Raw genomic sequence first — 72,089 nt, 5'->3', positions numbered from 1 at the left:
GGTGGAATTTTATGATTTTTTTGTCTAAGTATCAGGTGGGCGTGGAACTGGGCAAGTTCAAATCCATTGCTTGGGCACATTCTCAGCCCCCCCCCAAAGGAACTCTGGCTTCAAAATTTTGAGCAAGTCTGTTGCTCGCTGCAGAAGCCTGTGGGTGGGGCTTAACGTGCCCAAAAGCCAGTAGAGGTAGGTAGTGCGCAGATGCAGACCTCTGATGCTGCACATGCAATTAACAGTAGTAGGAGTCTGACAGACAGAGAGCTGATAAGCCCCTGCTACTGCAGGAAGCCTGAAGCAGCTACTCTCCCTGCAATCGCGGGGGCCTACAGCCCGAAATGCAGTCCCCTCGACCCCCTCCGCCACCCACATCCCCCCCTCCCCCACCGATCATGGATCTGCCACCCACTCCCACCGATCGCGGACCCATCGCCCTCCCCCCACTGATCATGTGCAGAGTGGCGGCGGGCCCCCTCCCCCACGGGCCCTGCCCCCAGGCACTTCCCCCACCCCCCCCCCCAACAGGCCCATCCCCCATTGGCCCTACCTCCTGGCACTGCCCAGTGGGCATTGCCCAGGTGCCAGGCTGGCATTGCCAAGGTGCCAGGCTGGCACTACCAGTCTGGCCTTGCCCTTTGGTCTCCCCAAGGGGGCCTCAATGGACTCCGGTTCCACCAACACAAGTGCTCCCCATTCATAGGGAACAGGTGTATTCCTCGCCAGTGAGAACCTCTCCCGCGAGGCCATAAAGGCAAGAGAACCAGGACGATTGAGCGCCAGAATCGCTGATCGCAATGAAATTGACATTTTGATAAATTTAAATAAATTAACTAACTCTGGCCCATCTCTGGCAAAAACTGGCACGATGCAGTCGTAAAATTCCACCAGTTGACTATGTACCTTATATCTATGCCACTCATTATTTTATAGACCTCTATAAGATCACCATTAAGCCTCTTATGCTCCAGGGAAAAAAGTCCCAGTCTATCCAGCCTCTCCTTATAACTCAAACCATCAAGTCCCAGTTGCATCCTAGTAAATCTTTTTTGCACTCTTTCTCGTTTAATAATATCTTTTCTATAATAGGGTGACCAGAACTGTACACAGTATTCCAAGTGTGGCCTTACTAATGTATTGTACAACTTCAACAAGACGTCCTAACTCCTTCATTCAATGTTCTGTCCAATGAAACCAAGCATGACGAATGCCTTCTTCACCACCCAGTTCACCTGTGATTCCACTTTCAAGGAGTGATGAACATGTACTCCTAGATCTTTTGTTCTATAACTCTCCCCTGCATCCTACCTAAAAGGTTTAGCCCTTATCCTCAAACTATGACCAATAGTTCTAGATCCCCCACCATTGGGGGAATCTACCCTGTCTAATTCTGTTAGAATTTTATAAGTTTCTATGAGATCCCCTCTCACTCTTCAAAACTCCGGAGATTATAATCCTAACCGACTTAGTCTCTCCTCTTATGTCAGACCTGCCATTCCAGGATAAAGAATCTCTATGACTGCAGGAAGGAGAGTTGGTGTGGTGATGGGACTGCGCAGAGGTCTGAATGGAAAGCTTGCAATGTTGCAAACATATTTCTAAAGTTCCTGGCTGGAGGCACTACAATCTTCTCTGGTAACCAGGTATATGACTGCAAGCACCAACAGCATGGGATAATGCCACACCCCTCCCCCTTCATCCTCTTTTCCCAAGGATACCAGGTGCTCTCTACTTTCCTCTTGCACCAGATTCAGTCCTTTCTGCATGTTGTAAAGGGCACAACAGATCAGAATAATCCTGGAGATCCTTGTAGCATATACAAGGGAGCATCCAGATCTGCAAACACTGAGTTAATTCATTGAGAGCATGCCAGTGGCTTATTCTATTGTCAGTTTGACCTCTGTTGACCTGGCCTCTGTTGTACTTGTTCTGTGCCTTTCCTTTATTCATTCTTGGGATGTGGGCATTGCTGGCGAGGCCAACATTTATTGTCCAACCCTAATTGCCTTTGCGAAGGTGGTAGAAATCATAGAAACCCTACAGTGCAGAAGGAGGCCATTCGGCCCATCGAGTCTGCACCGACCACAATCCCACCCAGGCCCTACCCCCACATATTTACCCACTAATGCCTCTAACTTACACATTTTAGGATTCTAAGGGGCAATTTTTAACCTGGCCAATCAACCTAACCCGCACATCTTTGGTAGTGAGCTGTTTTCTTAAACTACTGCAGTCCATGTGGGGTAGTCCTTGTTGTACCTGTTAATTCTCAGATACTTTCAACCAGTTTACTTACTCCAAGGTTTTACCCCGGTGCCCTTATTTGCAAGGTGGACAAAGGACAAACACAAGTAAAGATTCAACAAGTTTATTAAATAATACTATTAACCCTTAAATTACCCACATAAAACAAGAGGATACCCCAGCAGATTCAAGTTTACTACCCGTAAAGATGGCTTGGTTAAACTGCAGGCCCGATTCTCTGAGTCCCTCTGGTCTGTTGTCACGAAGGTGAGTCTCGATGGCCGCTTCTTCCTTCCTTCCTTGTCTGGTCAGTCTTCTGAATGGTCACGGCTGTCTCCCCTGTCGAGTCTTCGCTCCTGTGTGCCTCTGAGTGTGTCCCTTTATCCCCAGCCTGCTTGCCTTTCCAGAAACTTCTCTGGCTTCTGGCCAATGAGGTCCCAGGAGGGGGTTCCAATACCCAGTGGGTTTCTTGATGTCTGCCTGACAGGACACCAGGGTCCGCCCCCAGGTGTCCATCTCCATGTTGTTAAACTTGTTATCCGGTAAGGTTTCTACAGGATCTCTTGGTGACAGAAAGTCTGGCCCGATCTGGGCTTCTAACAATAGACCGATGCATTTCAATGAGGTGCCATGATCTCCTGCTAAGTCTCAAGTAGAGTGTAACGACCTTTGATGGGTGGTTGATGGGTCAGGCCCAGACACATTTGTGTATTGTACAATTGGCCTGCCTGAGGTGTGACTGTGTTTGATTTCAAAATGCTCAATTCTTTAATTTAGGATATCCAATTTTATCAGCCTTAAAACTAGGCCCTGTTTATATCACCACATTCCCTCCTCTTGATCCAATGAGCGTCAGCGAACCGGATCACACAATTCTCACCAAACCATCTGAACAAGCAAGTACCCCGAATTTGGAGTTGACAGTATCATCCCTAACCCATAATAGTACTAACAAATTTAAATGAAGTAAAATAATTTAAAAAAACAATAAGCAATTGGGTAAATACAAAACAAAGCAATAAACAGTACAAAATGAAGTAAAATAATTTTAAAAAACAACAAGAAACAATACGTCAATTGGGTATATACAAAACAAAGCAATAATAACACTGAGCGTAGTAGGTCAACTGGGCATCAACATAGTCATGCAGGCAACAAAGGTGATGAGCATGTGTACTGCTAATTCTTTCAAACAAAAGTCTTGTGATCTCTGCCTGGCGATCAAATTCACTTTGTGTAATTCGCATTTCCTGTTCTGCTGCTGAACGGGCCTCTGAGACCTTTGCCTTCTTCAGTCTTGCTTTTGCTGCATCTAAATCAAGTCTTTTATTCTGCAAGAGTTTACGTTCTTTAGATATTGTTCTGTAGTCCCCTTCCAGAAAGTTTCTAAGGGGTGCCAAAAGGTTGACCTCTGACGAGTGTACTTCCATCGGGCGTGGGGTGAACCACATGTATCCGGGGTATCGTAGGCTGATCTTCTGGTCTTTGGTTGGTGTGGTGTCTGTGGTTCGGTCTGCGACAAGGAGTCCCAGATAACAGGGAAGTATGTCGTTCATTCTGGGGAAGATCAAGGTAGCACCTGTTAATTCTTATTAATATCTGATTCTCTTTTCCTTTTCTTTACTAGAATGTCGTATGACTCCTCTTTTTTATAAAATAAAACCAAAGAAATAAGTAAAGGAATAATAAAGGCGCAATAGTGTCATACGAAGGGTAGTGGGGTAAGGAGTTTGCAGAACGTGAAAATAAAATGTTGGGTATATGGCACGTGTCCTTGTTGTTGGAGGACTATGGCACGGTATAACAATAGATTCTTCATCTCACAACCAAACTGTGGTGTGTCGGAAGATTATAACGCAGTATAATGTGGGCAGATAAGAAACCCTTTTCAATTGGGTGATGCGTGGAGTGGACGGATAAAGCTATTTACAATTTGGACTGTGATGTCCTGATTCTTTCTTAGTGGAGGGAACCTATATGGGCGGGCTTTGGCTGCCAGGTACCCACTGCATTACCACCTCTGGTGGTGAGCGCCGGGTCAAACGGTTCTGGGAGTCCCGGTAACAGGGGCGCCATAGGGGGTAAGGTTTGTGGGTTCCCCATCCTTTCCGTCGGGGTCCCCTGGGCCGGGGTTTGGCTGATTCCCCTGGCTCCTCCCCCATTTTGTTTTGGCAAAAATGGCCCCTTGGGGTCTTTTATTGCCGGAACCTGGCATTCATGGGGCTCCCTGCCCTAGGTTATCTTGTCTGCCAGGAATGTGGGGGTTATAGATGCTTGTCGGGCCGGTCCTTCAAGGGGCATGGGTCGGGGTCCATCGTCGGGGAACCGCTGAGATGGCCATGCGGGGTAGTTGGGTGGTGCCCTACAGTTCCGGGCGAAATGGTTGGGTTGCCCGCAGGTATAACACTGTGCTTGTGGGCGTGGGCCTCTGGGCTCAGCTCTATATCGTTCTCGGTGTCGGGGGTTGGGCCTATGTCCTGCACGGCCTTGTGGTTCCCTGTGTCGGCAATCAGCAGGAGTGTATGGGTATTCGGGGTTTGCTGGTCCCCTGAAATTTGGTGGTGCCCTGCAGTCCCGGGCAAAATGGCCGATCTGGCCACAGTTGTAACACTGCACTTGTGGGGGTGGATATCTGGACGTGGCTTTGTCTTGTTCCCTGTACCTGGGGTTGGGAATATATCGGGGTTCTGTGCGGGGCTGCGGTTTTCTGTATCGATGATTGGCACGGGGATATGGGGGTACGTTTCCCTGTCCCCTGTTTCCACCACCCCCTTCGTTATGCCAAACCGGGGCCAGGTCTGTGTGGATCGGGTTCATCTTTCCGTGTTTTGTGGGCTTGGGGGTGTCTGTTTGTCTGACTTCCCGTTCCCACACACGAGTCATTTTGCGGATGGCCCAGGCTTCTGTATGTGTATTATCATCAGGGTCAAAATTCTCACAGGGTTTCCGACTCCCCTCGGTGGCATGTGCTATCAGGGTCCGGATCCATGTGGGCCGGTGGTGTGCATTTAATTGGACTCGATTTAATTGGCCAAAAACCCCAACAAATTGGTTCCATAGTCGGCCAGCATAGGCTGTCGGGTGCTCCCCTCTCTTTTGTTGGCAGTTGTTTAAGCCTTGTACCGGGTCATCCCTATTGTAGCCTATGGCGGCCAGAACGGCTGCCTTCATTTCTGGTAGGGTTCCCCCGGCCACGTTCTGGGGTTCGGGTAGGGCGGAACGGATGGCAGGACTTAAACATAACAGAATAAGTTTAACCTCTTCTGCCTCGTCTAGGCCGTTTAAAACACGATATTGGGTGACCTGGTCAAAGAGAGCATGTGGATCCCCGGAGGGTTCAAATACTCCAATCACTTTAGCTATGTCAGTAAGCTGTGTCATGGTGTATGGAGTTACATAAATCACATTGTGGTTCTGTCTGTCCTGTCGTTGGGTGGTGACCGGATTCATCCATACAGGAACCGGATTAGTGACTGGGCTTATTGGGATGGTAAAAGGACTAGGAGCTGAGACTGAGTTTCCCCAGATGGGGGCCGGATTAGGTGGTGCTGTTGTTTCCACTACTGGGAAGGGAGGTGAGGGTCCCCAGTCGGCAGTGACGCTAGCTGTTGCATAATGGCAGGCATCCTCTTCTAAATCCCCCCACTCTACCCCTGGGTCACTATCCCCTGTTTCAGTCATGTATGCACACATTACCCCCCTTTTTATGGCTAGTTGTGCTTTTAAATCTTTAATCTCGCGCAGGCATTTGGAGTTGGTCTGTTATGCAGGCTGTATTTACTTTTCCTGCTTGGTGCAAAACTTTTACTGCAGCCTGTAGGTCGCTGCATTTACGTTTAACTTCCTCTACCTGTTGCAGCGCAGCCTCTCTCTCACGGACAGTGCGCTTGTGCCTTTAGGTGGGCTTTATCACATTGAGCCTGGAATTGGCTCATGTGTATCATATTGATTTGGTTCCTTTCCTCTCGTGTGTTTACCTCCACTTCCAATTGTTGTATGCGCGCGGTCTTCCATCGGGCGCACTTAAATGTGAGGATGGTTAGGTACACTATCATAAGTAGGATTCCTATTACGGCCAGTTGTGACAGAATGTGGACCCATGAGTGAATTTGGACATTTGAACCCCAATCCCAGAGGTCCTCCCATGCAGCATGACTGGCCATGATTATTTCCTTTCAGGATTTGTCACTTGAGTATAGGTAAGGGATCGGGGTAGGGATCCGGTTTTCACTAAATTCTCTCCTGTAGATTTTACCCAAATTCCCCAGACTGTTCTAGTTCTGACTACACAGTTTGTCCACCTTGTGTTACAGACACCGGGTTTATGGCCCAATTTATTGGTTGAATCTGTATTAGTCCTTCACTCACTTAAGACTGGCCGTCACGTGGGGCATCTGCCCTCTTAATTCAGGCTCAGACGGAGTGTTGGAGAACACCGGGTTGAAGGTTCGACTTTGGAGCAACGCATTACTTCTTATCGACGTCCCATCTGGGGTGCCACTGTTGTACCTGTTAATTCTCAGATACTTTCAACCAGTTTACTTACTCCAAGGTTTTACCCCGGTGCCCTTATTTGCAAGGTGGACAAAGGACAAACACAAGTAAAGATTCAACAAGTTTATTAAATAACACTATTAACCCTTAAATTACCCACATAAAACAAGAGGATACCCCAGCAGATTCAAGTATACTACCCGTAAAGATGGCTTGGTTAAACTGCAGGCCCGATTCTCTGAGTCTCTCTGGTCTGTTGTCACGAAGGTGAGTCTCGATGGCCGCTTCTTCCTTCCTTCCTTGTCTGGTCAGTCTTCTGAATGGTCACGGCTGTCTCCCCTGTCGAGTCTTCGCTCCTGTGTGCCTCTGAGTGTGTCCCTTTATCCCCAGCCTGCTTGCCTTTCCAGAAACTTCTCTGGCTTCTGGCCAATGAGGTCCCAGGAGGGGGTTCCAATACCCAGTGGGTTTCTTGATGTCTGCCTGACAGGACACCAGGGTCCGCCCCCAGGTGTCCATCTCCATGTTGTTAAACTTGTTATCCGGTAAGGTTTCTACAGGATCTCTTGGTGACAGAAAGTCTGGCCCGATCTGGGCTTCTAACAATAGACCGATGCATTTCAATGAGGTGCCATGATCTCCTGCTAAGTCTCAAGTAGAGTGTAACGACCTTTGATGGGTGGTTGATGGGTCAGGCCCAGACACATTTGTGTATTGTACAATTGGCCTGCCTGAGGTGTGACTGTGTTTGATTTCAAAATGCTCAATTCTTTAATTTAGGATATCCAATTTTATCAGCCTTAAAACTAGGCCCTGTTTATATCACCACATCCTGTACAACATTCTATATTCATCTCCTGATGAATGTGTGACGAAAAACTTCAACAAAATGCTTCTTTTTTAGCATCACTTGGTATTGGTTGCACAAAGATGCTGTTTCCAACAAAATCAGTGAACTCAGGCTGTAATACTGGCTCCTGTCAACATTAATCTTTCACTGAGGCTGACCACAGATTTGCTGGTTACAGAATTTAATTATACTGTTGCTATCAGGTCAGTATCATTCAACAACCTGGCGAATTGTGGACAGGGTGCGCTGGGTGGGAAACAAAGAATCCAGGTTCTTAGTTGTCTATTTGATAGGTTCAGTTGGTTTCCTGCCAGGCCAAGGGCCTACTGGCTCAGAACCCACACCGGGGAAAGCCAGAAAAGGGCAGGAACCTGACTCATTGGGCTGGATTTTATACTCCCCTGCCGGCCGGGTTTGATAGTTGGAAGCACATAAAATCCAGTGGCAGGCCTTCCCCAATCTACCACCAATAGTGGCCGTTTAAGGGCCTCACCCCACCCCTACCAGTATTTTACCAATAGTGGAGAGGCCCACACCACAGGGGAAACCCAGAGACTTTAGCTGCATGGACTGGTGGCAGGTAAAGTGGGGGAGACCTCTTTTGCTGTGCACAAACCTCCATGATCACAGTTGAATCCTTCCATCCAGCTGCAATCTATGACTTTTGGATGTGAGAAAAATGATAAGTTTTCTCCAAATCAGATTCTCTCTTGGATTTTTCTTTGCAGGTCACACAAAAAGGTTAGGGCCAGTTACTGCTGATCGCTTCTGCAAGTTATGTTACACACACATTACAGTTTGGCTAATTTTAATGATGTGGAGATGCCAGCGTTGGACTGGGGTAAGCACAGTAAGTAGTCTCACAACACCAGATTAAAGTCCAACAGGTTTATTTGGTAGCACAAGCTTTCGGAGTATCGCTCCTTCTTCAGGTGAGTGAAGAGTTGTGTTCACAAACAGGGCATATATAGACACAAACTCAATTTACAAGATAATGGTTGGAATGCGAGTCTTTACAGGTAATCAAGTCTTAAAGGTACAGACAATGTGAGTGGAGAGAGGGTTAAGCGCAGGTTAAAGAGGTGTGTATTGTCTCCAGCCAGGACAGTTAGTGATATTTTGCAAGCCCAGGCAAGTCGTGGGGGTTACAGATAGTGTGACATGAACCCAGGATGCCGGTTGAGGCCATCCCCATGTGTGCGGAACGTGGCCATCAGTTTCTGCTCAGCGACTCTGCGCTGTCGTGTGTCGTGAAGGCAGCCTTGGAGAACTTATCATTTTAATATCAGGAATGCATGAGGGCTGCATGTTTTGATTATTGTCACTTGTAAATTGTATGTCAATCCTTCCCCTAGGTTACTCAAAATATTTTATACAGAAATATACGGCATGGTGGCACAATTGTTAGCACTGTTACCTCACAGCACCAGGGACCCGGGTTCAATTCTGGCCTCAGGTGACTGTCTCTGTGGAGTTTGCACATTTTCACCATGTCTGCGTGGGTTTCCTCCAGGTGCTCCGGTTCCCTCCCACACTCCAAAGGTGTGCAGCTTAGGTGGATTGAGCATGCTAAATTGCCTCTTGGTGTCCCAAGGTGTGTAGGTTAGGGGGATTAACAGGGTAAATACTTGGGGTTGCGGGGAACAGGTCTGGGTGGGTTTGTCTCTAAGTGTCAAGGGGACTACATGGGGTTACAAGGATAGGGCCTGGGTGGGATTGTTGTCAGTGCAGACTTGATGGGTCAAATGGCCTCCTTCTGCACTGTAGGGATTCTATGATTCTATGAAAAATTAATCAAATCATTCCAGTAAATTCAATGTAATTGATGATGTATCCATCTAATCCTGTTTTAATGTTCTTTCACCCAGTATATTTTCACAATATTCAGGAGATGAATTTCAACTTTAACTGAAGTATTAAACTGCCATTGCAGGTCAGCCGTCTGTTTTGGAAAACACTCCATTTTGATTGAATTATAATTACCTCTGAATGGTATATATATATATATATATATATGACTATTGCTTCCAGTTGCAGTTAATCAGAGGCCAGCAAGGATATCTAGCTATTCAAAGGCTCTATATTGTTGCCTTATAATATAAATCGTGATCATTGTTTAACATTGAATCTTTTTCTTAACAACTAATATAGATGGAGAATACGTGACCTGCTAAGTGCCTCCAGCATTTTCTGCTTTTACCATCACACCATTTTTCCATCTGTCTCAGGACTGCTCATTGTTACTGCTTAGTCTGAGGTAACCAATGACCAGGAGCTTACCTGCTACCTGGGAACTCTAGATATAAACTTCCCAGCTATTAGCCCAACATTCTTATGTTACCTAACAGTAACTTACAAGGATAGTAGTGAAAAAAATTAAGAAATGCTGGAGAGGGACCATTGTCTTGGGATCAGCGATTGACCAATTGGGGCTAATAACTCGCTCAATGAGTTATTAATCTTTGAATTGTCTATTCTATAGGGATGTGGATGTTCAGTCATTGAATATATTCAAGTCTGAGACAAATTAGGTTTTGGACACTAAGAGGATCAAGGGATGTGGGGCTAGGGTAGGGAAGTGCAGGAGAGAAATGTCAACATGGCAGCCTGAACAAAGACTGTTTAGACAACTTTAGAGGTAAACATGTTCAGAAATCCTTTTACCAGAGAGAAAATTAATGCTGTTAAGCAAATCCTATAAAGGTAGTATACTATGCGGAAAATACCTGCTTATCCAAGACCCCAATTTCTTATAGGGATTTTTTTGAATGCTGAGTTTGCACAAGGCACCACTTGATATAATTCTCTAATTTCTCATGTTTTAAAGGGTGTAATTATTATACATATATTGTACATATGTTCATTTACCTGCTTAATGTTAAATCCAATTATCAGTTTGTTTATAGCCAAAGGCTGGGCTTAATATATTCTGTCAACTTTCAAAGGCAAAGAGATTTCCTTGATCATAGATGGTACATTTTGAATCAATGGAAAGATTTGTTTGTTCAAACACTCAAGCTCATTACTTTGACCTAGATATTGGGCAAATATATGTACCTTGTGTTTCAGAAGACTGTAATGCTGAAACACAGGACAATATCTAGTATTAAAACCTAAAAATGTAATAACAAGCTTTGTAATTGTGTATTTGAAGGATTTGGGGATTTCACTTGCCAAGTCACTATTCTGTCTGTGTACTCTGCTTGCTGTTGAAGGTGATCTTTTTCCATAAAGGAAAGTAAATTTGCACTGAATGAGCAAATATTGGAACTGCATATTTTAGGCTTTTGCCATTTTATGGACTAATGCGCAGTTTACTTGAACATAAAATATCCTACCTACAGAAATACAGTGAGATAGTTTGAGAGCTAAGTGCACCATTGTTGTCAGCTGCATATGAATAATAATAGTCCCCATTTAATCTTTCTCATTATATTATATAGATTTTTTTGCTACACATTGCTGTGTTTTAACCAAGTCCATTACTTGCTTTGTGCTATATTTGCAGCTAGTTGCTGGATCAAGTCAGATTAAGAATACTAAGGTCCCTTAACCAAACAATATGAAGCTCTAACTTCATTTGATTGCCATCCATGACTGCACACATACATGACAGCCTCGACATTATTTTTTATCCCGACTACTTTCTTCAAGATTAATACATTTTATCAGATATTCTCCAGATTTCCTTGATTCAAGGCCCAGTGTGATGGTCTGACATGCCTGTCAATAGTGATCCTCCTCTACTTTGCTGAGAGCACTTTGTTGTACCTTAGTACCGTAATTATGATCTGCAGTTCTTAAAATGTAAATCTTGGTTTATACCTTCTGTGCCTTTTCTTCATTTCCCACAGAAATTGTGCACTCTACAGTTGGAATGGTCTGCACAGCACTATTTATACTGGTAAAATGCCTGATTAGCACGTTGAATAATAACTCGGTTGTCATTGTAGTGGGCGTGGCTTCAGTTGAGCTTGGTTAGGATCGATAGGGACCGCTGGAGACAAGACTGTTGATAAATTTTCATTCTTATTAAACTTTCTTCTAACTATAATACAGGACAAAGTTTAGCACAATGTTTCACATTGAACTATCCCTCAGCATGCATGTTGTCATGTGATCTTATCTCCCTCAAGATGTAGACCAGGCTTATCCAAACTTTTCACTTGGGACGCCACATTTGCATATTTTTCCAACTCTAAGGGCTGAAAAGCAAATTTCTAAAAGATTAGGTTTGGCATGACAAACTGAATTTCAAAAAAACCTGGGGTTTAAGGAAAGAAACAATATCATTGCAATAAATAATTCAGTTAAAAAAGAGTAAGTAATAAAAAATAACTAGAGTGTGAGGGGGTCAGTGGGTGAATGTGCGTGTTGGTGTGTGTGTGCGTGTGTGTGTGAGAAACCTCTGAGACTGGACATAAGGCAGACTCACACTCAACCAACACACTTACTCAGTCACTTGCACTCAACCTTGCTCACTCACTCAGTCTCTTGCACTCATCCCCACCCATTCAATCAGTCTCTCGTACTCACCCTTGCTCACTCACTCAGTCATAGAGGTTTACAGCATGGAAACAGGCCCTTTGGCCCAACTTGTCCATGCTGCCTCTTTTTTTAAAACCCTAAGCTAATCCCAATTGCCCGCATTTGGCCCATATCCCTCTATACCCATCGTACCCATGTAACTATCTAAATGCTTTTTAAAAGACAAAATTGTACCCGCCTCTACTACTACCCTTGGCAGCTTGTTCCAGATGCTCACCACCCTCTGTGTGAATAAATTGCCCCTCTGGACACTATTGTATCTCTCTCCTCTCACCTTAAACCTACGGCCTCTAGTTCTAGACTCCCCTACCTTTGGGAAAAGATATTAACTATCTAGCTCATTATTTTATAGACCTCTATAAGATCACCCCTCAGCCTCCTATGCTCCAGAGGAAAAAGTCCCAGTCTATCCAGCCTCTCCTTATAACTCAATCCATCAAGTCCCGGTAGCATCCGAGTAAATCTTTTCTGCACTCTTTCTAGTTTAATAATATCCTTTCTAGAATAGGGTGACCAGAATTGCACACAATATTCCAAGTGTGGCCTTACCAATGTCTTGTACAACTTCAACAAGACATTCCAATTCCTGTATTCAATGTTCTGACCAATGAAACCAAGCATGCTGAATACCTTCTTCACCACTCTGTCCACCTGTGACACCACTTTCAAGGAACTATGAACATGTACCCCTAGATCGCTTTGTTCTGTAACTCTCCCCAACACCCTCCCATTAACTGAGTAAGTCCTGCCCTGGTTCAATCTACCAAAATGCATCACCTCGCATTTGTCTAAATTAAACTCCATCTGCCATTCGTCAGCCCACTGGCCCAATTGATCAAGATCCCGTTGCAATTGGAGATAACTTTCTTCACTGTCCACTATGCCACCAATCTTAGTGTCATCTGCAAACTTACTAACCATGCCTCCTATATTCTCATCCAAATCGTTAATATAAATGACAAATAACAGTGGGCCCAGCACTGATCCCTGAGGCACACCGCTGGTCACAGGCCTTCAGTTTGAAAAACAGCTCTCTACAACCATCCTCTGGCTTTTGTCAAGAAGCCAATTTTGTATCCATTTAGATACCTCACCCTGGATCCCATGAAATTTAACCTTATGCAACAACCTATCATGCGGTACCTTGTCAAAGGTCTTCCTAAAGTCCATGTAGACAACATCAACTGCACTGCCCTCATCTACCTTCTTCGTTACCCCTTCAAAAAACTCAATCAAATTTGTGAGACATGATTTTCCACTCTCAAAGCCATGCTGACTGTCCCTAATCAGTCCTTGCATCTCTAAATGCCTGTAGATCCTGTCTCTCAAAATACCTTCCAACAACGTACCCACCACAGATATGAGGGTCACTGACCTGTAGTTCCCAGGCTTTTCCCTGCAGCCCTTTTTAAACAAGGGCACAACATTTGCCACTCTCCAATCTTCAGGCACCACACCCGTGATTATCGATGATTCAAATATCTCGGCTAGGGGACCTGCAATTTCCTCCCTAGCCTATCACAATGTCCTTCATCAGGTCCCGGGGATTTATCTACCTTGATGCGCTTTTGCAAGTCCAATTCTCTTTTGAAAGCTGCAATTGAATCTGCACACTGTCAGCTAATTCTAGATCCTAACCACTCGCTGCGAAAATAAGGTTTTCCTCATCTCGAGAATGGTTCTTGCTGTTCACCTTGAATCAAAACTTCTGATCCCCTAGAACTTCTGTGTCCAATGCAGATGAAACAGAAAACTATCTGCTTAGCTTGAAAAGGCCCTGACATGCAATCCATGATGCAGAATTCCCTTAAGCACGGGTATGTTCGTAGAGAATAGTGAAGAGGGTCATCACAGAAGTGTGCTCCTTTTTATGGTACAAACTGTGGTGAGGGAAATTCAGTGTCTGGAAAGAATATTAGTGAATGGTTGATGAATAAGTTGGGTGAATGAAGTAAGGGGTTTGTGTGGCAGGCAGGTTGTGTGGCGGGGGGGAGATGGTCAAGCAGCAGGTGAGCAGTATGGTAGGTGTGTGAGGTGATCAGGTGGTAGGTAGGTAGGGTGGCAGGTGGGTGAGATGGTTAGCTGGGTGAGTGGATAGGTGAGTGTGTTTATAGGTAGGTTGAGGTAGTTGGGTCAGGAGGGGTTGTCAAATTGGAAGCTAGTCAAGTTGAGTTGGGGCAGTCTAGGAAGGAGTCAGCAGGTCCACAAATGGATTTCAGCAAAGCGTTTGATAAGGTTCCCCACGGTAAGCTTTTGCAGAAAATACGGACACATGGGATTGAGGGTGATTTAGTGGTTTGGATCAGGAATTGGCTAGCTGGAAGAAAACAAAGGGTGGTGGTTGATGGGAAATATTCATCCTGGAGTTCAGTTACTAGTGCTGTACCGCAAGGATCTGTTTTGGGGCCACTGCTGTTTGTCATTTTTATTAATGACTTGGATGAGGGCGTGAAAGGATGGATTAGTAAATTTGCGGATGACACTAAAGTCGGTGGAGTTGTAGACAGTGCGGAGGGAAGTGGCAGGTTACAGAGGGACATAGATAAGCTGCAGAGCTGGGCTGAGAGGTGGCAAATGGAGTTTAATGCGGAAAAGTGTGAGGTAATTCACTTTGGAAGGAGTAACAGGAATACAGAGTACTGGGCTAATGGTAAGATACTTGGTAGTGTGGATGAACAGAGGGATCTGGGTGTCCATGTGCATAGATCCCTGAAAGTTGGCACCCAGGTTGATAGGGTTGTTAAGAAGGCGTACGGTGTGTTAGCTTTTATTGGTAGAGGGATTGAGTTTCGGAGCCAGGAGGTCTTGCTGCAACTGTACAAAACTCTGGTGCGGCCGCATTTGGAGTATTGCATACAGTTCTGGTCGCCGTATTATAGGAAAGATGTGGAAGTGTTGGAAAGGGTGCAGAGGAGATTTACCAGGATGTTGCCTGGTATGGTGGGAAAATCGTATGAGGAAAGGCTGAGGGGCTTGAGGTTGTTTTCGTTAGAGAGAAGAAGGTTAAGAGGTGACTTAATAGAGGCATACAAGATGATCAGAGGATTAGATAGGGTGGATAGTGCGAGCCTTTTTCCTCGGATGGTGTTGGCTAACATGAGGGGACATAGCTTTAAATTAAGGGGCGAGAGATATAGGACAGATGTTAGAGGTAGGTTCTTTACTTAGAGAGTAGTAAGGGCGTGGAATGCCCTGCCTGCAGCAGTGGTGGACTCGTCAACGTTGAGAGCGTTCAAGTGGTTATTGGATAAACACATGGATGATATTGGAATAGTGTAGATTAGAGGGGCTTTAGATTGGTACCACTGGTCGGCGCAACATCGAGGGCCGAAGGGCCTGTACTGCGTTGTAATGTTCTATGTTCTATGTTCTAGGTCAGGTTGAATTGGTGGTGAGTTGGAATAGACGGGAACGGGGGGATCAGAGACATTAGTTGGGAGGTCAGGAGGGTAGTCAGGAGTTCAGGAGGGAATTCTGTGTGGAGTTTGCACATTATCCCTGTGTCTGTGAGGGTTTCCTCCTACATTCTGAAAGACATGCTGGTTAGGTGCATTGACCCGAACAGGTGCCGGACTATGGCGATTAGGCAAATTTCACAGTAACTTAATTGCAGTGTTAAAGTAAGCCTTACTTGTGACTAATAAATAAACTTTAACTTTAACTGGGTGAGGTTTGGGGCTTGGGGGGTCAGTGTGGGTAATTGCAGGAGTCAGTTGTATAGTTACCCAGGAGTTAGACTAGGATTTTTCGAACATTTCCTGGATTATAAACCAGATAAGTAAGATGGAACTTCCCAAAGTCTCTAACTCTAATTGTGTTCAAAACTTTCTTAGAGGGTCCTGGAGAGTAGGGGAATTGCCTGATGGAAGTTCAAATTTCTTGGACAATTGCCATGGAGTCAGGGTGTCAGGACTCCCTTGGGGTCCTGGCACATGTCTTTGGTCATATGTCCAATCTCTAATGATCTGGAGGTAAAAGACCTAGGCCCTTATATCATGTCCTCTGGTTCTCCAACCTTCCACCAATGGGAACAGTTTTACTCTTATGGCATTGACCACATCTTCTTTGGGCTTCTGTTCTCTGGGGGAAAAAACAAACCCAGCTCCTCAACCTCTTCATGTAACTGAAGTTTGCAAATGGTTGTTTATGAGAGAATTTTAGATTGTATTGGGATGGTTAGAATTCATTTTGCCTTATTTTTAATCCAAAACTAACACATTAGCAAAATAAGTTAATTTGATTTTACATCAATCACACTTTTCTCTTTTAATTAATCCCAAATCTTTTATTGAGTCTTGCATGTTTTGCTTATGTAGCTTTAATGATGTAACAGTTTAGATAATTCATTGTAATAACTTAAGTTGCAGATTTCATGTAGCATTTTTCATAATAATGTGTGGAACCAAAGAATTTGATAAAACTAACTCAAACCGGTTAAACAAATAAGGTTCATGACACTTCTACGTGAGTATCTTATCACCTCAAGAGCCTAATTAGAATAGACCAGACACTGACCACACAGTGTCTAAACCAACCAGCAGGCTGAGTGCCTCTGAGTACAAGGTGGTCTGACTGTCGGTAAGGGTTAAAAAGTCAGAGTTTGCAAGGAGTGTAACGGGTGAGACAGATAAACTTAGAGCCTTGATTCATGCGGTGGTTGCGGTAACGGAGACTTGGTTAAAAAAGAGACAGGCCTGGGAGCAAAATGTTCCAGGATATAAGTGTTTTAGGCAAGAGAGGTGGGGGAGTTGCAATACTGGTTAGGGAACATATTACAGCTGTACAGAAGGAGGACACCTTGGAAAAATCATGTAACAAGGCACTGTGGGTAGAGCTCAGAAACAGGAAAGGGGCGGTCACTATGATGGGGTGTACTATAGGCCTCCCAACAGCCCACAGGAAGTTGAAGAACAGTTATGTAAGCAGATTTTGGGCAGATGTAGAAATAATAGGGTTGTTGTAGTGGGAGACTTTAATTTTCCTCATATTGACTGAAAATCCCTGAGGGCTCGAGGACTGGATGGTGAAGAATTTGTTAAGTTTGTCAGGAAGGTTTTTTGGAACAATATGTAGATAGTCCGACTACTGTACCTGGTACTATGGAATGAGCCTGGCCAGGTCATCAAATTTGCAGAGGCGAACAGTGACCACAATTCTGTAAGATTTTGGATACCGCTGGAAAAGGACAAGTGTTATCCTAGGGGTTAGGGTGCTAAACGGGGAAAGGCTAACCAAAGCCAGATTGGGCAGGATTTGGAGGCTGTTGTTTGGAAGAGGCTGTTTGAGGATAAATCCACATCTGACATGCGGGAGTCTTTTAGGGAGCAGTTGATCGGAGTGCAAGACAGGCATGTATCTGAAAAGGAAGGACAGGAAAGGCAGGATTTGGGAACCATGGATGACCAGGGAAATTGTAAGTCTAGTCAAAAAGAAAAAGGATGCATGCATCAGGTCTAGGCAACTAAAAATGGATGAAACACTTGAAGATGAGAGAGATTGAATACGTTGGGACTTTATTCCCTGGAGCGCAGAAGATTGAGGGGAGATTTGATAGAGGTGTATAAGATTTTGATGGGTATAGATAGAGTGAATGCAAGCAGGCTTTTTCCGCTGAGGCTAGGGGAGAAAAAAACCAGAGGGCATGGGTTAAGGGTGAAAGGAGAAAAGTTTAAAGGGAATATTAGGGGGGGCTTCTTCACGCAGAGAGTGGTGGGAGTGTGGAATGAGCTGCCGGATAAAGTGGTAAATGCTTTTAACATTTAAGAAAAACTTGGACGGGTTCATGGATGAGAGGGGTGTGGAGGGATATGGTCCAAGTGCAGGTCAGTGGGACTCGGCAAAAAATGGTTCGGCACAGACAAGAAGGGCCAAAAGGCCTGTTTCTGAGCTGTAATTTTCTATGGTTCTATGGTTCTATGACATGGAAAATAGAAAAGAACTCCAGCAGGGAGGTTGGAGGGCAAAAAGGATCATGAAATGTCCATGGCAAGGAGGATTAAGGAGAATCCCAAAGCATTTTATACATATGTTAGGAACAAGAGGGTAGTTAGAGAAAGAGTTGGTCCACCCAAAGACAAAGGAGGGAAATTATGCTAGAACCAAAGGAAGTGGGTACTTTGCATCGGTATTCACAAAGGAGAGGGACATATCAATTGATGGTGTCTTGGAGGGGTGTGTAAACCCTTAAGAACAAGTCATCATTACGAGGGAGGAAGTGTTAGGTGAATTAAAAAGCATTAAGGTAGACAAATCCCCAGGGCCAGATGGCATCTATCCCAGATTACTGAGGGAGACAAGCGAGGAAATTGCTGGGCCTCTAACAGAAATTTTTGTTTCCTCGTTGGCCACAGGTGAGGTCACAGATGATTGAAGGATAGCCAATGTTGACCCGTCATTTAAGAAGGGTAGCAAGGATAACCCAGGTAATTATAGGCGAGTGAGCTTGATGTCAATGATAGTGCAATTGTTGGAGAAGATTCTTAGGGATAGGATCTATACACATTTGGAATTGACTGGTCTTATTTGCAACAGACAGCATGATTTTGTACGAGGGAGGTCATGTCTCACTAATTTAATTGGGTATTTTGAGGAAGTGACAAAAATGATTGAGGGAAGGGCTATGGATGTTGTCTCCATGGACTTTAGTAAAGCATTTGACAAGGTCCCTCATGGTAGGTTGCTGCAAAAGGTTAAATCACACAGGATCAAGGGTGAACCAGCTAGATGGATTCAGAATTGGCTTGGCCATAGAAGACAGAGGGTAGCGGTGGAAGGCTGTTTTTCTGAATGGAGGTATGTAACTAATGGTGTTCCGCAGGGATCAGTGCTGGGACCTCTGGTGTTTGTAATGTACATAAATGAATTGGAAGAAAACGTAACTGGTCTGATTAGCAAGTTTGTGGATGATAATAAGATTGCTGGAGTTGCGGAAAATGATGAAGATTGTCAGAGAACACAGCAGGCTGAAAAATTGGACGGAGAAACGGCAGATGGAATTTAATCTGGACAAATGTGAGGTGATGCATTTTGGTAGATCCAATTTAGGTGAGAGCTATAAAATAAATGACGGAACCATCAGGAGCATAGACAGACAGAGAGGTCTGGGAGTACAGGTCCACAGCTCCTTAAAAGTGGCAGCACAGGTGGAAAAGGTGGTGAAGAAGGCATATGGGATGCCTGCCTTCATCGGCCGGGGCATCAAGTAGAAAAGTTGGCAAAATATGTTAGAGTTATATAAAATGTTGGTTCAGCCACATTTGGAATACTGTGTCCAATTCTGGTCATCACACTACAGAAAGACATAGTGGCTTTGGAGGAAGTACAGAAAAGGTTTACCAGATTGTTGCCTGGTATGGAGGGTAAATCCACACCTGGCATGTGGGAGTCTTTTAAGGAACAGTTGTTAGGGCTACAGGACAGGCATGTGCCTGTAAAAAAGAAGGATAGGAAGGGTAGGATTCGAGAACCATGGATAACCAGGGAAATTGAGGGACTGGTCAAAAAGAAAAGAGAGGCGTATGTTAGGTCCAGGCAGCTAAAAACGGAGGGAGCTCTGGAGGAGTACAAAGAAAGTAGGAAAGAGCTCAAATGGGGAATTAGAAGGGCAAAAAGGGGTCACGAAATGTCCTTGGCAGACAGGATTAAGGAGAATCCCAAGGCATTTTATTCATACGTTAGGAACAAAAGGGTTGTCAGGGAAAAAACCGGACCTCTCAGGGACAAAAGTGGGGAATTATGCTTGGAGCCCAAAGAAGTAGGGGAGATCCTAAATGAATACTTTGCGTCGGTATTCACAAAGGAGAGGGATGTGTTGACTGGGAGTGTCTCGGAGGGGAGTGTTGAACCGTTGGAGACAATCTCCATTACAAAGGAGGAAGTGTTAGGTTTGTTAGAGAATATAAAGACTGACAAATCCCCAGGGCCTGATGGAATCTATCCAAGGCTGCTCAGGGAGACGAGAGATGAAATCGTTGGGCCTCTGACGCAAATTTTTGTCTCGTTACTGGACGCAGGTGAGGTCCCAGAGGATTGGAGGATAGCTAATGTGGTCCCGTTATTTAAGAAGGGTAGGAAGGATAACCCGGGTAATTATAGGCCAGTGAGCTTGACGTCCGTGGTGGGGAAGTTGTTGGAGAAGATTCTTAGAGATAGGATGTATGCGCATTTAGAAAGGAATAAACTCATTAACGATAGTCAGCATGGTTTTGTGAGAGGGAGGTCATGCCTCACTAACCTGGTGGAGTTTTTTGAAGAAGTGACCAGAATGCTTGACGAGGGAAGGGCCGTGGATGTCGTCTATATGGATTTTAGTAAAGCGTTTGACAAAGTCCCTCATAGTAGGCTGGTGAAAAAGGTTGGATCTCATGGGATAAAGGGGGAGGTGGCTAGATGGGTGGAGAACTGGCTTGGTCACAGAAGACAGAGGGTGGTAGTGGAAGGGTCTTTTTCTGGCTGGAGGCCTGTGACTAGTGGTGTTCCGCAGAGCTCTGTATTAGGACCTCTGCTGTTTGTGATTTATATAAATGATCTGGAAGAAGGTGTAACTGGGGTGATCAGTAAGTTTGCGGACGACACAAAATTGGCAGGACTTGCAGATAGTGAGGAGCATTGTCAGAAGCTACAGAAGGATATAGATAGGCTGGAAATTTGGGCAAAGAAATGGCAGATGGATTTCAATCCTGATAAATGCGAAGTAATGCATTTTGGTAGAAATAATGTAGGGAGGAGCTATACGATAAATGGCAGAACCATAAAGGGTGTAGATACGCAGAGGGACCTGGGTGTGCAAGTCCACAGATCCTTGAAGGTGACGTCACAGGTGGAGAAGGTGGTGAAGAAGGCATATGGCATGCTTGCCTTTATAGGACGGGGCATAGAGTATAAAAGTTGGGGTCTGATGTTGCAGTTGTATCGAACGTTGGTTCGGCCGCATTTGGAATACTGCGTCCAGTTCTGGTCGCCACACTACCAGAAGGACGTGGAGGCTTTGGAGAGAGTACAGAGGAGGTTTACTAGGATGTTGCCTGGTATGGAGGGGCTTAGTTATGAGGAGAGATTGGGTAAACTGGGGTTGTTCTCCCTGGAAAGACGGCGGCTGAGGGGGACCTGATAGAAGTTTATAAAATTATGAGGGGCATAGATAAAGTGAACAGTTGGAAGCTTTTTCCCAGGGCAGAAATGACAATCACAAGGGGACACAAGTTCAAGGTAAAGGAGGAAGGTTCAGTAGAGATGTGCGGGGGAAGTTTTTTACACAGAGGGTGGTGGGGGCCTGGAATGCACTGCCAAGTGAGGTGGTTGAGGCAGATACATTGGCGACATTTAAGACTTTTCTGGATAGGCACTCGGACAGGTGGGGTATAGAGGGATACAGGCGGATAGAGGAGTGATCGGCGCAGGCTTGTTGGGCCGAAGGGCCTGTTCCTATGCTCTTTGTTCTTTGAATCCCTGTGGGGAAGCCATAGACCAAAAAAATAAATTTACCAAATATCCACCAAATGAAGAAATTATAAATAATATTTTATGTTACGTAATTTGCTCTTTCACAAATCAAAACCAATGTAAGTTGCAGAGGAATTGACAGGCAAGTAATACTTCAAATAAAAAGGCAAATTTCACTTTAACTAGTCAATACACCAAAGATACGCTTTATACGACCCCAAGCACCTGTGTCACTCCTCACAGAAATGTGGCATTATGTAGCTCCACAATATGTTGTTCTTTATTCACACAGGGTAGGTCAGGAGTCCAATCGACAATAGCTTGTCATAAGCAAGACATACTTCGGCAATCCCTCTCTCCCTCAGGCCATGGCAGTTCTGATGGTGCAGCTTCCCAGAGTTTCTGTTCAATCAATACTAATGGTCATCCAATCGTGATGAGACCAAGTAAATAACTCTGGTGTTTACCAAATAAATATGAACTCTGTACAGTTTTACAATGTTAGATTGTTGGTAACCAACTGGTCAAATACACTGGTGCTGTTGTTCAGGAAAATCATATATTAACATTGTAAAAGCTTCAACAGACTGTTTAGACTGCAGTGTACATTATTATCATTGTATGGAAACTGTGCATTTAACCGGAGGCTTATTGCATTGTGGTGATTAATTAAAACTGAATTAGCAAATGTTGTAATTACATTGCTGAGGAGTAGCATGACTTGCTGTTAAAATGTAATATAGCAACACATTTGAAGGAAGATAAAAACTTGAGTTGTAGAACTTTTCATTTCAGTGATTCCAAAATAGGGAGACAGGCTTCCAAACACAAAGACTCTGATTAATATGTGATCAAACTGAAAATATGTTTCCATTATCCAATGTTTTCCATTTCACCTTATCATGCGATTTCATGAATATTACTTTATGTAGTTTATGATTAGGAATACCATTTAAGGATACTTACTTTTTTGCATAATATTAATCCTTCATTGTCCTATAATTTTAAACCTTGAGATATTGGGCAACTTTTAAATACTACCCAACTCTCTTTACCTTTATGAATGTCCTCACTGGTCTCCTGTACACCTGGAAAAATGAAAAAAGTCCCAATTTTTTTGTGAAACCTTTGAAACTATTCTTATGGACGCATGGGATTTACCACTAGGACCAAAACATCAGCACATAATCTGGGTTGACACTTTAGGATAGTTCTGACGGAGCGTCATACTCTAAACTGGCAAATTGTCTCAAATTGGAGATAACATACCTCTTTTTGGAAAGGATGCAGAAGAAATTTACTAGGATGTTGCCTGGTTTGGAGGATATGGATTATGAAGAAAGGCTGAAAAAGCTTGGATTGTTTTCATTGGAGCGTCAAACGATGAGGGGTTTACAAGATTATGACAGGCTTGGATTGAGTGGATAGTCAGTCTTTTTCCCAGGTAGAAGGGTCAATTACAAGAGGGCAAAGGTTGAAAGTGAGAGGGGGAAAGTTTAAAAGAGATGTAAGGGGCAAGTCTTTTCACACAAAGGGTGGTGAATGCCTGGAACGCGCTGTTGGAGGAGGTGGTGGAAGCAGATTCTATAACAAAGTTCAAGAAGCATCTGGATAGATACATAAATAGGCAGGGAATAGAGGGATATGGACCATGTAGAGGCAAGAAAATATTAGATTAGAGAGACATCTGTGTTGGCACAAACTTCGTGGGCCGAAGGGCCTATTCCTGTGCCGTACTGGTCTTTGTTCTTTATTTGAAGAAAAGTGGGAGAGACATCCTGACGGATATTTATCCCCGAACAAGCATCAGTAGAACAGATTACTAAATCGTTTGATGTCATAAGTGGGTAATGACTGTTTCCTTACTCTGCAACATTAACTACATTTCAAAAAAGTATTTAAATGGCTCTTGAAGTGACATTCTTCGTGGATATAAAAGGTACCGTATAAAAGTTCTTCCTTCGTTGTTTAACCAGTGAGAACATTCCTTAAATAATGAATGAACAAGCCAATGCACAACAATGTTACAAAATACCAATCTCCTATGACCTGGGAGTATGTTACTTAACTAACCTCACATCATGGAGGAAGGTCAGCTTGGCACTTAGTGGAATTGGACAATTCATCCAATATGGCCAAATATCAGAATGAGACTGACCGTAGGTAAGCAATAAATAAACACTCTTTTGTCTGGAAGTAAGCAGCCCACTCGTTAGAAAATAAAATGTTGCTCTTCCTGTCAGCTCAAGTCTCGGTTTCGTGGAAGCAATTTTCCTTGCATCTGCATTTTATTTGGCTCTGTGTACAGCGCACCCCGGGGAGTGTACTGCTTGCCTTTGCTGTGGACCATTAGATTTAGTGGCAGCACGTTTCCATTCTGCAGACAGAGCATCCCGCCCTCCCGTTGCTAAAAGTATTGACGCACAATGTGAATCAAGAAAAGTAGGTATTGAAGTCTTGTCAAATGGACAACTGCCATAAAGCTACTCTGTATCTCAATCTTAAACGTGACACAACACGCGTGTGGGTGTCTGCCCATTATAGAACATAGCAAGTCAAAATAGTCAATTTCAAGCAAACACTTTCAACGTTTCTGTATAATGGTTTTATTTGGAGAGATTGTTATATTTACCTCTGCATGTCGCATAGGAAGGAAGATGGTTTAACACAATTAAAAATGATATTCGATTTTCCTCCGTTTCCAGTTATGGGTGGCTCGTGCCAATGATGTACCCCAATTTGACATGTAATTTTAACGACAAAATGCAATAAAACTATTCTAGATTAATGTGATGGGGGAATTTCAATCGCTGTCAATGTGGAAAAAGGCTAAAATAGTTTATTTTTCACTGTTTCATTGTTTTTCATTGTTGCTTCTACAAATACATAAAGGGCAAAAGAGTAACTAGGGAGAGAGTCCATTATTAAAGAGGAAATAACAGAGCACCTGAATAAGAATGGTTCGATCAAGCAGACGCAGCATGGATTCATGAAGGGAAAGTCGTGTTTGACGAATCTACTGGACTTTTATGAAGATGTCACTAGTGCGGTTGACAGAGGGGAACCGGTGGATGTGGTGTTTTTAGATTTCCAGAAGGCGTTTGATAAGGTGCCTCACAAAAGGTTGCTGCAGAAGATTGGGGTACACGGAGTTAGGGGTAAGGTGTTGGCGTGGATTGGGGATTGGCTATCTAACAGGAAGCAGAGAGTTGGGATAAATGGGTGCTTTTCTGGTTGGCAGTTGGTGACCAGTGGCGTGCCGCAGGGATCGGTGCTGGGGCCTCAATTGTTTACCATTTACATAGATGATCTGGAGGAGGGGACTGAATGTAGGGTATTCAAGTTTGCTGATGACACGAAGGTGAGTGGGAAAGCGAATTGCGTGGAGGACGCGGAAAGTCTGCAGAGAGATTTGGATAGGCTGAGCGAGGATCTGGCAGATGGAATATAACGTTAGCAAATGTGAGGTTATCCACTTTGGAAGAAATAATAGTAAATTGGAATATTATTTAAATGGAGAAAAATTACATCGTGCGACTGTGCAGAGGGACCTGGGGGTCCTTGTGCACGAATTGCAAAAACACAGTCTGCAGGTGCAGCAGGTGATCAAGAAGGCGAATGGAATGTTGGCCTTTATCGCGAGGGGGATAGAATATAAAAGCAGGGAGGTCTTGCTGCAACTGTACAAGGCACTGGTGAGGCCGCAAATGGAGTACTGTGTGCAGTTTTGGTCCCCTTATTTGCGAAAGGATATATTGGCCTTGGAGTGAGTGCAGAGATGGTTCACCAGGTTGATACCAGAGATGAGGGGTGTAGCTTATGAGGAGAGACTAAACAGATTGGGTCTGTACTCGTTGAAGTTTAGAAGGATGAGGGGTGATCTTATAGAGACATATAAGATAATGAAGGGGCTGGATAGGGTAGAGGTGGAGAGATTCTTTCCACTTAGAAGGGAAACCAGAACTAGAGGGCACAGCCTCAAAATAAGGGGGGGCCGGTTCAGAACAGAGTTGAGGGGGAACTTCTTCTCTCAGAGGGTAGTGAATCTCTGGAATTCTCTGCCCATTGAAGTGGTGGAGGCTTCCTTGTTGAATATGTTTAAATCACAGGTAGATAGTTTTCTGATCGATAAGGGAATTAGGGGATATGGGGAGCAGGCGGGTAAGTGGAACTGATTCTCTTCAGATCAGCCATGATCTTGTTGAATGGCGGGGCAGGCTCGAAGGGCCAGATGGCCTACTCTTATGTTCTTATGCCTCTTAAGGATCAACAAGGTCATTTATGTGCGGGTCCTCAAGAGACGGGTGAGATCCTAAATGAATATTTCTCATCGGCATTTACTGTTGAGAAAGGCATGGGTGTTAGGGAACTTGGGGAAATAAATAGTGATGTCTTGAGGAGTGGGCATATTACAGAGAAGGAGATGCTGGAAGTCTTAAAGCGCATCAAGGTAGATAAATCCCCGGACCTGTTAAAATGTATCCCAGTACGTTGTGGGAGGCTAGAGAGGAAATTGCGGTTTCCTCGCAGAGATATCTGAATCATGGACAGCCACAGGTGAGGTGCCTGAAGTTTGGAGGGTAGCAAATGTTGTGTCTTTGTTTAAAAAGGGCTGCAGGGAAAAGCCTGGGAACTACGGACGGGTATGTTATGAATACTATATTACTAACATATTACTAACATATGTAGTCGGTAGGTTGTTGGAAAATATTCTTATCGACAGTCAGCATGGCTTTGTGAGTGGAAAATCATGTCTCACAAATTTGATTGAGTTTTTTGAAGGGGTAACCAAGAAGGTAGGTGAGGGCAGTGCAGTTGATGTTGTCTACATGGACTTTAGCAATGCCTTTGACAAGGTACCGCATGGTAGGTGGTTGCATAAGGTTAAATCTCACGGGATCCAGGGTGAGGTAGCCAATTGGATACAAAATTGGCTTGAGAGGGATGTTTTTCAATCTGGAAGCCTGTGACCAGTGGTCCCTGTGCCGCAGGGATCAATGCTGTGTCCACTATTATTTGTTATTTATATTAATGATTTGGATGAGAATTTATGGGGCATGGTTAATAAGTTTGTAGATGACACCAAGATTGATGGCATAGTGGACAGCGAAGAAGGTTATCTAGAATTGCAACGACATCTTGATCAATTGGGCCAGTAGGCTGATGGATGGCAGGTGGAGTTTAATTTAGATAAATGTGAGGTGATGCATTTTGGTTGATCAAATTGGAGCAGGAGCTACTCAGTTAATGGCAGGGCATTGGGGAGAGTTACAGAACAAAGAGATCTAGGAGTGCAGGTTCATAGCTCCTTTCAAATGGGGTCACAGGTGGACAGGGTGATGAAGAAGACATGCTTGGTTTCATTAGTCAGAGGATTGAATACAGGAGTTGGGATGTCTTGTTGAAGTTGTACAAGGCATTAGTAAGGCCACATTTGGAACACTGTGTGCAGTTCTGATCACTCTATTATAGAACGGCTATTATTAAACTAGAAAGAGTGCAGAAATGATTTACTAGGAAGCTACTGGGACTTGATGGTTTGAGTGCAGAGAAGGTTCACAAGGATGTTGCCGGGACTTGAGGAGCTGAGTTACAGAGAGAGATTGAATAGGTTGGGACTTTATTCCCTGGAGCGTAGAAGATTGAGGGGAGATTTGATAGAGGTGTATAAGATTTTGATGGGTATAGATAGAGTGAATGCAAGCAGGCTTTTTCCGCTGAGGCTAGGGGAGAAAAAAACCAGAGGGCATGGGTTAAGGGTGAAAGGAGAAAAGTTTAAAGGGAATATTAGGGGGGGCTTCTTCACGCAGAGAGTGGTGGGAGTGGAATGAGCTGCCGGATAAAGTGGTAAATGCGGGGTCACTTTTAATATTTAAGAAAAACTTGGACGGGTTCATGGATGAGAGGGGTGTGGAGGGATATGGTCCAAGTGCAGGTCAGTGGGACTAGGCATAAAATGGTTCAGCACAGACAAGAAGGGCCAAAAGGCCTGTTTCTGAGCTGTAATTTTCTATGGTTCTATGGTTATAAGGAGAGGCTAGACTTTTTCCCTGGAGTGTAGGAGGCTTAGGGTGATCTTATAGAGGTCTATAAAATAGACATGGCAGGGGAGTCTAAAACTTGAGGGCATAGGTTAAAGATGAGAGGGGAGAGATACAAAAGGGTCCAGAGGGGCAATTGGGCAATTTTTTCAATTAGAGGGTGGTGAATGTCTGGAACAGCCTGCCAGAGGTATTAGTAGAGACAGGTACAATTTTGTCTTTTAAAAAGCATTTAGACAGTATATGGGTAAGATGGGTATAGGGGGACATGGGCCAAATGCGGATAACTGGGACTAGCTTAGTTTGAAAAACTGGACTGCATAGACAAGTTGGGCTGAAGGGCCTATTTCCATGCTGTAAACCTCTATGACTCTATGTTGGTCAAGGCCAAACATACCACCCCTCGGAGTTGTATCAGAAATCAGTAAAAGGGTATAATTGCAACCCAAGCTCCCAAGGAAAGGGGTTTAAATGTCGACGAATCTCAAACAGTCCTGTTCAGGAGTGAGGGCTTCAGAAAGGGGATGTCAGTCAAATAGCCTGCTCATCTTAAACACCTACTGAAATATACATCTCCACTGCAGCTATCAAACTGCGAGATTTCAACCGCCTCGTAACACATGTGCAACATCGTCAGCATGTACTTTTTTATCTTAATGCAGGATTGTTTGTTCATCACCAACATCAGTTCAGAATCATCACTGTTAGAACAGCTCATTCATATAGGATCGGCCAGATGTCTTGTTCTCCATTCCCGGCTTTGCTTTAATTATAATTCAGTGACCATCATAGCATAATGAATATATACATACTCAAATCTATTCATCAACTTCAAACCTGCTGAAATAATATAATTTGGAAAACTTGCTTCTAATATTCTGGTTTGGGTGAAATCAGCAAACCAAAATGACTACATTGCTCCTTGTTTAAAATAATATTTAGGTTATTTAATGCAATATAAGACTACTTCGGGAAGTCTCCAATAATGGAAAATACAGATACCACCAGTCATTAAAGGATGGAGAGACATATTTTACTGATATTATTGTCCTTTTATTTCATTATTTATCGTTGTTTGCGGTGTTTTTTTCCGCAAACCTAAAGGGACTGGTTGTGGGAATGATAGAATATTTAATCTCATAACTGCCTGCTGGCTCAGTGTTCGGCTGGGAGTGAGGGATGGGGAACGGGCGCCTCCCACAAGCGGGAGGAGTGACTCATTCACAATTTCTGATGCGCTACCAAACCCCACCAGGAAGATATAGAAGATGAAAAGCTGCCCTGCCGTTAGCCCCCCATCAGGACGCTTTGTGATTTAACTCCTCAAAACAGGCGTGTTATCCAGGCAGAGGCGAATGCAATGAAACTCCGGCTACTTTGCTGCAATGACTTGCCCCTCTGCAACAGCAGTGCGCACAACTGCAGCCTGGACAGCGATGGGACTTTCAGCACCGCGGACAGGGACCGCGGCGAGGACGAGCTGCTCCTGCCCACTTTCTCCACAGCCTCCAAGGTCAGGGTAGTCATCACCTTGACCATCTTCTTAATCTCCTCCTACCTCAATCTGACCGTGCTGTATGGTGCCCTGAGGAGGAAAGGCACGGGCCGATCCCACATCAGGACACTGATCGTGAACCTGTCGTGCGCCGACCTGCTAGTGACTTTTATTGTGATGCCCCTAGACGCTGCCTGGAACATCACGGTACAGTGGTACGCTGGGAACTCAGTCTGCAAACTCCTCATGTTTCTGAAACTCCTCTCCATGTATTCGTGCGCCTTCATCACGGTGGTGATCAGCCTCGATCGTTACTGTGCCATCCTAAACCCCCTGGGCATTAGCAGAGCCAACGAGAGAAACCGAACCATGCTTATCGGGGCCTGGATCATGAGTGTCATTTTGGCCACACCTCAGGTAATTTATCTCAGCCCTGCCGTCTGTGCATCAAGGCAGCGTCGTGATGAATGGGCAGTGCAGTTCCAACAAGCTAGGTGTAAGGATTTTATAAGCAGCAGTAAAATAATTACCCTAACCCCCTCCATTGATATTTATATATATTCTTTACCCCAATTTGGGACACCACATCGCCCCCCCCCCCCCCCGCCTCACTTTTGTTTCGCTTTGGTGCAATATTTGGATGTGGGCGAGAAATGAAATCTCACAGTTCAAACTGTAAACAACAAAAAAAAAGCCAGTAGCTCGTTCATTCCGTTTCCATCGTTACTGCTTTTAGGAAGATATTATTGCTGGCAGCGGGAGTATTTAATATACACAGTTTCTCTTTCCCAATTTTAAAAGCAGAAGTGAAGCTTTCCATACTAATTACCGAAAATGCCAACATTCCCCATTTGTTCAACGCGGATTTCGTAGATCACTTCGAACATAAATGCACACTTCAGGATTTAGCTAGACAAAAAATAACACAATTTGCTGTGTAATTCCACAAAGCTCCCAGATACGTTTCTTTATCTCATGTTTCACAACCTGAGTGAAATGCACTTCTCATGCACGTTTTTCAGGTGAGCATCAAGTAGCTGGATGAATGTAATCAGAAAGGTTGATGTAATGAACAGATTTGTGTTGATACATTTTAGAATAAGGGGCAAGTTAAATGGAATTGTACTATCTTAAAAAGGATACAGAAGATATGCACAGGAGAGACAGCAAGAGAGAAAGCTCTGGTTAGGCCTCAACTAGATTATTGTGTCCAGCTCTGAAAAACACCACACTTTAAGGAGGATGTGAGTGACCTTGCGAGGGTGCAGAGATTTCCTGGAATGGTTCCAGGGATGGGGCAGTTTAGTTACAAGGTTAGGTTGGAGAAGATTGGGTTGTTCACCTTGGAGGGTAGAAGATCAAGGGGAGATTTGACAAGGGTGTACAAGATTAAAGCAGGTTTGAATAAGGTAGACAAGGAAAAACTGTTCCCATTCGGTACAATGACGAGGGAACACAAAATTAAAATTGAGGACAAGAGATTCAGGTGGTCTGTATGGGGGTACTTTATTACATAGTGAGTGGTAATGACCTGGAACTTGCTGTCCATAAGTATGCTGGAAGCAGAGATGATTGATGATTTCAAAACAAAATTGGATGGTACTTGAAGCAAATAAACATGCAGAGCTATGGGGATAGGCAGGGGAATGGGATTGACTGTGTGGCATATTGGCACAGTGATTAAGACAAGTGCCTTATAGCACCAGGGACCTGGGTTCAGTTCCAGCCTTGGGTGACTGTCTGCTTGGGATTCCCTTGGGTGTTCTGGTTTCCTCCCACAGTCCAAAACACAAGTTAGGTGGATTGGTGATGCTAAATTACCCCTTAGCATCTAAAGATGTTTGGGTTGGCTGTATTGGTATGGGGTTGGTATGGTATGGGGTTACGGGGATGGGGCAGAAGGGCGGGCCTGGGTGGGATGCTCTTTTGGAGCATCGATGCAAATGTGACAGGCCGAATGGCCTCTTTCTGCACTGTCTGGACTCAGTGATTCTGTGATTGCTCCATGGAGAGCTGGCACAAACTTGATGTGTTGAATGGCCTCTTACTGTGCTATAAATGCATCTATGATTCTACTTTCTATGCTACTTTCTAAGGGAGGCATGATGTGGAGATGCCAGCGTTGGACTGGGGTGAACACAGTAATGGTTTTAACAACACCAGGTTAAAGTCCAACAGGTTTATTTGGTAGCAAATACCATTAGCTTTCGGAGCGCTGCTCCTTCGTCAGATGGAGTGGAAATGTTTCACTCCAGTGGAAACATTTCCACTCCATCTGACAAAGGAACAGCACTCCGAAAGCTAATGGTATTTGCTACCAAATAAACCTGTTGGACTTTAACCTGGTGTTGTTAAAACTCTTACTTTCTAAGGGCCCACCCACCCTCACTCCAACTGAGGCCTTTAAGGGCCACTTTCCATGAAGGCCTTAATTTTAAGGCTGGCAGGAAGAGTGCAGGGGCTGGGAGGAAACCCAGCAGTAATCCTTCTTGGACCACAGTTGTGAAGAAGGGATGGGGGAGGTGGGGGGGGGGGGGGGTGGGGGGGGGGGGGTCTCCCTTGAGGCCTGCCTCTCCACATATGTCAACCTCCTCCTAAGGTCTGCTCCCATCAATGTTCTGCTCCCCTCCCTTCCCCGCCCTGATCTCTCTATCAAGACCTCCAGTTGACTCAGACTTTATCTCTCCTCCTTGCTGTGAAACCCCCTGTGCTTACCCATCCTGGATACTGGTACTTCACATCTGGGGATTGCCTGTTGTTCTAATCTTGGCTACCGCCGCTCCCAGCACTGCTGGGACTACAGAACTAGAGACTACTATTTGAAAATAAAATAAAAAATTGGAGGACTATGGATAACTCTTTCAAAGAACCAGCACAGCCTTCTGCACTGTCAGATGCCATAATTCAATTTATAGAATCCCTGCAGTGCAGAATGAGGCCATTCAGCCTCCACCAGCAATAATCCCACCCAGGTCCTATCCCTGTAACCTCACGTATTTACCCTGCTAATCCCCCTGACACTAAGGGGCAATTTAGCATAGCCAATCAACCTAACTTGCACATCTTTTGGAGTGTGGGAGGAAACTGGAGCACCCGGAGAAAACCCACGCAGACACAGGGAAAATGTGCAAACTCGGCCCAAGGCCAGAATTGAACCCGGGTCCCTGGAGCTGTGAGGAAGCAGTGCTAACCACGTGCCACCCATGTAGATCAAGAGAATTGTTTTGGTCACTACCTTACGTTATAATTTGCTGTGTGTAAGTACAACAATTAGCAATTACTTTATATATCTCTTTTCACTGTAGGTTTTCCTCTTTCACACTGTCTCCATTTCTGTACCAGCTCCATTTACTCAGTGTGTGACTCATGGCAGCTTTAAAGAACCTTGGCAGGAAAAGGTTTACTTTTTCTTCACCTTCCTCTGGCTTTTCCTTTTGCCGCTTATAATAATGGTATTTTGCTACTCAAGTATATTAATCTCCATTACAAGGAAGATGACAGTAAATAAAGATGGTAAGTATTTCATTTTACTCTTTTCCTATTGGTACAAACCAATTATATACACTATTTTTGCAACCACCATCACATACACTGGTGCAATTTTAAAATGTAAACCAGGTTAAAAATAATTTTGTTGTTTTTGTGAAGGAACAGGAGGGAAATACACTTCCTGGTGTGTTACTGCAATATATTGATTGTAAAGCTTCAAGTATTCTCTTCAACATAGATAATTAAGGAAATAATTTCAGAGTCTAGATCAAGAGAAATTATTTCCCCCAAATCCAATAAAAGAGGCATCACTTTTAAATTAGAACCAGACCATTCAGGATTGAAATGAAGAATTATTTCTTCACACAAAGAGTAGTGGAAAACTCTCTCCACCCAAAGCCTATAGTTGCTTCAAACCTTCAAGACCTACACTGATAGATATTTTTAATTATGTAAGGACATCAAATATGAACCAAGACAAGCAAATGGAGTTCAGAATACAATTTAATGCAGGGTCACGGGGAAAAGGCTGGCATTAAGTGATTTTATCCTGCAGACAGCCAGCCCTGAAATGATGGGTCAAATGGCCTCTTTCTTTGCTGTAACCATTTTATGATTCAACGATGTTATGATTCAATCATCATCTAATTGAACAACAAAGCAGGTTGGAGCAGCTCAATGGCCTACTCCTGTTCCAAGTTCCTAAATTTAGTTGCTTGTCTGATGAGTTGGCTGACCTCAGTCCAAGTAGAGGGAGGATTGCAACATTTGACCTCAGTAAGTCATTTTGGATTTTTGATACAACAAGGGCTTTAATCACTCTGTCATAACATGTTGATTTATGCCCATGAGTATTCACCCTTTGGGATTTCATCTGTACATCACAGGGAGGCACAGAGTGGTGAGATGCTGGAAATTTGAAATCAAAACAGAAATATTGGAAAAACTCAGCAGGTCTGGCAGCATCTTTGGAGAGAGAAACAGCGTTAATGTTTCAAATCATAGAAACATAGAAACATAGAACAGTACAGCACAGAACAGGCCCTTCGGCCCACGATGTTGTGCCGAGCTTTATCTGAAACCAAGATCAAGCTATCCCACTCCCTATCATCCTGGTGTGCTCCATGTGCCTATCCAATAACCGCTTAAATGTTACTAAAGTGTCTGACTCCGCTATCACTGCAGGCAGTCCATTCCACACCCCAACCACTCTCTGCGTAAAGAACCTACCTCTGATATCCTTCCTATATCTCCCACCACAAACCCTATAGTTATGCCCCCTTGTAATAGCTCCATCCACCCGAGGAAATAGTCTTTGAACGTTCACTCTATCATTTTATAAACCTCATCATTTTATAAACCTCTATTAAGTCTCCCCTCAGCCTCCTCCGCTCCAGAGAGAACAGCCCTAGCTCCCTCAACCTTTCCTCATAAGACCTACCCTCCAAACCAGGCAGCATCCTGGTAAATCTCCTCTGCACTCTTTCCAGCACTTCCACATCCTTCTTATAGTGAGGTGACCAGAACTGCACACAATATTCCAAATGTGGTCTCACCAAGGTCCTGTACAGTTGCAGCATAACCCCACGGCTCTTAAACTCCAACCCCCTGTTAATAAAAGCTAACACACTATAGGCCTTCTTCACAGCTCTATCCACTTGAGTGGCAACCTTTAGAGATCTGTGGATATGGACCCCAAGATCTCTCTGTTCCTCCACAGTCTTCAGAACCCTACCTTTGACCCTGTAATCCACATTTAAATTAGTCCTACCAAAATGAATCACCTCACATTTATCAGGGTTAAACTCCATTTGCCATTTTTCAGCCCAGCTTTGCATCCTATCTATGTCTCTTTGCAGCCTACAACAGCCCTCCACCTCATCCACTACTCCACCAATCTTGGTGTCATCAGCATATTTACTGATCCACCCTTCAGCCCCCTCCTCTAAGTCATTAATAAAAATCACAAAGAGCAGAGGACCAAGCACGGATCCCTGTGGCACTCCGCTAGCAACCTGCCTCCAATCCAAAAGTTTTCCATCCACCACCACCCTCTGTCTTCGATCAGACAGCCAGTTACCTATCCAATCGGCCAACTTTCCCTCTATCCCTCTTAGAGATAGGATGTATGCGCATTTAGAAAGGAATAAACTCATTAACGATAGTCAGCATGGTTTTGTGAGAGGGAGGTCATGCCTCACTAACCTGGTGGAGTTTTTTGAAGAAGTGACCAAAATGGTTGACGAGGGAAGGGCCGTGGATGTCGTCTATATGGACTTTAGTAAAGCGTTTGACAAAGTCCCTCATAGTAGGCTGGTGAAAAAGGTTGGATCTCATGGGATAAAGGGGGAGGTGGCTAGATGGGTGGAGAACTGGCTTGGTCACAGAAGACAGAGGGTGGTAGTGGAAGGGTCTTTTTCCGGCTGGAGGCCTGTGACTAGTGGTGTTCCGCAGGGCTCTGTATTGGGACCTCTGCTGTTTGTGATTTATATAAATGATCTGGAAGAAGGTGTAACTGGGGTGATCAGTAAGTTTGCGGACGACACAAAATTGGCAGGACTTGCAGATAGTGAGGAGCATTGTCAGAAGCTACAGAAGGATATAGATAGGCTGGAAATTTGGGCAAAGAAATGGCAGATGGAGTTCAATCTTGATAAATGCAAAGTGATGCATTTTGGTAGAAATAATGTAGGGAGGAGCTATATGATAAATGGCAGAACCATAAAGGGTGTAGATACGCAGAGGGACCTGGGTGTGCAAGTCCACAGATCCTTGAAAGTGACGTCACAGGTGGAGAAGGTGGTGAAGAAGGCATATGGCATGCTTGCCTTTATAGGACGGGGCATAGAGTATAAAAGTTGGGGTTTGATGTTGCAGATGTATAGAACGTTGGTTCGGCCGCATCTGGAATACTGCGTCCAGTTCTGGTCGCCACACTACCAGAAGGACGTGGAGGCTTTGGAGAGAGTACAGAGGAGGTTTACCAGGATGTTACCTGGTATGGAGGGGCTTAGTTATGAGGAGAAATTGGGTAAACTGGGGTTGTTCTCCCTGGAAAGACGGAGGATGAGGGGAGACTTAATAGAGGTGTATAAAATTATGAAAGGCATAGATAGGGTGAACGGTGGGAAGCTTTTTCCCAGGTCGGTGGTGACGTTCACGAGGGGTCATAGGTTCAAGGTGAAGGGGGGGAGGTTTAACACAGATATCAGACGGACATATTTTACACAGAGGGTGGTGGGGGCCTGGAATGCGCTGCCAGGCAAGGTGGTGGAGGCGGACACACTGGGAACGTTTAAGACTTATCTAGACAGCCATATGAACGGAGTGGGAATGGAGGGATACAAAAGAATGGTCTAGTTTGGACCAGGGAGCGGCGCGGGCTTGGAGGGCCGAAGGGCCTGTTCCTGTGCTGTTTTGTTCTTTGTTCTTTGTTCTTTGCCCACACCTCCTCACTTTCATCATAAGCCGACCATGGGGGACCTTATCAAACACCTTACTAAAATCCATGTATATGACATCACTGCCCTACCTTCATCAACACACTTAGTTACCTCCTCAAAACATTCAATCAAATTTGTGAGGCACGACTTGCCCTTCACGAATCCGTGCTGACTATCCGGATTAATCCGTATCTTTCTAAATGGTCGTAAATCCCATCCCTAAGGACCTTTTCCATCAATTTACCAACCACCGAAGTAAGACTAACCGGTCTATAATTACCATGGTAATTTCTATTCCCTTTCTTAAACAGAGGAACAACATTCGCCATTCTCCAGTCCTCTGGCACTATCCCCATGGACAGCGAGGACCCAAAGATCAAAGCCAAAGGCTCTGCAATCTCATCCCTTGCCTCCCAAGGAATCCTAGGATATATTTCATCAGGCCCAGGGGACTTATCGACCTTCAGTTTATTCAAAACTGCCAGGACATCCTCCCTCCGAACATCTATTTCCTCCAGCCTATTAGCCTGTAACACCTTCTCTTCCTCAAAAACATGGCCCCTCTCCTTGGTGAACACTGAAGAAAAGTATTCATTCATCACCTCGCCTATCTCCACTGACTCCATACACAAGTTCCCACTACTGTCCTTGACCGGCCCTAACCTTACCCTGGTCATTCTTTTATTCCTCACATAAGAGTAAAAAGCCTTGGGGTTTTCCTTGATCCGACCCGCCAAGGACTTCTCATGTCCCCTCCTAGCTCTCCTCCGCCCCTTTTTCAGCTCATTCCTTGCTAACTTGTAATCCTCAATCGAGCCATCTGAACCTTGTTTCCTCATCCCTACATAAGCTTCCCTCTTCCTTTTCACAAGACATTCCACCTCTTTCGTGAACCATGGTTTCCTCACTCGGCCATTTCCTCCCTGCCTGACAGGGACATACCTATCAAGGACACGCAGTATTTGTTCCTTGAAAAAGTTCCACTTTTCATTAGTTCCTTTCCCTGACAGTTTCTGTTCCCAACTTATGCCCCCTAATCCTTGCCTAATCGCATCATAATTACCTCTCCCCCAATTGTAAACCTTGCCCTGCCGTACGGCCCTATCCCTCCCCATTGCAATAACAAAAGACACCGAATTGTGGTCACTATCTCCAAAGTGCTCTCCCACAACCAAATCTAACACTTGGCCCGGTTCATTTCCCAGTACCAAATCCAATGTGGCTTCACCTCTTGTTGGCCTATCCACATATTGTGTCAGGAAACCCTCCTGCACACACTGCACAAAAACTGCCCCATCCGAACTATTTGACCTACAAAGGTTCCAATCAATATTTGGAAAGTTAAAGTCCCCCATGACAACTACCGTGCGACCCCCCACACATATCCATAATCTGCTTAGCAATTTCTTCCTCCACATCTCTATTACTATTTGGGGGCCTATAGTAAACTCCTAACAACGTGACCGCTCCTTTCCTATTTCTAACCTCAGCCCATATTACCTCAGTGTGCAGATCCCCCTCGAAGTGCCTTTCTGCAGCCGTTAAACTATCCTTGATTAACAATGCCACTCCTCCACCTCTTTTATCAGCTTCCCTACACTTAGTGAAACATCTATACCCCGGAACGTCCAACAACCATTCCTGTCCTTGTTCTACCCACGTCTCCGTAATGGCCACAACATCGTAGTTTCAAGTAGCAATCCACGCCCCAAGTTCATCTACCTTGTTCCGGATGCTCCTTGCATTGAAGTAGACACACTTCAACCCACCTTCCTGTCTACCGGTACCCACCCTTGACCCTGATACCTTCCCCAATACCTCACCACCCTCACTGACCTCTGGACTACAACTCCTTTTCCCACTCCCCTGACAAATTAGTTTAAACCCCCCTGAAGAGCCGTAGCAAATTTCCCTCCTAGGATATTGGTGCCCCTCTGGTTCAGGTGCACCCTGTTTGTACAGGTCCCACCTTCCCCAGAATGTGTTCCAATTATCCACGTATCTGAAACTCTCCCTCCCTCCCTCAATTCATGCTGATTGAATCATGCAGATTCAATCAGCATGAATCTTCTTCAGGTGGACTAAAATTTAACTCTCAACAGATGCTGCCAGACCTGCTGAGATTTCTGTTTTTATTTATTATTATTGAATCTATCTGGACCACTTTAGCATTTTTTGTTACATAGGGTCTTGGAGGTTTACAGCATGAAAACAGGCCCTTCGGCCCAACTTGTCCATGCCGCCCTTTTTTTTTACAACTCTAAGCTGGTCCCAATTGCCCACATTTGGCCCATATCCCTCTATACCCATCTTACCCATGTAACTGTCGAAACGCTTTTTAAAAGACAAAATTGTACCCTCTTCTACTACTACCTCTGGCAGCTTGTTCCAGACACTCCTGTGTGTGAAAAATTGCCCCTCTGAACCCTTTTGTATCTTTCCCCTCTCATCTTAAACCTATGCCCTCTATTTTAGACTCCCTTTGGGAAAAGATATTGACTATCTAGCTGATCTATGCCCCTCATTATTTTATAGGCATCTATAAGATCACCCCTCAGCCTTCTACGCTCAGAGAAAAAAGTCCCAGTCTATCCACCCTCTCCTCATAACTCAAATCATCAAGTCCCGGTAGCATCCTAGTAAATCATTTCTGCACTCTTTCTAGTTCAATAATATCCTTTCTATAATAGGGTGACCAGAACTGTACACAGTATCCCAAGTGTGGCCTTACCAATGCCTTGTACAACTTCAACAAGATGCCCCAACTCCTGTATTCAATGTTCTGACCAATGAACCAAGCATGCTGAATGCCTTCTTCACCACTCTGTCCACCTGTGATTCCACTTTCAAGGAGCTATGAATCTGTACCCCTAGATCTCTTTGTTCTGTAACTCTCTCCAACGCCCTACTATTAACTGAGTAAGTCCAGCCCTGGTTCAGCCTACCAAAATGCATCACCTCGCATTTATCTAAATTAAACTCCATCTGCCATTCGTCAGCCCACTGGCCCAATTGATCAAGATCCCGTTGCAATCCTAGATAACCTTCTTCACTGTCCACTATGCCACCAATCTTGGTGTCATCTGCAAACTTACTAACGATGCCTCCTATATTCTCACCCAAATCATTAATATAAATGACAAGTGGACCCAGCACCGATCCCTGAGACACATCGCTGGTCACAGGTCTCCAGTTTGAAAAACAACCCTCTACAACCACCCTCTGGCTTCTGTCATCAAGCCAATTTTGTATCCATTCAGCTACCTCACCCTAGATCCCATGAGATTTAACCTTATGCAACAACCTACCATGCGGTCCCATTACGGAGAGGACTTGGTGCAGAGAACATGGTCATACTCTTAACAATACTATATAATCATAGAACCATAGAAAGGTTAGAGCATAGAAGAGGCCACTCGGCCCATCTTGCCCATGCCAGCCTGAGGACACACAGGTGCCCTTTCTAATCCCACCTTCTCGCACTCGGCTAATAGTCCTGTAGCTTACACCACTAAAGTGCAGATCCATGTACTTTTTAAAAGAGTTTAGGGTCTTTGCCTAAAGTAAAGTTTATTTATTAGTCACAAGTAGTCTTACATTAACACTACAATGAAGTTACTGTGAAAATTCCCCAACAGTCTGACGCCTGTTTGGGTACACTGAGGGAGAATTTAGCATGGCCAATGCATCTAACCAGCACATTTTTTGGACTGTGGGAGGAAACCAGAGCACCCGGAGGAATGCAGACATGGGGAGACTGTGCAAATTCCACACAGACAGTGACCCAAGACTGGAATTGAACCTGGGTTCCTGGCGCTGTGATGCAGCAGTGCTAACCACTGTGCAACCATGCCTCCACCATCAACTCAGGCAGTGAATTCCAGACACCCACTCCTCTCTGCATAAATAAGTTCTTCCTCATGTCCCCTCTACTCCTTCTGCCATTTATCTTGAATCAATGTTCCCCTGGGTTTTAGAATTCTCTGCCAAGGGCAACAATTTTATTCTGAGCACTCTATCTCTTTGCCTCATAATTTTGTTCACCTCAATCAATTCATCCCTTAGCCTTCTTTGTTCCAAGGACAATAACCTCAAGTTATCCAATCTCTCCTCGTAGCCACACTTTCCTAACCCTGGCTCATAAACCTCCTCTGCATTCTTTCCAGAGCAATTATGTCTTTCCTGTTAAGTGGTGACCAGAACTGTATACAATGCTCCAGTTGTGACCCACCAGTGTTTTATACAATTCCAACATTATATCCTTACTTTTATATTCTAAACCTCTGCCAATGAAAGAGAGCATTCCATATGCCTTCTTTACAACACTGTCGACTTGAACTACTGCCCGTAGGGACCGATATACTTGTAAGCCAAGATCTCGCACTACATCTACCCCTCTTGTATATTTCCATTTATTATGTATTCCCTATAACTGTTTGACCTTACTAAATGCATTACCTCACACTCCTCTGTGTTAAAATCCATCTGAGGGGAATCAAAGATGGCGCTGATGTGAGAGGAAGCATGATCCATAGGTGGCAAGATCCTTCTTGAAATCCGGCTGTTTGTTGAAGTCTGGAGAGAGGTTAATGTACATCAAGCAAACTTTAAACATACCTGGAATGCAGTTGCAAAGAGAGAACTTCAAAAGTCTGGCTGGAAAGGGTTATTTTTAGATTCCTTCCTGCCAGTTGGAATTTACTGTGTGCTCAGCAGGGTAGGGGCTGTGGATTGCAGCTCTGTCTGCAAACTCTCTGTTCTTTTTTCACCCAAGAAAGGGCAAATTAAAGGAGGTCCTGCTGCAAATTACTATTTCTACTTTTGGATTTTTTTTTGCAGCTGGAGCTCTATGAGGGGCATGTTGGGACTTGCAGTTCAGCCTGGAACCATCATGTAGTTTTTGTCACTCAGTCAAGTGTGAATTGGTTTAGGGGGGTGGGGGGGGAGGGGGGTGGGGGGAGGGGGGAGCGGGAGTGGGGGCAGCCCAGAGATGAATTCCTGTGTCATAAAAGCTGCAACTGTCAGATCAACCTGGGGACACTGTGCTGTTCCTTTTTTCACCCAACCAAGGGTGAATTAAAGTGAGGGAGAAGAGTTGCAACTTGCAGCATGGCTGGGAACCCTTTGCTGCTTCTGTTCACCCAGTTAAAGGTGAAGTAAGATGAAAAGCAATCCATGTAAGAACTCTGGTAGACCGAACAGTGAGACAGCTTGATACGTGGACCAAGAAATAGCGCTCCAGGCGGGAGGAAATGGGTAAGCCCACAGGCACTGGCATAGGCAAAATGGCAGGAGGCAAACCAAAATCAAAGAGTGGGACCACAGGGACAGAGGAGGGGTCCCCACCACGCTCTCCTGGAGGCATCCGTGAACAGAGCATGCTGAGCGAAAGGACAGGGGAAGCTATTATGGAGGCCATGCAAAGATTGGACAGTAAGTTGGACCGGTGGGCCACTGAGTTGCAGGCCAAGATAGACGAGCTGAGAGAGGAGCTCGGGTCATCTGTTAAATCTCTCCAAAGTGTCATCGTCACCCATGAGAACTGCTTGAAAGAGCTTGAGGACTCGGAGGCATTTAGTGGAAACACTACCTCCGAGCTGAAAAGCCAAGTTACTCATTTGACATTGGAGGTAAACTCCCTAATGAAGAAATGTGATGAGATGGAAAGACGCCAAAGACGAAATAACATCCGTCTGATAGGCCTTCTGGAGGGAATCGAGGGCCCAAATATCACAGAACTTGTCGTCTGGCTATTGAAGAATGTGCTGGAACTTGAGGGTGAGCTGCTTCTGGATCACAGAGTGTTACGGACAGAGCCCAGACCAGGAGAAGCTCCTCGTCCCATTATTGCACGAGTACATTACAGCTCAGCACGAGACAGAATCCTGCGGCAAGCAGCACAGGCTACCACTCTGAGGTACCAGGAAAATAAGCTATTGATATTTCCAGATAATTCCAGTGGTGGCAAGGAGAAGGGCGGCCTTCACTGATGTCAAATGACTTCTGTGTGACTGTCCTGGGGTCAGGTTTGGGCTTCGCTTTCCGGCCTGCTTGAGGATTACTCTCAACAATGGAACCGAGCACAAGTTCACGGATCCAGCGGCGGCGATGAAATTTGTGGAGCAGACTTTTGAACCAGGTGACCGCATGGTGGATGTAAACTGACATTTGTTTTTTATGAACGTGCATTCTATTCCCGGATCGAATTGTCGGCCAGGAAAGGGTAATGAGCTTTGCGACTGTTAGGCTACAGACCTTTTCTTGTTATAGCACCTGTGACTGTGATGCGCATCAATTGGACACGAGGCTCAAAGCTTCGGTAAAAGAAGGCTTTTATTAACTAACAATGGAACCATCAGAACTTTAACACACTATCCCAGACTGAAGGGGTCCCGTCCGAGCAGGGAGTCTTATACCTCTCCCAGGAGGCGGAGCCCAACTGGGATGTGCCACAACAGTAGCAACCACAGGTGTATCAATCCCACCCTTGCCCAACAACAACATTAGTACAATCCCACAGTAACCTATATACATTCCTATAGTGCTGGCCAGCCCTGGCCCAGTACTATCCAGTGGGAACCAACGATGGTTCACCACATTCACCCCTCCTTTGAGAACAAAGGCCGGCGGGGTACGAAAACAGACTAAAATGTCAACAGATTATAAGTTCAGACGGTCTGGAGGACCGCACCATCGTTGTGACCTCCTCAATACCGGCGGTGACACCGGAGTAGGCACTTGCGGTGGCGTTCTCCCCAAAACGGCGTCCAGCTGTTCTCCCACGGACTCACAGGCCGGTTGACCCTGATGAAACGGTAGTGCAGGGGATCCTGACACATTCTGCGGTGGCTCAGGCAAGCTGTGCATTGGAGTAAAACTGTTAAGCACTGGTCCCGATGCTGTCCGCGCTACGTCCGGGGGAGAAATAAGGGATAAGGGATTCATCACTGGGGGTATGGGAGCGACAGGAGTTGCTACGTCCCCTGCGGGCGCCAGGTCTCGGATCGAGACTGTGTCCTCTCGCCCGTCAGGATATGCCACATAGGCATACTGAGGGTTGGCGTGGAGGAGGTGGACCTGTTCGACCAAGGGGTCGGACTTGCGGGCCCTTACATGTCGCCGCAGGAGAACGGGTCCTGGGTACGTCAACCAGGCTGGTAAAGATATCCCCGAGGAAGACTTCTCGTGGGGAGTAGCATTGGTTGCTGTACACAGGAGGGAGCTAATAGAGTGAAGCGCATCAGGGAGGACCTCCTGCCAACGGGAGACTGGAAGGCCTTTGGACCTCAACGCCAATAGGACAGCCTTCCAGACTGTAGCATTCTCTCACTCCACCTGTCCATTACCCCTAGGGTTGTAACTCGTGGTCCTACTGGAGGCAATCCCGTATGAGAGCAGGAATTGCCTCAAGTCATTGCTCATGAACGACGAGCCCCTGTCGCTATGGATATAGCTGGGGTACCCGAACAGGGTAAAAAGATCACGGAATGCCTTGATCACCGTGGCAGCTGATGTGTCCGCGCAGGGGACAACAAACGGGAACCGGGAGTACTCATCTATTATGTTCAGAAAGTACACGTTCCGATCTGTTGAGGGAAGGGGGCCCTTAAAATCAACACTCAGCCTCTCGAAGGGGCGAGTGGCCTTGACCAAATGTGCCCGGTCAGGTCGGTAAAAGTGCGGTTTGCATTCCGCGCAAATCCGACAGCTCCTTGTCACCGACCTGACGTCCTCCACCGAGTAAGGCAGGTTGCGGGCTTTGACAAAGTGGTAGAGCCGAGTGACCCCAGGATGGCACAGGTCATTATGGAGGGCGTTCAAGCGATCCTCCTGCGAAGTAGCGCATGTTCCGCGCGAGAGGGCATCCGAGGGCTCATTGAGTTTCCCTGGACGATACATGATATCGTAGTTATAGGTGGAGAGTTCAATTCTCCACCGCAAGATCTTGTCATTCTTGATCTTGCCCCTCTGCGAGTTGTTGAACATGAACGCCACGGACCGCTGGTCCGTGATCAGGGTGAACCGCTTTCCCGCCAGGTAATGGCGCCAGTGTCTGACGGCCTCCACAATGGCCTGGGCCTCCTCCACCACCGCTGAATGCCGAATTTCGGGGCCTTGGAGGGTGCGGGAAAAAAACGCGACGGGCCTGCCCGCCTGGTTAAGTGTGGCGGCCAGGGCGAAATCAGATGCATCACTTTCCACCTGAAAAGGGATGGATTCGTCTACCGCGTGCATCGTGGCTTTCGCGATGTCGTGTTTCAATTCCTTGAAGGCCAATTGGGCCTCTGGCGTGAGTGGAAAAGTCGTGGACTTAATAAGCGGACGGGCTTTGTCCGCGTAGTTGGGGACCCACTGCGCGTAATAGGAGAAGAAGCCTAGGCATCTTCTCAGTGCTTTTGCGCTAGCGGGCAAAGGAAGTTCAGCAAGGGGCCGCATACGGTCTGGATCAGGGCCAATGACCCCGTTTTCCACCACGTATCCCAGGATGGCTAACCGGCGCGTACGGAATACACACTTCTCCCTGTTGTAGGTCAAATTCAGGCGAGAAGTTCTGGAGATTTGTGTCATGGTCCTGCTGATCACGGCCGCAGATGGTGACATTATCCAGGTACGGGAAGGTAGCCCGCAGCCTGTTGTGGTCCACCATTCGGTCCATAGCACGCTGGAAGACCAAGACCCCATTGGTGACACCAAATGGAACACTAAGGAAATGATACAGACGACCATCCGCCTCAAAGGCCGTGTATTGTCGGTCCTCTGGGCGAATGGGGAGTTGGTGGTAGGCGGACTTAAGGTCTATGGTGGAGAACACCCGGTACTGCGCAATCTGATTGACCATATCAGATATGCGCGGGAGAGGATACGCATCCAGCTGCGTATATCGGTTAATGGTCTGACTGTAATCAATTACCATCCGGGGTTTGTTCCCGCCTTTGACCACCACAACCTGTGCTCTCCACGGACTAACACTGGGCTGTATGATCCCTTCTTTGAGGAGTCTCTGAACCTCAGATCTGATGAAGATCCGATCCTCAGTGCTGTAACGCCTACTTTTAGTAGCGATGGGCTTGCAGCCTGGTACCAGATTCTGAAATAAAGAGGGTGTGGTGATCTTTAACGTAGAAAGATTGCAGGCGGGGCGCTTTGGACAATTTGGAGACTGCAGCTGTTCTCCCACTGTCAGCGAAGGGAGTGGCCCACCGTACTGTAGAATCACACTCTTCATGTGGACCATAAAGTTTAGTCCGAGGAGAATTGGTGCGCAAAGATTTGGCAACAGAAGGAGCCTGAAACACTCGTAAATTGTGCCCTGTACTTTCAAAGTTACCACACAACGTCCTAGCACAGCGACAGACAGGGACCTTGATGCCATAGAAATTGTCTGTTTGGCAGGTTGAATCTGGAGTCCACACCTCTTCACAGTGTTAGGGTGGATAAAACTCTCAGTGCTCCCGCTGTCAAACAGACAATAAATCGCATGATTGTTTACCTGGATATCCATCATCGAACAATCAAGCCTGTGAGGCTTGGTCTGATCCAGGGTGATCGACGCCACCGTTGGTCCGTGAACGTCACTGCAGGCAGCTGAGGTCGATGCTGAGGACCCCTGCTGGTCGCTCATGGTCATCGTCGACCAAAATGGCCACCCCCATGAATCGCACATGGGTGATGGCGCCAAACTTAGCGACCCCTGGTGGTCATCCTCCTCCGACTCCGTCGACCACAATGGCGTCGTCCTGGACTCGCACGTGGACGAACCCCGTGAGTACTTCGACGACGATGGTGATGATCCCCGTTCCGAAGGGTCACAGGCCGCACTGCCGTTCCTGGGCTTCGATCTGCACACCTTCGCATAATGCCCCTTTTTACCGCATGCGGTACAGACTACCGCTTTAGCGGGACACTTTTGTCGGGTATGTTTGGCTCCTCCGCAGAAGTAGCACCGCGGGCCGCATGGGGCTGCAGCCGTCGTCTGGTCCACATGGGAGCACGCCATAACACTGCACTTCAAGCCCGAGGGGCGAGGAGGGATTCGCGACTGCTCCTGCCACGTTGTCTCCATGTGGTCCTCCGGATACAGGACTAAGCTCTTCGAAGCCGCCTCGAGCATTTCAGCTAATTCCATGGCTTGGGTCAGGTTGAGATTCCCCTTTTCTAGCAGCTTGAGACGGATGTATGAAGACCCGACCCCGGCCACAAACGCATCTCGGGCAAGGTCGTACATGCTCTGCTCAGCCGACACAGCTTTGCAGTCACAGCCCCTGGCTAGCTGTAAGAGCTCATTGGCGTAGTCCTCCATGGTTTCGCCCGACTGCCGACGTCGTGTAGCGAGGAGGTAACGAGCGTGGATCTCGTTAGGAGGTTTCGTATAGCGCTTCTTTAGAAGCTTGAGGGCCCTCGGGTAAGTGGTGGCCGCACGGATCGCGAGGTAGACTGTGTCGCTTACCCTCGCATGGAGGACCCGGAGTCTGTCATCATCTGTGATGACCGCTGCGGAGGCTGCTAGGTAATCTTCAAAACACTTCAGCCAGTGGTCGAAGGTGTTAGAAGTGCCCACCGCACGTGGATCTAGCGTCAGACGTTCTGGCTTGAGGATTTGCTCCATACTCTCCTTTCTTTTTTTTTCTTCCATCGAGAGTTTAATTTTAGTTAATAAAATTGATGCGCATCAATTGGACACGAGGCTCAAAGCTTCGGTAAAAGAAGGCTTTTATTAACTAACAATGGAACTTTCAGAACTTTAACACACTATCCCAGACTGAAGGGGTCCCGTCCGAGCAGGGGGTCTTATACCTCTCCCAAGAGGCGGAGCCCGACTGGGATGTGCCACAACAGTAGCAACCACAGGTGTATCAATCCCACCCTAGCCCAACCACAACATTAGTACAATCCCACAGTAACCTATATACATTCCTATAGTGCTGGCCAGCCCTGGCCCAGTACTATCCAGTGGGAACCAACGATGGTTCACCACAGACTGTGATGGGAATGGAGGTGGAGATCATGTCCCATGCGGAGTGCTGTGAAGGCACCACAATAAGGAGGTGTTGGAGGTTTGGGAGGGTGCGTGCAGGGAGTGAGGGGCGGATGCTGTGTTTGCGGGTTTGGTCTGTGTGGGTGTTTTTGTGTCTTCTTTGCTATATCTTTTCTTCCCTGTGGGTGTGGTTTGGCCTCTTTCAAGCCCAGCCTATCTTTCTCGTGGTTGGTTCCCCGCGGCCGGTGGGGAGGGTGGGGGGTGAGGTCCAGGGGTGTGGCATCTGCCAATGTCAGCGGTTGGGGGGAGACTCCCCAGTGAAGAGGGATACCAGGCTACTGTTAGAAATGAGGGATGCTGGTTAGGAGGCCTTACACTCCGACCTCGGAGCGATCAAATTCACTAGCTGGAATGTCGGGGGATTAAATCGTGCAGTTAAGTGCGGTAAGATATTTCAACATTTCCGACAACTGGGTACCCAAATTGCATTCCTCCAAGAGACCCATCTCAGGCCAGTGGACTATTTTAGGCTCTGTAGAGGATGAGGGGTGGGGGGGTCAATGCTTTCACTCAACTTTTCACACCAATCCTCATCCACAAGTCCTTACCCTTGGTAGCAGCCAGTGTCATTTCTGTCTCAAATGGCTGATATGTCATTGTCACGGGTAAATTATATGGGACGCCCCTGGTGTTAGCCAATGTGTATGCCCCAAACTGGGACTATGAAAACTTTTTCTGGTCGTTTTTCAGCTACTTCCAGATTTGAATTCACATCGGTTGATACTGGGCAGAGATTTCAACTGTTGGTTGAATCCTGCCCTGGACCACTCCTCCCCCAGGACCGCTCTATCTTCCAAGTCAGCAAAAATTATTAAATAATTTCTCACGGAATTCGCAGTGTCGGACCCATGGAGTTTTCTTAACCTCACTAGTAGGGAATTTTTTTTTTTCACCTGTCTACCGAACGTATTCACGTATAGATTACTTTATGGTAGATTAAAAGTTGCTTCCAGCTGTGTGCTCATGCTGCTATGAAACCATTGTAATCTTGGTCCATGCTCCCTTGACAATGGACTTGGTAGTGGGGAGGAGAGTGAGCCCCCATAAGCCTTGGCGATTTAATACTTGTCTGCTCTCTGATGATGAATTTGTAATATTCCTGTGAACCCAGATCGATGATTTCTTAGAGTTTATTGATGCTCCGGGAGTCTCGACGGCTACTTTATGGGAGACATTGAAGGCTTATTTAAGGGGCCAGATCATATCTTATTCAACGCACATGGCGAAGCAGAGAGGTAGGAGGTTACCAGAATTGTTGAGGCGCATCGCCCAAGTTGATGTCACGTACTCTGTGGGCCCGTCCCCAGAGGTTTATAAGAACAAAGAGAACAAAGAACAATACAGCACAGGAACAGGCCCTTCGGCCCTCCAAGCCCGCGCCGCTCCCTGGTCCAAACTAGACCATTCTTTTGTATCCCTCCATTCCCACTCCATTCATATGGCTGTCTAGATAAGTCTTAAATGTTCCCAGTGTGCCCGCCTCCACCACCTTGCCTGGCAGCGCATTCCAGGCCCCCACCACCCTCTGTGTAAAATATGTCCGTCTGATATCCGTGTTAAACCTCCCCCCCTTCACCTTGAACCTATGACCCCTCGTGAACGTCACCACCGACCTGGGAAAAGCTTCCCTCCGTTCACCCTATCTATACCTTTCATAATTTTATACACCTCTATTAAGTCTCCCCTCATCCTCCGTCTTTCCAGGGAGAACAACCCCAGTTTACCCAATCTCTCCTCATAACTAAGCCCCTCCATACCAGGTAACATCCTGGTAAACCTCCTCTGTACTCTCTCCAAAGCCTCCATGTCCTTCTGGTAGTGTGGTGACCAGAACTGGACGCAGTATTCCAAATGCGGCCGAACCAACGTTCTATACATCTGCAACATCAGACCCCAACTTTTATACTCTATGCCCCGTCCTATAAAGGCAAGCATGCCATATGCCTTCTTCACCACCTTCTCCACCTGTGACGTCACTTTCAAGGATCTGTGGACTTGCACACCCAGGTCCCTCTGCGTACCTACACCCTTTATGGTTCTGCCATTTATCATATAGCTCCTCCCTACATTATTTCTACCAAAATGCATCACTTTGCATTTATCAGGATTGAACTCCATTTGCCATTTCTTTGCCCAAATTTCCAGCCTATCTATATCCTTCTGTAGCTTCTGACAATGCTCCTCACTATCTGCAAGTCCTGCCAATTTTGTGTCGTCCGCAAACTTACTGATCACCCCAGTTACACCTTCTTCCAGATCATTTATATAAATCACAAACAGCAGAGGTCCCAATACAGAGCCCTGCGGAACACCACTAGTCACAGGCCTCCAGCCGGAAAAAGACCCTTCCACTACCACCCTCTGTCTTCTGTGACCAAGATGTGGAGATGCCGGCGTTGGACTGGGGTAAGCACAGTAAGAAGTCTCACAACACCAGGTTAAAGTCCAACAGGTTTGGTAGCAAATACCATAAGCTTTCGGAGCAATGCTCCTTCGTCAGATGGAGTGGTCTCTGTTCTCAAACAGGGCACAGACACAGAAATCAAATTACAGAATACTAATCAGTAATCATTCTATTCAGTATTCTGTAATTTGATTTCTGTGTCTGTGCCCTGTTTGAGAACAGAGACCACTCCATCTGACGAAGGAGCATTGCTCCGAAAGCTTAAGGTATTTGCTACCAAATAAACCTGTTGGACTTTAACCTGGTGTTGTGAGACTTCTTATTCTGTGACCAAGCCAGTTCTCCACCCATCTAGCCACCTCCCCCTTTATCCCATGAGATCCAACCTTTTTCACCAGCCTACCATGAGGGACTTTGTCAAACGCTTTACTAAAGTCCATATAGACGACATCCACGGCCCTTCCCTCGTCAACCATTCTAGTCACTTCTTCAGAAAACTCCACCAGGTTAGTGAGGCATGACCTCCCTCTCACAAAACCATGCTGACTATCGTTAATGAGTTTATTCCTTTCTAAATGCGCATACATCCTATCTCTAAGAATCTTCTCCAACAACTTCCCCACCACGGACGTCAAGCTCACCGGCCTATAATTACCCGGGTTATCCTTCTTAAATAACGGGACCACATTAGCTATCCTCCAATCCTCTGGGACCTCACCTGCGTCCAGTGACGAGACAAAGATTTGCGTCAGAGGCCCAGCGATTTCATCCCTCGTCTCCCTGAGCAGCCTTGGATAGATTCCATCAGGCCCTGGGGATTTGTCAGTCTTTAAATTCTCTAACAAACCTAACACTTCCTCCTTTGTAATGGAGATTTTCTCCAACGGTTCCAACGGTCCAACGAAACGTTTATTACTACAGGCAGAGTTTGAGACATTGTTCTCATGTCAAGCGGAACAGGTGCTGTTCAAATCTAATTATACACAGTATGAGCATGGGGACAAGGCAAGCAAGCTACTAGCTCATCAGCTGTGTCAATTCTCTGCCAAAAGTCTGATACCACAAATGCAGACTGCGAATGGGGTCACTACTGATCCACAGCAAATAAATGAACTGTTTGGGGACTTTTACTCAACCCTCTACAGCTCAGAGACTACCACCAATGAGACGGACTTTCAGGAGTTCTTTGGGGCACTGAATTTCCCCATGGTGGACAGGGGAGAGGTCGCGGCGCTGGAGAAACCAATCGACGTTGAAGAAATTGTTAGGGCGGCCAGAACTATGCCGAATGGGAAATGTCTGGGACCAAATGTCTGGTACCCCATCGAATTCTACAAAAAATTTATGGATAGGTTGGCTCCCCTGCTACTGCGCATGATCAGTGAATCATATGAGAACCGCTCTCTCCTGTAGACTTTGAGGCAAGCGACAATTTCACTTATCCTTAAAAGGAATAAGGACCCGCATCTACTCTATTTACATGAGTAAGATGGGTATAGAGGGATATGGGCCAAATGCAGGCAATTGGGATTAGCTTAGGGGTTTAAAAAAAGGGGCAGCATGAACAAGTTAGGCCGAAGGGCCTGTTTCCATGCTGTAAACCTCTATGGCTCTATGACTCTATCTGCAGCTCTTATAGACCAATCTCATTGCTGAATGTGGATCTCAAACTTCAAACTCTAAAATTCTGGCCATTCCCTTGGAGGCCATCCTGCCCTCTATCATCTCGCCTGATCAGACTGGGTTAATTAAAAATAAACATATATACTCGAATATTCGGCAGTTGTTTAACATTTAGTGTATGCCTGCCACCTCCAAGCTACCAGAGATGTTAATCTCGCTGGACACTGAAAAAGCGTTTGATTGGGTGGAATGGGATTATTTATTTTATGTTCTCGGGAGGTTCAGGTTCAGCCCAAAGCTCATCTCCTGGATCAAAATACTGTACTCTGCCCCTGTAGTCTTGGTCCGGACAAATGATGTGCATTCAGCTTTTTTCCCTTTATCCCTAAAGGGGCACTAAGCAAGGATGCCCCTTCTGCCCCCTGTTATTTGCCATTGCTTTTGAACCTCTTGCTGTAGCAAACGAGTGGTGGGGATTGGTTGGGAACGAATCGGCGGGAGTATTATTGTATGCGGACGACCTACTATTGTATATCGGCGACCTGTTCAACTCGATTCCTGAAGTCTTATCTATACTAGAGAGGTTTAGTCGTATTTTGGGGTACAAGCTTAACTTGAATAAGAATGAGCTCCTTCCTTTGAAAGCAGCGGCTCATAGCCTCCCACTCCACACCCTGCATTTCAAGATTGTCACTAGGCAGTTTACTTACTTGGGAGTGCAAGTGATCAGCAAATTTAGTGGGCTCTTTGGAGCTAACTTTACTTCATTCATGGGGCGGATGGAACAGGACGTCAAACGTTGGTCCATCCTCCAGTTATCGTAAGCGAGCCGTATCAATGCAGTGAAGATGAACATGCTACCTAAGTTTTTATGTCTTTCAGTGCATCCAGGTGTTCATCCCCAAATCCCTTCTCCACAGACTTGGTCGGCTCATTTCAAGCTTAGTCTGGAATAGGAAAAACCCAAGAATGCGGAGGACAGTCTTGTAAAGCCCTGAACGGGAGGGGGGTTTGGGATTGCCCAATTTTCTATTTTATTATTGGGCAGCCAATATGAGAGCGGTAGTGTGTTGGGTGCAGAGAGAGAGACAACAGGAGGTTCCTTATTGGCTGCAGTTAGAATCCTCCTCCTGTGCTCAGTCTTCCCTGACTGCCTTGATATGTTCCCCGTTAAATTTTCCCTCCTCCCAGTATACTACGAGTGCATGTGTCAAGTCAACTCTTAGAATTTGGACAATTTAGACGCCACTTTGGGTTTCGGGCCTGGTCACTGGCCTCTCCAGTATCGGCTAACCATTTTTTTCCCTCCGTCTGTTTTGGATGATACCTTCAACATATGGGTCAAGCACGGGATCAGAACATTCCAGGACTTGTATGTGACGGCAGGTTTGCGTCATTCCAGCAGGTGGTGGATAAGTTTGCTTTACCTGCAATGCACTTTTTCAGATATTTGCAAATTCGAGACTTTGTGTGTTGGGCCTTCCCCCAATTTCCACGCTCCCACCTCGTGCCCCCATTGACATCTTCTTAGTGCCTTCTATTACTATGCACGGTATCATTTCTGTTCTTTATTCACAAATTCTGTCCCAACAAAATTCTTTGTCAGTGGTTAAATCTTTATGAGAACGAGATCTGGGGGAGGAGTTCTCAGAGGAGGATTGGGACATGGTGCTGCATCGATATGTGCCAAGCTGGGTGTGATACAATGTAAACTCCTTCACAGAGCATATCTAAATACGGTTAGAGTCTCTAGAATGTACCCAGGCACAAGCCCATTTGTGAACGGCGCCAGCAAGCTTCTGCCACCCTCTCAGATACGTTCTGGGCTTGCCCGTCACTGTATAACTATTGGATATCGATATTTGAGACGATTGCAGAAATGCTGGATTGGGACATAAGTGCATCCCCCCAGGCTGCCCTGTTTGGGTTCATGTCTTGAAATCCGCCGCTGCTGAAATTCCAAGCGGATTTTGTAGCTTTCACTACACTCATGGCAAGACGACTAATCCTTTTTAGGTGGAAATCAGGTGCACCCCGACGTACTCATAGTGGGTGAAGGAGGTGGTAGATACCATTAAGCTGGAGAAGATGAGGTGCATGCTACATGGGTCCACTGCTAGGTTCTATAAGGCCTGGCAACCATTTATAGCCATGATGTGGAGATGCCAGTGTTGGACTGGGGTAAGCACGGTAAGAAGTCTCACAACTCCAGGTTAAAGTCCAACAGGTTTATTTGGTAGCACAAGCTATAAGCCACAGCGCTCCGAAAGCTTGCAGATTGTGCTACCAAATAAACCTGTTGAACCATTTATAGTGCATGTTGGGACATTGCAGTTGGAACTGGATGAATAGATACCTGATGGCCCAGGACCCCAGGTGCTCCCACAGAACTCCCCCCCCTTCCCCCCCCGATTGGTGGTCCCACCCTGGCCCTTTAGCTGAGTACACCTGTCCACCCTGCCAAGGTGTGAGGACCAACATGAGAACTTTTCTCTTTTCCCTCTCACTATCTTTCTTCTCTCTCCTTCATTGTCTCTTTCTTTTCTCTGCTCATTAGTTTATAGCTTGGGCTGTTTGGGTGCTCAGTTGGTTCTCCAGCGGCGTTCCTCTGCCTTTTTGTTTTTATATTATTACCGTCATTACCGGTGCAATTAGATGGGACTTGGGCGGGGTGGGTTCCAAGGGTATCAGGGGCTTGTCCCCTGGCCACGGGGAGCCCTGTGGCCAGTCACATTGGAATGTACACGCGAGCATTGTGAGGATCTGTATCTGTATTTGTTTGCTATGTAAAATATAAGAAAGTTTTCAATAAACATATCAAAAAAAAAATCCATCTGCCACTTTACAACCCACTCCACCAACCCATTGCTTTGGAGATTATAGACACTATCCACTACTCTGCCAATCTTTGTGTCGTCTGCAAATTTTCCAATGATACCATAGAAACCATAGAAACCATAGAAACCCTACAGTGCAGAAGGAGGCCATTCGGCCCATCGAGTCTGCACCGACCACAATCCCACCCAGGCCCTACCCCCACATATTTACCTGCTAATCCCTCTAACCTATGCATCTCAGGACTCTAAGGGGCAATTTTTAACCTGGCCAATCAACCTAACCTGCACATCTTTGGATTGTGGGAGGAAACAGGAGCACCCGGAGGAAACCCACGCAGACACGAGGAGAATGTGCAAACTCCACACAGACAGTGATCCGAGCCAGGAATCGAACCTGGGACCCTGGAGCTGTGAAGCAGCAGTGCTAACCACTGTGCTACCGTGCCGCCCGTACCCCCCATATTCACGTCCAAATTGTTACTATATAATCCAAACTGTAAGGTCCCAACACTGAGCCCTGTGGAGCACCACTTGAAACAACTTTCCATTCGCAAGGGCATCCATTGACCATCACTCTTCATTTCCTGTTAGTAAGCCAATCTTTTATCTAGTTTACCACATTACCCTGTATCCCATGAGATTTTAATTTTTTGACCAATCTGCCATGTGGGATGTTGTCAAACACCTTGCTAAAATCCTTGCTAAAACAATGTTATATGATGCAGTCACTTACGGAAAGGGAATGAAGAAAATTGAATTTAGCTTCATTGAAGGAAAAAAGGCAGTTAAAACAGTGGCCACTTGGATTATAAAAGCCATCCAAAAATAAAACAACTTAGTTCACTTAAAGTTGAAATTTATATGTTGGTAAGAATATGGCGGTGTTCTAAAATACCAATTTTATTTTCCAATTAAAACCTATTCTGAAAAATAAATGTTGATACGCATTGATAATGATTATATTTTGCTTTTTTTTTAGTATTCTCTAAAGATGCGGATTCAAGGTGTAATAAGAACTACATTCCCAAAGTGCGGATGAAAACTTTAAAGATGACCATTGTCCTTGTGAGCACATTCATCATTTGCTGGACCCCGTATTACATCCTGGGATTTTGGTACAATTTTTTTCCAGCCATGATAAACAAGAAGGAACTTCCTGAATCTTGGAGATAAACCACAAGTTATTGTACATGTGGGGACACACGACATAGGGAGGATAGGGGAAGGGGATATTAGGCAGGGATTTATGGAGTTGGGGTGGAAACTAAAGGCCAAGACTGACAGAGTGGTTATCTCTGGACTCTTGCCTGTACCACGGGATAGTTTAGAGAGGAATAGGGAGAGGGAAGGTTTGAATTCATGGCTGAGGGGATGGTGCAGGAGGGAGGGGTTCAGGTACTTAAGCAATTGGGGCTCGTACTGGGGAAGGTGTGACCTCTATGAGAAGGATGGTCTACACCTTAATCAGAAGGGGACCAATATCCTGGGGGGTAAATTTGCTAAGGCCATGCAGGGAGGTTTAAACTGATTCGGGGGGGGGGAGGGATCCTGAGTAGTGGGGCTGAAAGTGAGGGATGCATGGATGGGGACTGCAATGCACGGCATTGCAGAGGTGGGGTGGAGCAGGGTTTGAAATGTGTATACTTCAATGCCAGGAGTATTCGCAATAAAGTGGGTGAACTTGCAGCGTGGATCAGTACCTGGGACTTCGATGTTGTGGCTATTTCAGAGACATGGATAGAGCAGGGGCAGGAATGGATGCTGCAGGTCCCGGGGTTCAAATGTTTTAGTCGAAGTAGGGAAGGAGGTAGAAGAGGGGGAGGGGTAGCATTATTGGTCAGAGATTGTATCACAGTGTCAGAGAGGAGGTTTGATGAGGACTTATCTGTTGAAGTAGTATGGGCGGAGATTAGAAATAGGAGAGGAGAGGTCACCCTGTTGGGAGTCTTTTATAGACCTCCTAAAAGTTCTAGAGAGGTTGAGGAAAGGATTGCGGAGTCAATCCTGCTTAGGAGTGAAAGTAATAGGGCAATTGTTATGGGGGATTTTAACTTGACTAATATTGACTGGAATTGTTATAGCTCTAGCTCGTTAGAGGGGTCAGTTTTTGTTCAAAGCGTGCAGGAAGGTTTTTTGACTCAGTATGTAGACAGGCCAACTAGAGGTGAGGCTATATTGGATCTGGTGCTGGGAAATGAGCCAGACCAGGTGCTAGACTTGGAAGTTGGTGTGCATTTTGGTGATAGTGACCACAATTCGGTTACGTTCACCTTAGTGATGGAAAGGGATAGGCATGAACCTCGGGCCAATGGTTTTAGCTGGGGGAAGGGTAATTATGAGGCTATTAGGAGAGAATTAGGAAACATAGGTTGGACTAGGAGATTACAGGGACTGGGAACGTCCGACATGTGGAGTTTTTTCAAGGAGCAGCTACTGCGAGTCTGTGATAGGTATGTCCCTGTCAGGCAAGGAGGAATTGGTAGGGCTAGGGAACCGTGGTGCACCAAAAAAGTTTCTTTGTTGGTTAAAAAGAAAAAGGAGGCTTATGTTCGGATGAGACGTGAGCACTCGGGTAGTGCACTAGAAAGCTTTAGATTGGCTAAGAGGGAGTTGAAGAGCGAGCTTAGAAGGGCTAAAAGGGGACATGAGAAGACTTTGGCGGATAGGGTTAAAGAGAATCCTAAGGCGTTCTATAGGTATGTCAAGAACAGAAGGTTGGTTAGGGCAAGTTTAGGGCCAGTTATAGATGGCAGAGGGAAGTTATGTGTGGAACCGGAGGAGATTGGTGAAGCATTGAACCAATATTTCTCTTCGGTGTTCACGCAAGGGGACATGAATATAGCTGAGGAGGACACTGGGTTGCAAGGGAGTAGAATAGACAGTATTACAGTTGATAAGGAGGATGTGCAGGATATTCTGGAGGGTCTGAAAATAGATAAATCCCCTGGTCCGGATGGGATTTATCCAAGGATTCTCTGGGAGGCAAGAGAAGTGATTGCAGAGCCTCTGGCTCTGATCTTCAGGTCGTCGTTGGCCTCTGGTATAGTACCAGAAGATTGGAGGTTAGCGAATGTTGTCCCATTGTTTAAGAAGGGGAACAGAGACTTCCCCGGGAATTATAGACCGGTGAGTCTCACTTCTGTTGTCGGCAAGATGTTGGAAAAAATTATAAGGGATAGGATTTATAGTTATTTGGAGAGTAATGAATTGATAGGTGATAGTCAGCATGGTTTTGTGGCAGGTAGGTCGTGCCTTACTAACCTTATTGAGTTTTTTGAGAAAGTGACCAAGGAGGTGGATGGGGGCAAGGCAGTGGACGTGGTATATATGGATTTTAGTAAGGCGTTTGATAAGGTTCACCATGGTAGGCTTCTGCAGAAAATGCAGATGTATGGGATTGGGGGTGATCTAGGAAATTGGATCAGGAATTGGCTAGCGGATAGGAAACAGAGGGTGGTGGTTGATAGTAAATATTCATCATGGAGTGCGGTTACAAGTGGTGTACCTCAGGGATCTGTTTTGGGGCCACTGCTGTTTGTAATATTTATTAATGATCTGGATGAGGGTATAGTTGGGTGGATTAGCAAATTTGCTGATGACACCAAAGTCGGTGGTGTGGTAGACAGTGAGGAAGGGTGTCGTAGTTTGCAGGAAGACTTAGACAGGTTGCAAAGTTGGGCCGAGAGGTGGCGGATGGAGTTTAATGCGGAGAAGTGTGAGGTAATTCACTTTGGTAGGAATAACAGATGTGTTGAGTATAGGGCTAACGGGAGGACTTTGAATAGTGTGGAGGAGCAGAGGGATCTAGGTGTATGTGTGCATAGATCCCTGAAAGTTGGGAATCAAGTAGATAAGGTTGTTAAGAAGGCATATGGTGTCTTGGCGTTTATTGGTAGGGGGATTGAATTTAGGAGTCGTAGCGTTATGTTGCAACTGTACACAACTCTGGTGCGGCCGCACTTGGAGTACTGTGTGCAGTTCTGGTCCCCACATTACAGGAAGGATGTGGAGGCTTTGGAGAGGGTGCAGAGGAGGTTTACCAGGATGTTGCCTGGTATGGAGGGGAGATCCTATGAGGAGAGGCTGAGGGATTTGGGATTGTTTTCGCTGGAAAGGCGGCGGCTAAGAGGGGATCTTATTGAAACATATAAGATGATTAGAGGTTTAGATAGGGTGGATAGTGATAGCCTTTTTCCTCTGATGGAGAAATCCAGCACGAGGGGGCATGGCTTTAAATTGAGGGGGGGTAGTTATAGAACCGATGTCAGGGGTAGGTTCTTTACCCAGAGGGTGGTGAGGGATTGGAATGCCCTGCCAGCATCAGTAGTAAATGCGCCTAGTTTGGGGGCGTTTAAGAGATCCGTAGATAGGTTCATGGACGAAAAGAAATTGGTTTAGGTTGGAGGGTCACAGTTTTTTTTTTTAACTGGTCGGTGCAACATCGTGGGCCGAAGGGCCTGTTCTGCGCTGTAATGTTCTATGTTCTATGTTCTATGAATCAATCAACCATGTGCTGTTTACTTTTGGGATGCTGAACAGCTTTGTGGATCCAGTAATTAACCTTATTGGTTATCTCAAGCACAGCAATGGCTGATGGCAGCGAGCAACATGGATCATACTAAGCACGCCTGAAGTAAAAAGTGGCAATTGCCTGACAGTGCACTGAAATCTTCCTGGCCAATTGTGAAATTTAGCACATAGCTAGCCCAAATTTTACCAGAGTGTTTTCTATTTTCAACCATCTGCTAAGTAATAAATTGCAAGTTAATATGCTTGTGATAGTAATGTGGCGCAGCTGGATGAAGTTCAAAAAGGTATTGAATATCAATCAACTTGTACGAGTTTCAGGGTCAATGGAAGGCATACGAGAGTTTTTACTTATCTTTTCTTTTTGTTATATAGTGAAACTGGCGAAGAAGACGCACTGACCGCTTCAGTTGTCCAATAAAGACTTGCAGAACTATACTGCTGTGTAATCAGCTAGAACAATTTTCAGGTCAGGCACCTCTGAATTGATGCCCATCCCAATCCAAAGTGTTTACTTGCATGTTAACTCAAGGAGCTAACATAGGGCCCCTTACAGTCAGAAAGGGGAGAATTCATAACGGGTTTTGTGAGAGGGAGGTCATGCCTCACTAACCTGGTGGAGTTTTTTGGAAGAAGTGACTAGAATGGTTGACGAGGAAGGGCCGTGGATGTCGTCTATATGGACTTTAGTAAAGCGTTTGACAAAGTCCCTCATGGTAGGTTGGTGCAAAAGGTTGGATCTCATGGGATAAAGGGGGAGGGAGGTGGCTAGATGGGTGAGAACTGGCTTGGTCACAGAAGACAGAGGGTGGTAGTGGAAGGGTCTTTTTCCGGCTGGATGCCTATGACTAGTGGTGTTCCGCAGGACTCTGTATTGGGACCTCTGCTGTTTGTGATTTATATAAACGATCTGGAAGAAGGTGTAACTGGGGTGATCAGTAAGTTTGCGGACGACACAAAATTGGCTGGACTTGCAGACAGTGAGGAGCGTTGTCAGAGTCTACAGAAGGATATAGATAGGCTGGAAATTTGGGCAAAGAAATGGCAGATGGAGTTCAATCCAGATAAATGCCAAGTGATGCATTTTGGTAGAAATAATGTAGGGAGGAGCTATACGATAAATGGCAGAACCATAAAGGGTGTAGATACGCAGAGGGACCTGGGTGTGCAAGTCCACAGATCCTTGAAAGTGACGTCACAGGTGGAGAAGGTAGTCAATAAGGCATATGGCATGCTTGCCTTTATAGGACGGGGCATAGAGTATAAAAGTTGGGGTCTGATGTTGCAGTTGTATAGAACGTTGGTTCGGCCGCATTTGGAATACTGCGCCCAGTTTTGGTCGCCACACTACCAGAAGGATATGGAGGCTTTAGAGAGAGTACAGAGGAGGTTTACCAGGATGTTGCCTGGTATGGAAGGGCTTAGTTATGAGGAGAGATTGGGTAAACTGGGGTTGTTCTCACTGGAAAGACGGAGGATGAGGGGTGACCTAATAGAGGTGTATAAAATTATGAAAGGCAAAGGGTGAACGGTGGGAAGCTTTTTCCCAGGTCGGTGGTAACGTTCACGAGGGGTCATAGGTTCAAGGTGAGTGGGGGGAGGTTTAACACGGATATCAGAAGGACGTACTTTACGCAGAGGGTGGTGGGGGCCTGGAATGCGCTGCCGGGCAAGGTGGTGGAGGCGGACACACTGGGAACGTTTAAGACTTATCTAGATAGCCACATGAACGCAGTGGGAATGGAGGGATACAAAAGAATGGTCTAGTTTGGACCAGGGAGCGGCGCGGGCTTGGAGGGCCGAAGGGCCTGTTCCTGTGCTGTATTGTTCTTTGTTCTTTGGGGAACAAAGAAATGGCTGAAGAACTAAATTCGTACTTTGCTTCTAACTTCACAAAGAAAGTCATGAATAATGTCCCAGAAGTTCTGAGAGAAACAAGTTTTAATGAGGAGCTGAAGGAAATCAGCATTAGCGGAGAAATGGTTTTGGGGAAATTGTTGGGATTGAAGGAGGATAAATCTCCAGAGCCTGATAATCTGCATCCCCGAGCATTTAAGAAAGTGGCCCTGGAAATAGAAGATTAATTGGTGGCCATTTTCCAAAACTCTTTGGACACTGGATTGGTTCTTACAGATTGGAAGGTAGCTAACGTAAGTCCAATATTCAGAAAGGAAGTAGAGATAAAACAGGAAACTATAGAACAGTGAACCTAACGTCAGTACTGAGGAAGTTGCTCGAGTCCATTATCAAGGATTTCATACCTCAGCATTTGGAAGCTAGTGGTATAATCAGACAAAATCAGCATGGATTTACAAAAGGGAAATCATGCTTGATGAATCTATTGGAATTCTTTGAGGATGTAACGAGTAGAGTTGACCATGGAGAACTGGTGGATGTGGTTTATTTAGAATTTCAGAAGACATTTGACAAGGTCTCACATAGCAGACTACTATGTAAAGTTAAAGTGCATGGGAGTAATGTCTAGAGATGGATAGAAAGTTGATTAGCAGATAGGAAGCAAAGAGTTGGCATAAATGGGCCTTTTTCTGATTGGCAGGCAGTGACTGTGCGAGGACCCCAACTTTCCGCATTATATATTAATGATTTGGAAGAGGGAATTAAATGTATTTTCTATAAATTTGCAGATGATACAAAGTTGAGTGGGAAGGTGGGCTGTGAGGAGGATGCAGAGATGTTTCAGTGTGATTTGGACAGGCTGACTGAGTGGGGCATATGCATGGCAGATGTAGTATAATGTGGGTAAATGTGAGGTTATGCACTTCAGTGGCAAAAATAGGAAGGCAGATTATTATTTGAATGGGTGTAAATTGAAAGGAGTCCTCGTGCATCAGTCACTGAAAGTAAGCATGCAGGTACAGCAGGCAGCAAAAAAGGCAAATGGTATGTTGGCCTTCATGGCAAGAGGATTTGAGTATAGGGATAGGGCTGTCTGACTGCAATTGTCCAGGGCATTGGTGAGGCCACATTTGGAGTATTGTGTGCAGTTCTGGTGTCCTTATCTGAGGAAGGATGTCTTTGCTATAGAGGGAGTGCAGCGAACGTTTACCAGGCCAATTCCTGGATGGCAGGTCTGTCATATGAGGAGTGACTAAGTCGGTTAGGATTATATTCATTGGAGTTTAGAAGATTGAGAGGGGCCCTCATAGAAACTTATAAAATTATGACAGGATTAGACAGGATAGATTCAGAAAGAATGTTCCCAATGGGGAGTCCAGAACTAGGGTTCATAGTTTGAGGATAAGGGGTAAACCTTTTAGAACTGAGGTGAGGAGAAATTTCTTCACACCAAGAGGGGTGAATGTGTGGAATTCACTACCACCGAATGTAGTTGAGGCCAAATCATTGTGTGATTTCAGGAAGAAATTAGATATAGCTCTTGGGGCTAAAGGGATCAAGGGAAATGGGGGGAAGGGGGGATCAGGATATTGAATTTGATAATCAGCCATAATCAAAATGAATGGTGGAGCAGGCTTGAAGGGCCGAATAGTCTACTCCTACTTCTATTTTCTATGTTTCTATAAGCTGCTGAAGGATGCACACACATGCCTCTGAAAACTCAACTATTGAAGTGCAGATAGAGCTGAAATAAGCTTATAATATATGGGAAAATAGTCAGTGAATTGAAGGTATCACTGCCTATCTGGTAGGATTGAAATCGTTTTTTAACATAGTGCATGAGAGACAGTGTTCCTTTAAAGCTTTTGTTCATACTTAGCTCTAGCTAATGTTGATCAACACATCCCCACTACAAGTTTAAAGATTTAATTAAGAGTTGTATTTTTAGGCCAAATGTAACAATGGCCTCCAGCCTGATTTTAAATAAATACCCAGGAGCTAAATATTTGTGATACGTAGGAACAGTCTTAGAATTTACCATTCTAGAGAGCAGTGGATGCTGGGTCATTGAATAGATTCTATACTGAGTAAGACATTTTTGATCTACAAGAGAGTCAAAGGTTATGGTAGGCAGGCAGCAAAGTGGAGTTAATGCCACAATCAGACCAGCCATGATCTTATTGAACAATGAAGCACACTTAAGGGACCAAATGTCTAACTCCTGTTCTGAGATCTTGAGTTCTTATTAATGAATTATATGTTCCCCATCATCCACAAGAATAAAGTTGGATATCAATGTTAAGAAATCATAGAAACCCTACAGTGCAGAAGGAGGCCATTCGGCCCATCGAGTCTGCACCAACCACAATCCCACCCAGGCCCTACCCCCACATATTTACCCACTAATCCCTCTAACCTACGAATCCCAGGAGTCTAAGGGGCAATTTTAAACCTGGCCAATCAACCTAACCGGCACATCTTTAGACTGTGGGAGGAAACCGGAGCACTCGGAGGAAACCCACACAGACACGAGGAGAATGTGCAAACTCCACACAGACAGTGACCCGAGCCGGGTATCGAACCCGGGACCCTGGAGCTGTGAAGCAGCAGTGCTAACCACTGTGCTACTGTGCCGCCCCCACGATTTGATTTATTTTTGTCACATATGTTCGTATGCAGCGAAAATTATTGTTTCTTGCACGCTATACAGACAATGCGTACCTTTCATAGAGTACATAGGGGAGAAGGAAATGACAGGGTGCAGAATGTATAGTGTTACAGTCATAGCTAGGATATGGAGAAAGATCAACTTAATAAGGTTCAAATATCTAATGACAGCAGGGAAGAAGCTGTTCTTGAGTCGATTGGTACGTGATCTCAGACTTCTGTACCTTTTTCCCAATGGAAGAAGGTGGAAGAGAGTATGTCTGGGGTACATGTGGGGTCCTTGATTATGCTGGCTGCTTTTCTGGGGCAGCGGGAAGTGTAGACAGAGTCAATGGATGGGAGGCTGGTTTGTGTGATAGGCATAGACATAGACATGTTCACAACCGTTTGTAGTTTCTTGCGGTCTTGGTCAGTGCAGGAGCCATATCAAGCTGTGATACATCTGGAAAAGATGCTTTCTATGGCGCCTCTGTAAAAATCGGTGAGATTCATAGCAGACATGTTGAATTTCCTTAGCCTCCTGAGAAAGTAGAGACATTGGTGGGCTTTCTTAACTATGGTGTCGGCGTGGAGGGATCAGGACGGGTTGTTGATGATCTGGATACCTAGAAATCTGGATAACACATATTGTATTATAAGAACAATAACATTGCACATTTAACATTGTAAAATGTTTTAAAGTACTTCACTTGTTTGTAATGAGAATAATTGATACCAAGCTTATTCGGACATGTTAGCAAAAGCTTGTTAAAAGAGATGAGTCATAAGAAGTGTTTTGAAGACGGAGAGAGAGGTGGAGAGACAGAGGTTTGGCGACGCCTTAAGCTAATCATGGCTCGATTTTAACCTTGACTTTGTCATCTACTAGATATGCCAGTGCACGTAAGTATTGTATTTATACATAATTCTTTGATATTCTTCACTCAGGGAAGTTTTACTCTTAATGTACATTGGAAGGCTTACCCAAATATATAATCCTTAAACTGACCTGAATGACATTGCCAATCAATGCCACATTAAGGAAAGTTTTGTACTGTAACTAAAACTCCCTACTATTCCGGGGATCATATCCCTCTATTCCCATCTTATTCATATATTTGTCAAGATGCCCCTTAAAAGAAAGAAGTCTGTATCCTTCCATTCCCATCCTATTCATGTATTCATCTAGATGCTCCTTAAGTGCTGCTATCATACCTGCTCCCACCACCTCCCTGGGCAGTGCATTCTAGACATTCACCACCCTCTGCGTAAAAAAACTTGCCTCGCACATCTCCTCTAAACTTTTCCTATGTCCCCTAGTCCTTGACTTTCTACCCTGGGAAAGAGCATCTGACTTTCCACCCTTTCCATGCCATTCATAATCTTGTAAACCTCTATCAGGTTGCCCCTCAACCTCCGTTGTTCCAGTGAGCACAATCCTAGTTTATCCAACCTCTCCTCAAAGCTAATACTTTCCAGACCAGGCAACATCCTAGTAAACCTCTGCTGTACCCTCTCCAAAGCATCCACACCCTTCTGGTAGTGTGACGACCAGAATTGTACACAATATTCCAAATGAGGCCTAACTAAAGTTCTGTACAGCTGCAGCATGATCTGCCAATTTTTATACTGAGTGCCCAACCGATGAAGAGAAGCATGCCACATGCCTTCTTGACTACCTTATCCACCTGCGTTGCCACTTTCAGTGATCGGTGGACATGTACGCCCAGATCTCTCTGCCTGTCAGTACATTTACTGTATAATTCCTACATGCATTGGATCTTCCAAAATGCATAACCTCACATTTGTCTGGATGAAACTCCATCTGCCATTTCTTCGCCCAAGTCTCCAATCGGTCTATATCTTGCTGTATCCTCTGATAATCCTCTTCACTATCCTCAACTCCACCGATTTTTGTGCCATCTGTGAACTTACTAATCAGACCAGCTACATTTTCCTCCAAATCATTTATATGTACTACAAACAACAAAGGTCCCAGAACTGATCCGTTCATATGTTCATCAGCTTGGTCTCCATTTGAATCCACAAGTGCGATCTTACCAGCTGTTCACGCCATGCTCCCACTGCAGTGAGGTTGGAGAATTTGGCGCCCAGCCAAATCTCCATTCATTACAGCGGGATGGGAAAATTGCACCAGCATGAATGGTGGTGGCATTTCGGCCCACATCTTGTCGGTGGAAGGCCAAAGTCTGACCGAGTGAGCTATCCATCTATTCCCCTACCATCCATTTCCTCTTCTTTTACTTATTCTTTAATCTTTTTCCTCATGCTTCCTCATTTTTACTTTAATATTGATCTGCAAATGCTGAGCATAGATTATAGAAATGGAGATAAATATAATGGTAGAACATGCCCATAGCACTGAGGGGCAAGAAAATGAACAGCAGTGAGGGGTAAAGAACTCGCAGGTCATGAACATATGGAGCAATAAAAGACATTTTAAACATAATTTTTTAAACTTTATCCCTTAAGCTGAAACTTAAGTAAAAGTTAGGCTTGAGTGCTGCTGGAAGTCAAGGGAGATATAAGATTAATTCCCTATCATGCATGAAGTTTGAAATTCATCATTACTGGAGCGGCACGGTAGCACAGTGGTGAGCACTGCTGCTTCACAGCTCCAGGGTCCTGGGTTCGATTCCCGGCTTGGGTCACTGTCTGTGTGGAGTTTGCACATTCTTCCTGTGTCTGCGTGGGTTTCCTCCGGGTGCTCCGGTTTCCTCCCACGGTCCAAAGATGTGCGGGTTAGGTTAATTGGCCATGCTAAATTGTCCCTTAGTGTCCTGGGATGTGTAGGTTAGAGGGATTAGCGGGTGGATATGGGGATAGGGCCTGGGTGGGATCGTGGTCGGCAGACTCGATGGGCCGAATGGCCTCTTTCTGCACTGTAGGGTTTCTATGATTACTCTTTAGAAACAATTAATATTTGAGGTGTGGACACAATCCTAGTTGAGTCCTGGCTCTCCTCTCTCCATTATCTTGTATTCTTCTTATTTACTTCTGCAATGGCCAAAGATGTGCAGATTAAGTGGATTGATCATGCTAAATTGCCTGTTGGTGTCCCAAGATGTGTAGGTTAGGGGCATTAGAGGGGTAAATGCAGGTGGTTAAGGAAATGGGGTGGAGGTGGGCCTGGGTAAGATGCTCTGTTGGAGAGTTAGTTGAAGACTCGATGGGCCAAACAACCTCTTTCTGCACTGTATGGGTTCTATGATTCTATAACAGATTTATTCCTATCACAAATGATAGCTAAACTTTTTTTTTCTATGGTGGATCTAGGCGGCATGGTGGCACAGTGGTTAGCACTGCTGCCTCACAGCTCCAGGGACCTGGTTCGATTCCCGGCTTGGGTCACTGTCTGTGTGGAGTTTGCATGTTCTCCCCGTGTCTGCGTGGGTTTCCTCCGGATGCTTTGGGTTTCCTCCTACAGTCCAAAGATGTGTGGGTTAGGTGCATTGGCCATGCTAAATTGCCCCTTAGTGTCCCGGATGCATAGGTTAGAGGGATTACATAGAAACATAGAAACATAGAAAAACTACAGCACAAACAGGCCCTTCGGCCTACAAGTTGTGCCGAACACATCCCTACCTTCTAGACCTACCTATAACCCTCCATCCTATTAAGCTCCATGTACTCATCCAGGAGTCTCTTAAAATACCCTATTGAGTTTGCCTCCACCACCACTGACGGCAGCCGATTCCACTCGCCCACCACCCTCTGTGTGAAAAACTTACCCCTAACATCTCCCCTGTACCTACCCCCCAGCACCTTAAACCTGTGTCCTCTCGTTGCGGGGCAAATATGTGGGGTGGTGGGGATAGGGCCTGGGTGGGATTGTTGTCGGTGCAGATTCGATGGGCTGAATGGCCTCCTTCTGCACTGTAGTTTTTCTATGATCTGACATGACTCCTTTTACAATAAGCACACAGTGACACCTGTCCAGGGTGAATGATTGACAGTTCCCGTGAAGTTTTCTAGTTGAACCGCTATCTAACCCACTGATACAACAAAAAGAACACCCATATCATTAAAATGAAATGCTCATATAGATGATTCTACAAGGTGGCCAGATGGAGGTTTTAAAATGACGAAGAGGTAGGATAGTCAGAGAGTCGTAGAGGTTCACAGCATGGAAACAGGTCCTTCGGCCCAATTTGTCCATGCCACCCAGCTTTTAGCACTAAGCTAGACCCAATTGCCTGCGTTTGGCCCATCTCCCTCTATACCAGTCTTACCCATGTAACTGTCTAAATGCTTTTTAAAAGACAAAATTGTACCCACCTCTACGACTGCCTCTGGCAGTTCATTCCAGACACTAACCACCCTCTGAGTGAAAAAAGCGCTCCTCTGGACCCTTTTGTATCTCTCCCCTCACTTTAAACCTATGTATTCTAGTTTTAGACTCCCCTGCCTTTGGGAAACGATGCTGACTAACTACCTTAACTATGTGCCTCATTATTTTATAGACCTCTATAAGATCACCCCTAAGTCTCCTACGCTCCAGGGAAAAATGTCCCAGCCTATCCAGCCTCTCCTTATAATTCAAACCATCAAGTCCCGGTAGTATCCTAGTAAATCTTATCTGCACTCTTTCCAGTTTAATAATATCTTTTCTATAATAGGGTGACACAGAACTGTACACAGTATTCTAGGTGTGGCCTTACTAATGTCTTGTACAACTTCAACAAGACGTCCCAGCTCCTGTATTCAATGATCTGACCAATGAAACCAAGTATGCCGAATGCCTTCTTCACCACCCTGTCCACCTGTGACTCCACTTAAGGAACTACGAACCTGTACTCCTAGATCATAGAATCATAGAATCCCAACAGTGCAGAAGGAGGCCATTCAGCCCATCAAGTCTGCACTGACCACAATCCCATCCAGACCCTATTCCCATAACCCCATATATTTACCCTGCTAGTCCCCCTGACACTGACAGGCACTTTAGCATGGCCAATCAACCTAACCTGCACATCTTTGGAGTGTGGGAGGAAACCGGAGCACCCAGAGGAAACCCACGCAGACACAGGGAGAATGTACAAATCCACACAAACAGTGACCCAAGCCGGCAATTGAACCCGCGTCCCTGGCGCTGTGAGGCAGCAGTGCTAACTACTGTGCCACTGTGCCACCCTTTTCTCTTTGTTCTACAACTCCCCTAGTGCCCTACGATTAACTGAGGAGGTCCTGCCCTCATTCGATCTACCAAAATGCATCACCTTGCTTTATCTAAATTAAACTCCATCTGCCATTCATCAGCCTACTGGCCCAATTGATCAAAGTCCCGTTGCATTCCTAGATAACTTTCTTCACTGTCCACTATGCCATCAATCTTGGTGTCATCTACAAACTTACTAACCATGCCCCATAAATTTTCATCCAAATCATTAATATTAATAACAAATAACAGTAGACCTGGCACTGATCCCTGAGGCACACCGCTGGTCACAGGCCTCCAATTTGGAAAACAACCCTCGACAACCACCTTCTGTTTCCTGTCTTCAAGCTAATTTTGTAACCAATTGGCTAGCTCACCCATCCCGTAAGATTTAACCTGATGCAACAACCTACCATGGGGTACATTGTCAAAGGTCTTGCTAAAGTCCATGTAGACAAAGTTGACAGCACAGCCCTCATGTATCTTCTTGGTTACCTCTTCAAAAAACTTAATCAAATTCGTGAGATATGGTTTTCCACTCACAAAGCCATGCTGACTGTCCATAATCAGTCTTTGCCTCTCTAAGTGCCTGTGGATCTTGTTCCTCAGAATACCTTCCAACAACTTAGCCACCACAGATGTTAGGCTCACCAGTTTGTAGTTTTCAGGCTTTTCCCTGCAGCCCTTCTTAAATAAAGGCACAACATTTGCTACCATGCAAACTTCAGGCACCTCACCTGTGGCTGTTGATGATTCAAATATCTCTGCTAGGAAACCTGCAATTTCCTCCCTAGCCTCCCACAACATCCTGGAATACATTTCATCAGATCCCGGGGATTTATCTACTTTGATGCGCTTTAATACTTCCAGCACCTCCTTCTCTGTAATACATACACTTCTCAAGACATCAGTATTTATTTCCCCAAGTTCCCTAATATCAATGTCTTTCTCAACAGTAAATACCAATAAGAAATATTCATTTAGATCTCACCCATCTCTTGCAGATCTGCACATAGATGACCTTGTTGATTCTTAAGAGACAAAGAACAAAGAAAATTACAGCACAGCAACAGGCCCTTTGGCCCTCCAAGCCTGCACCAACCATGCTGCCCGACCACCCACTAAAACCCACTACCCTTCTGGGGACCATATCTGACTACTCCCATCCTATTCATGTATTTGTCAAGACGCCTCTTAAAAGTCACTATCGTATCTGCTTCCACTACCTGCCCCGCAGCGAATTCCAGGCACCCTCTGTGTAAAAAAAAACTTGCCTCGTACATCTTTAAATCTTGCCCCTTGCACCTTAAACCTCTGCCCCCTAGTAATTAACTTTTCCACCCTGGGAAAAAGCTTCTGACTATCCATTCTGTTCATGCCCCTCATAATCTTGTAGACTTCTATCAGGTCGCCCCTCAACCTCCGTCGTTCCAGTGAGAACAAACCAAGTTTCTCCAACCTCTCCTCATAGCTAATGCCCTTATACCAGGCAACACCCTGGTAAATCTTTTCTGTACCTTCCCAAAGCCTCCACATCCTTCTGGTAGTGTGGCGACCAGAATTGAACACTATATTCCAAGTGCGGCCTAGCTAAAGTTCTATAAAGCTGCAACATGACTTGCCAATTTTTAACCTCAATGCACTGGCCGATGAAGGCAAGTATGTTGTATGCCTTCTTCACTACCTTCTCCACCTGTGTTGCCACTTTCAGTGACCTGTGCACCTGTACATCCAGATCCCGCTGCCTGTCAATACTCTTAAGGGTTCTGCCATTTACTGTATATTTCCCATCTCTATTAAACCTTCCAAAATGCTTTACCTCACATTTGTCCAGATTAAATTCCATCTGCCATCTCTCCGCCCAAGTCTCCTACTGATCTATATCCTGCTGAATCCTCTAGACACCCCCTAGTTACTCTTTTGCCCTTTATGTATTTGTCTTGACATAGAAAAGATGTTCACTTGTGGGGGTAACAAAAACAGGGGAATAATCATAGAATCTCTGCAGTGCAGAAGGAGGCCATTCGGCCATCGAGTCTGCACTGACCACAATCCCACCATGCCCTACAACCATAAAGCCATGCATTTATCCTAGCTAGTGCCCCAAACGCTAAGGGGCAATTTAGCATGGCCAAGCCACCTAACCCACAAATCTTTGGACTGTGGGAAGAAACCGGAGCACCCACGGAAACCCACGTGGACACGGGAAGAATGTGTAAACTCCACATAGACAGTGACCCAAGGCTGGAATCGAACCCAGGTCCCTGGAGTTGTGAGGCAGCAGTGCTAACCACTGTGCCACCATGCCGCCCGATAGTCATCAATAAAGCCTACAAGGAATTCAAGAGCAACCTCTTTATTTAGTGAGTGATGAGAATGTGGGCTGGAATTCTCCCAAGAAAATTCTAAGTGCCAAATTTGCGTGAAAACGGGAGTAACTCCCGCTGATTTTTTTTAGCAGGATTTTCAAAATGAATCTCCCACACTCTGAGCACTGCATAGTGCCTTAGGATGAATCATTCTGAAAAGTGGTGGGTGGGGCCTATTCCAACTGAAAAGGCTCAACGTATTAGGCTGAATGACCACTGTGTATGTAGCAATCTCGCTACACACATCCTCCCAGCATTGAAATCGCAGGCCTCTCACCCGCGCTCGTTCACAATGAGAAGAGGCCATTCACTTGCTGGATCCCCTGTTCATCCACAGAACATCCCCCCTGTTCACTCACAGCACTGCCCCCCCCCCGTTCACCCACCGAGCACTGCCCCCCCCCCGTTCACCCACCGAGCACTGCACCCCCCCCGTTCACCCACCGAGCACTGCACCCCCCCCGTTCACCCACCGAGCACTGCACCCCCCCCGTTCACCCACCGAGCACTGCACCCTCCCGTTCACCCACCGAGCACTGCACCCCCCCCGTTCACCCACCGAGCACTGCACCCTCCCGTTCACCCACCGAGCACTGCACCCCCCCCGTTCACCCACCGAGCACTGCACCCCCCCCGTTCACCCACCGAGCACTGCACCCCCCCCGTTCACCCACCGAGCACTGCACCCCCCCCGTTCACCCACCGAGCACTGCACCCCCCCCGTTCACCCACCGAGCACTGCACCCCCCCATTCACCCACCGAGCACTGCACCCCCCCGTTCACCCATAGAGCACTGCACCCCCCCCATTCACCCACCGAGCACTGCACCCCCCCCGTTCACCCACCGAGCACTGCACCCCCCCATTCACCCACCGAGCACTGCACCCCCCCATTCACCCACCGAGCACTGCACCCCCCCGTTCACCCACCGAGCACTGCACCCCCCCATTCACCCACCGAGCACTGCACCCCCCCATTCACCCACCGAGCACTGCACCCCCCCATTCACCCACCGAGCACTGCACCCTCCCGTTCACCCACCGAGCACTGCACCCCCCCGTTCACCCACCGAGCACTGCACCCCCCCGTTCACCCACCGAGCACTGCACCCTCCCGTTCACCCACCGAGCACTGCACCCCCCCGTTCACCCATAGAGCACTGCACCCCCCCGTTCACCCACCGAGCACTGCACCCTCCCGTTCACCCACCGAGCACTGCACCCCCCCGTTCACCCACCGAGCACTGCACCCCCCCGTTCACCCATAGAGCACTGCACCCCCCCCATTCACCCACCGAGCACTGCACCCCCCCGTTCACCCACCGAGCACTGCCCCCCCCCCGTTCACCCACCGAGCACTGCACCCCCCCGTTCACCCACCGAGCACTGCACCCCCCCGTTCACCCATAGAGCACTGCACCCCCCCATTCACCCACCGAGCACTGCACCCCCCCGTTCACCCACCGAGCACTGCCCCCCCCCCGTTCACCCACCGAGCACTGCACCCCCCCGTTCACCCACCGAGCACTGCACCCCCCCGTTCACCCACCGAGCACTGCACCCTCCCGTTCACCCA

General features: G+C 45.9%; 1 protein-coding gene across 1 annotated transcript; it reads left to right on the top strand.

Moving 5' to 3' along the window:
* The first annotated feature begins 26,111 nt into the window (after positions 1-26,111).
* LOC144495213 (gonadotropin-releasing hormone II receptor-like) lies at positions 26,112-58,529 on the top strand. The gene is made up of 5 exons (XM_078215284.1): positions 26,112-26,125; positions 28,942-29,521; positions 32,410-32,617; positions 54,915-55,092; positions 58,430-58,529. The coding sequence occupies exons 1-5, from the start codon at positions 26,112-26,114 to the stop codon at positions 58,527-58,529; spliced, it is 1,080 nt and encodes a 359-aa protein (XP_078071410.1).
* Positions 58,530-72,089: the final 13,560 nt, after the last annotated feature.

This window comes from Mustelus asterias, chromosome 6 (assembly GCF_964213995.1).
Source record: "Mustelus asterias chromosome 6, sMusAst1.hap1.1, whole genome shotgun sequence".
NCBI lineage: Eukaryota > Metazoa > Chordata > Chondrichthyes > Carcharhiniformes > Triakidae > Mustelus > Mustelus asterias.
This window is presented reverse-complemented; position numbering and strand designations above follow the sequence as displayed.

What these genes read in the sequence shown, in the direction of transcription:
- LOC144495213 (XM_078215284.1), top strand. An exon ending in TCATTTTGGCCACACCTCAG is followed by an intron (nt 29,522 to 32,409) that starts GTAATTTATCTC and finishes TTTTCACTGTAG; the next exon opens with GTTTTCCTCTTTCACACTGT. An exon ending in ATAAACAAGAAGGAACTTCC is followed by an intron (nt 55,093 to 58,429) that starts TGAATCTTGGAG and finishes TTCTATGTTCTA; the next exon opens with TGAATCAATCAACCATGTGC.